The following is a 72,089-nucleotide window of genomic DNA, read 5'->3' on the forward strand; positions in this document are numbered from 1 at the left end:
TTATTATGTTTACCATTTTAGTAAAGAGAACTCCAATACAAAACACTATATATGTACTATTCCTTCCTCAAGACTTTGACAGTTATTTTAAATATAAATTAAACCAGAAAAAACCACAAGATTAAGCAATCAAGGACCATGGCAACCACCTGCAAGTATCTTATTTCCATCATCTTCATTACTCTGCTCATCACGGGTATGCTTTGATAATACGCGACAAAACGATATTGAAAAGGGTTGATACTGCTACAATTATTCACTGTTTTTATGATGAAAAAGAAACCGTGAATAATTCACATTGTAATATTACTATTATAATATTTGTACCGATTAAAATCACTAAAACCTTTACGCGACCGCAATGCTATTGTTTAAAACTTTGACAAATACTTATAAACATGTACATTTTTTAATGTAATTTTTTGTCCAAAATAATTTTCAGGAACCTATGCTCAATGTCCATTGAACAGCCTTTTCATTATCACAAGAATGACTGGTGCAAAAATAGGAGGCAAAACTCAATGGAGGGTTACTATAGTTAACAAGTGCAACTGTCCATTAAGCCAAATAGTATTGAATTGTCAAGGGTTTCAAAGTACTATGCCTGTTGACAATACAATTCTTCTTAAGAGGGGTGACAATTGTCTCCTATATAATGGTCATGCCTTGAGTGGAAATGATGCTAATCAATTTGCATATGCTTGGGATACACCCTTTAATCTTTATCCTGTAAGTGCTATTACAGGTAGTCCTTGCAAATAAGGTTGACTTATATTCAACCCAAATTTTAAGACAGCTAAGTCTGTGATGTAATACAATTTTATAAGGGTTGAATTAGATTCAACTAAAATTTTAAGAATAATTAATAAAAGCATCACTATATATGAATAAAAAGAAAAACATCACTATTTATATATATTATTTATTTGAGCTATACCTTTATATTTAAGCATTTGAAGTTTTTTCTCTCAAGTTTAAATAAGATATATATGTTATTATAGTTTGAATTTTTTAATAAACACATATTTTATTATAACAAGGTAAGCAATAATTCAAAACAATTTCTAAATTTTTTTTTAATTTATAACATTTCTTATAAATAAACAAACAAAAACAATAAAGTCTTATTCCACTAATCGACTACATGAATCATTATTGTCATAATATCGTATTTTTATCCAAATTGTTAATCTGAAAATCTTTCTTATAATTTATTTTATAAATAGTAGGCTTATTGCTATTTGGAGTGAGGCAACAAACTTTTAATCACCCGTTTTTGTTTTATTCAATTGGTGGGGTTCCTAAATTTGTCCTTGTTAGAGGAGTTTTTTTTACTATGGAGCATTGATACATAGTGTAGGACTTGACACCTTTGTGAAAGACACACCATTTAGTCACCCAACACCTTAAGGTGATAGGTGAGTGGGTTCTTCCACTTATAAATGCTCAAGTCACCACATTCCTATCCAATGTGAGACTATTTTCCCATTTACTCAGACTTGCATTATTATTCTAACACTCCTCTAAAGTGCCAGTGTGAATCCACAATGCTCCCCCTCACTTGTACCGCCGTTGACACCTTGCAACGGGACACCACTTCCTGAATATTTTGATACAAATAATGAGTGGGTTCTCCCACTTATAAATGCTCAAGTCACCACATTCATATCAAATGTGAGACTATTTCCCCACTAACTCACACTTGCATTATTAATCTAATAGTCCTAACATTAAAATAAGAATTAAAATAGATTTATCTCATATGGGTTGGTTAAGTTCGAGAATCAGAAATGGATGCTATAGCTCCACTTAGGAACCAGAAATGAAGATAGTTGGATAACTAGCGATCTTGAACGTTGGCTCCATTCTCCTTTACGGTGGTGCATGGTGGACCTGCATGGTTAGCACTCTAACACCCAAGCTAGGTCAAGATTCAAGATGAGTATAATAAAAATGGAGATCGAATATTAAACCATGCTCTTAGCATGTGAAGTTTTTTATACTTTGTGTCGAGTAGAGTGGATTTGACATGGATTAGGCATTGATCAATACGGCCTTTGGCCGGTCCATCATAGTTTCCCTCAAGACTTTGTCGGACATTGAAGAAGTCGGGAGAAGCCTTAAGTTTTATTGACTAGCCTACATGTCGTGGTCCGACTTGAAATGGAATTGAAACGTTTGGGACCCATGGAGGCCCCACATGAATATTCTGTTAATGTTTGTAACTCATTCAACACATCATATATACCTTTGAATTTGGTATAAAATTATGTAACAGTTTAATAATTTTCTTTCTGCATCAAACAAAGCATACACCACGGTTGATGAATTCTTGGATCGTTGTGTAGCAACCTGCCCTAAAAATTTAGACTTAGAGTCGCCACCTATTCTGAAGGGCGAATAGGAAACCCTACGCAGTTTAGAGATCGGGGTAAGTTATTATAATCAGGTCGAGGGAAGGTGTTAGGCACCCTCAACCCTTTCCTATTGGCTTTGAATCTAAGGATCAAGTTTTATGGCTAAAAGTTAAGGTTAACAGCTAAGGAATTGAACAGGGGAAAAAATTGAGATTTTAGGGTGGGGGACTCGCCTTGGTTATCCAAGTGCCTACGTATCTCCTTAGGGAGAATCAGAGTCAATGTAGTTCGGGCACAGGATTGTACGCCTTAGAATTGATTATGAAAGTGTTTGAAGGCTTTTTGAATGACCTATCTTAGTTTGAATTTGATCTGAAAGGCATTTTGAATTGCCTAGGATAAAAATCCGTAGTGTCGTGGTTTAGTGTGTTTTAGGTGTTTGGGCGTACAACCCTGATTTGATATGGCACCGTTAGATGCAGTGATCAATAGATTTGATCAGTATAGCTAACGGATTAAGGGGCATTGCTGGTTACTCAGATCGATAGATTCGATCATCGCGGGCAGCAAATTAAGTGTTTTATAATTAAGTTTTATCTCTCGTCTAATGCGACTAATAGGTTTAGTCGGGTTGAGGAGAGAATTGATTTAGAATTAATAGGATTATAAATTAATTAATTAAAAAATTATTTCTCGTCTAATGCGACTAATGGATTTAGTCGGTTCGAGGAGAAAATTAAATTAAATTATCAAAAGAAGCAAAACAATTAAACAATTAGTTTTTATCAAAATTAATTAAATAAGTTTTATTTTTTAGTTTGCAAGGGGGGTGTATATTTTCTAAGAAGTAGTAACGTGAGGGGGTTGGAATAGTAATTAGTCAGGCCCATTAAGTTCTCAAGCCTGCTTGATCCGGTGTGGGTGAAGCTGAGGAGCTGGGTAGACACTCAGGTTTGTGTAGGGCCAGGATCTACTCAAAGTATCATCAATGGTCTGCATGTGTTTAAGCCTAGGGATCACTGTAAGGATGGCGCACTGAATCACGTTCAGTGGCGCAGACAAGTGGCCATGGGAGAGCCACTTGTCATCATCCGGTGACGCGCAAGCGAAGCTAAAAAACGAGTTTCTTTCCAATCTCTCTCTTTTTCCCTTTCTCGTTTCTCTCTCTACCTTATCTCTCTCTAAACACTCTCTCCTCTCTTTTGAACGCAACCCAGAAAACAACCCACAATCCGCCGTCGGCCACTGTGTATTCCCAGGAAACCACCGGAACCACCCCCAAAACCACCGTATAACCCAGATTTCCGGTTGAATGTCAACCGGAATCTTCGAATATTCAAACATCCAAAACCCAGGGAACCCAGAAACGTTTATGAACCATGAACTTCATCGTCCCCAACCTTAATTTACCCAGATCCTAACAATATAACCCAAAACTTTTCCAGAATCCGAATCAAACAAACGCAAACATACATGCAAGTACAGATCAAAGCCCTAAGCTAAGTGATTCGTCGCATTTACGTTATGAACTTGGATTCTGGATCGTGTGATCTTCGTCCTAATCTCCTTCCTCTTTTTGTTTGATTCGCAGGTCCGGTCGAGATGAAGATCCAAACTTGAAGGTCCTGGATGCTCGCGGCTTAGGGTTCCACTCCAGAAAAAAATCCCAATCCTCTCTTCATCTAATTTCTTTTCCAATTTAAAGTTAGGGTTAAGGATTCGTTTTAAGAAAGATTAGATTCAGATTATTTGGAATAGTGATTTACGTTTTGTTCTCCGATTTTGTTGATTGAGATTGTCCTATTATTTCAATTTGTAAACCTTTGATTCAATGAATATCTTTCTCAATATTTGATTTGCGTTATTATTGGATTTGATTCTGTTTTTGTTAGTATCAGATTTCGTGAATATTTGATTCATTCTTGGGCCTGGGCGAAATTGTCAGATTAGGGTTTAGCTTGAAAGGGGGCGGCCGTGGGAAGGAGAAGATGAACAGGGTTTCTCCTTGTAACCCTAGTTGACTCGGTCAACACCATCAAGAAAATTAACAAATAATTTTAAATAGTTAATAATTTCTTAATAATGTTTTATCTTAACTAAACACATTAATTTAATTAACATTTTTAGCAAACAAATTAAAATATGTATATGTATGGTATCAAAATAATAAATAAATCGGAATTTGATGGATTAAGGGGCCTATTCTGATGGGCCAAATAAATATGTATCAACACACACCCCTATTTTGAATATACCCCCCCTTCTTTAATAATAGTATATATATCTAACCCATAATAATAAAAAAACCTTATTAATTAAAATAAAAATGGGAAATAATTGGGCCCAAATGAATTGGATCTCCAATATTTACTACTCACACCTCCACTCGTCATCAGGGAGTTTTATAGGAGAGCGAGTTTAATAATAGGTATACTAAACCCTATGGCTCCTAATTTTTAACGCCCTTAATAAATGAGAAATGAAACAGGTAAATTTTGGGGTATGACAGCTACCCCTATTTAATTACCTTGGATCGAATGGCGTGAGAATACGCAGGTCTCACGTTTTTCGGATCGAAGGGTTATTAAATAATGGAAGACCCCTAAATTTACCTTGTGCTTGAGTGTGGGAGAAACGAGATGTCCTGCTAAAGCCTGAGCCTTACATAGCGAGGACCTGCAGTTAGTTGTGTGATCAGCTTGCTATAGTGCTAGCAAGCTTTCTCAGTTTATGAACCCCACTTACTATAGTTTTAGTAAGTTCTCGTAGTTTGCGCAACCCAGAAGGATTACTTGCTAATATTCTAGCAAGTTCGCTTGCATCAATAGGAGTCATCTGCCCTAGTTCGGACAAGTTTACCTGTATAGGTGATTTTTGTAAATGCGTATGCATCGTGTGTATGCATATGAGCCTGTTGTTTGTACAATGTACATGTATGAATGCTTATGCATGTAAATGTTGCGTGTATGCACATGAGTATGTATGTATGTCAACTCCGACGTTTTATCTCCTTATCACCCATTGAATTTGTTTAACCCTTTTGAGATGTGTGCAAATCCTTGTTCGGATTGCATTTGAGGGGAGATGAAGTAATGTCTTACAGAAGACTACCTGGAGAGGTTCCTGAAAAGGGCAGATCACTGACCTAAAGAAGACTATGATTACTGATTTAGAGGAGATTAGGCTTTAAACAAAGCTTGGGAAGAGAAGACTGACTGAGAAGTTCCTTGAAAGATCAAGATATGTCTTAGAAAAGATTGGATAAATATTTGAAGAATATTACCTAAAGAAATTGAGATATGTCTTAAACAAGACTACCTAGAAAGGCTATGATATGTCTTGAACGAGACTAAACTGGAAAGGCTCCTAAAAAGATATGAACGTCTTAAACAAGATTACCTAGAAAGGCTTCTGAAAAGATATGAAATGTCTTAAACAAGATTACCTAGAGAGGTTTCTAAAAAGATATGAAACGTTTTAAACAAGATTACCTAGAGAGGCTTCTAAAAAGATATGAAACGTCTTAAACAAGACTGACCTAAAAAGATCCCTAGAAAGGATATGAAACTTCTTAAACAAGATTACCTAGAGAGGCTTTTAAAAAGATATGAAACGTCTTAAACAAGACTGACCTAAAAAGATTCCTAGAAAGGATATGAAATATCTTAAACAAAATCGTCATAGAAAGACTCCTAGAGAGGATAAAAAAAAGATCTCAGCGAAGGCTACCTAGAAAGGTTGATAAGCGTCTTGGAGAAGACTACCTTGAAAGGTAAGAAATTCTTTGATTATTTTTTAATTGCCTTTGAAGAGAGGCCCGGAATGAAGCATCGAAATTGTTAAGATTAAATCGTTGAAACGATTGTATTTGCACCGTATTTGGATGATAATATCCTTTTGACTTTGGAGTGTCCTGAAAAGGCAAATGTTGATTTCATGCAATGTCATGATGCATGTGTCATGTAATGATATTCTCGAAATAAACGAGAATTATGTCTGTACAATAATCCCGCACTGTAGGTTGTGAATAATACAGGCGTAGGCAGGCCGATTATGCAGCCATGCTCCTTGTGTGATATTAGCGTGATTTCCTCAGTATCAGAAATTTTGAGAGACGCAACATTTATCCTGAAGGAATTATCCTTAGAGGGAACTCGAATATTACCATGTCGTGCCATGAACCTGATATGTACTGCCCCAGTATTTGAATTCTTTAAAGATATGCCCCAGTCAATAGTATCATTGATTGTATGCCCCTGTTTAGGAGAACCCCCTAGATGTGGTTCACCCGGTTCAGGGATCTTTATTAGCAACGATTGCCTTTGATTAACCAATTTCTCTGATGCTAGGTGTTGATTCGAATGTGAAGCAGATGCTTTTCAGAATTAGTCATGTGTCTTGGTGGTGTCCGATGGACAAAAAATTTGCTGACTACTCAGAATGAGATGATGTCTTCTAGGATATTACCTGAAGAGGTTCCTGGAAGGGATATGAGATTGTCTTGAACAAGATTGTGCTTTAAACAAAGCTCGGGAAGGCACGTTTGCAAAGAAGGTCACAAGATTCCTATAGAGGACAAAGACTATTTTAAGGAATGTAGTGTTTTAAACAAAACTCAGGAAAAGACGTTTCGAAGAAGACTATCCTAGAAAGGATGGGATACCGCCCTAAAAAGGACTGTACTTTAAACAAAGTTTGACAAGGTTTATAAGAGGAATTTGAACATGTCTAAAAAAGACTAACTGAAAAGATTGATGGGTATCTTAAAAAAGATTACCTAGAAAGGTTCCTGGAAAGGATGAGGGCTATATTTTTTTTAGAGAAAATTACCCGAAAAGGGTAAGGAATATCTTAAAGAAGACTACCTGAAAAAGTTAAGAGATGTCTTACAGAAGACTACTTAGAAAAGGTTCTTAGAAAGGAATATGTCTTAGAGAAGACTTATCTGAAAAGATTTCTGAAAATGACGAGAGACACTTGGAAAGGTTTGTAGAATGTGTCTTAAAGAAGACTATTTGAAAAGGGCTCCTAGAAAGGATAATAGATATTTGAACATGTCTTAAAGAAGACCACATGGACAGATTGAGAGATGTTCTATAAAAGTTCCTGGAAAGGACGTGAGAGTGGTATTGACAACATTTGATACTGAGTGACCTTTTGTAATGTGCCCCCTAGTAATGGACTTGCCCCATGGGCTATTCAGAGTCCTTGAGAGATCCCATGGATCTTGATTAGATTGCCCCAGATAAATAGGATGACAACGGGCTATGCCTTGTGTATACACTAGCCATCCGAGTCAGGCGTAAGAGATATTTCTTCTTTGATATGCTTTTAAAGCTTATTTCGACTGTCGGTGGGATTTTTAGCCATTAGCCATGCCCCATGCAACTTCTCCCTGATGTTAAAACATTTGAATCTATATTGACGAGTGTGCTTTATAATGAAATTCATAAGATGCGAATGCATACGTCTGTCTTGAAAGTTTAAAAACATTTTTTTGAGTAAAATAGAGTTTTTTTTGTAAGAAAGTGATATCAACTCAAGAGTTATAGTAGACCCTAAGGAGTCGGGATACCTTTGGTAACGGCATGCTTTCGAACTAACCATGCTTCAGTTAGGACTTTTAAGGGTTGTAACGTGGCCCGGTTCACGGTTTTAAGAAACAAAGGATAATGGCTCAAAGTTTATTTGTACCCATCCCAATCTTCGTGATGTTCTCCAGTCCTATGCTCAGTTAACTGTGCATTTAAACTCCAAAAGACTTTGGGTATTGTAATACTGACATTCATGATGGTTCAAAAACCAAAGTTTTTTTTTTTTTGCGATGGCAGTCATTCTCCTTTTTGTAATATCTTCCATTTGTCAAGGGTGTATAGTGACCCTCTTTTTTTTTAATTTTATTTTCCCTAATTTTTGCCTGAACTGTTTATTTAAAATTACAGTCAGCGGGATGCCCCACTTTTGCCTAAGTCTCCTTAATAGGTTTTGACTTGGCAGGCCTTGCGTTATTATTTTTTTCTTTGAGGACATTGACTGTCAGGCTTAATTATGACGGGGAACCATCAGTGATTATGTTCAAAGGAACAATTTGGGATAATTAAGTTAACTGAACACCTACCCTATCCCAGGTTATATTTTGAGGGTTTTTATTTTGTACGTGAAGGAAAACTCCTACTTCTTAGGCTCAAAGGGGTTGACGAGGGATTAACATCCTTATATCTCCACTGTATTGGAATTGAAATAATGCCTGTACATCGTCAACACGGTCTGTTCGAAAGCGTACTGTATGGTATTGTGGTATCGTTTTCGTCATTCTCCCTCTAAAGGTACACATCTTTGAACAAAAGTTGAATATCACAAATAATAAAACCAAGTAAAAACACAGTTTTTAATATAGTGAAAACACTAGGAATAAACCAAGACAAACGTAAGCAATGCATTAATGATTATTGTAAAGTACATAGCGTATACTGCAAACCAATGTTTAAACAAACTGAAAGGAAATTGCAAATGAAAACAACTAATGATCTAAGAAAACCCTCCTTCTAGCCACTTATAGCATTAGACTTGCGAGGCTCTTCGAACTCAATGAGTCCTTCTTCAATTAAATCTTGGATCTTGTGTTTCAACGGCCCACAATCCTCTGTATCATGACCAGGACTATCTGAATGATAAGCGCACCTAGCATGATGCTTGTATCCAGGAGCGGGGTTAGTTGGAGTTGAGTATGGAGGTAGCAGAGTTATCAAATTCTGACTGAGAAGGTATTGCAAAGCTTGAGACAGTGGCATGTGCAATGGAGTAAATGATCGTTTTGGCTTGGACCTCCAGGGGCGTTGGCCACCCTGTTGCTTTTGCTGATCCTTCTGTTGTAGTGACGAGGTCTGATTAACCAGGATTTCCCCCACAGTGTTGGGTTCCTTTTTCCCATCATATGACTTCTTTGCTTGATAGGAACCTGAGGGTACCCCTTGTATCTTCCCATTTTTTATCCCATTTTCAATCCTTTCACCAATGACTACCAAGTCCGAGAACCCTGAAGATATGCTTCCGACCATGTTATCGTAGTATGGTCCTTGCAAAGTACTCATAAATATGTCCACCAGTTCTTTTTCCATCAAGGGAGGTTGGACTTGAGAAGCCATTTCCCTCCACCTTTGGGCATACTCCTTGAATGATTCATCCTTCTTCTGTGACATGTTTTGTAATTGCATCCGGTTGGGTGCCATGTCCAAGTTGTACTTGTACTGCTTCAAGAATGTATTAGCAAGATCATTCCAGCTTCGGATGTAGGATTTCTCCAATTGCATGTACCAGTCAACAGATGCCCCGCTTAAGCTATCTTGGAAGAAATGTATCATCAGCTTTTGATCGTGGGCATAGGCAGCCATTTTTCGCACATACATGCGCAAGTGGTTCCTCGGACATGCGAGTCCTTCGTATTTCTCGAAATCGGGAATCTTGAATTTGTGTGGGATAGTCAAGTCTGAGACCAAACTCATTTCGAAGGCATCCACATCGAAAGCATCGTATCCTTCTACCACCTTTAGTCTCTCCTCTAGCGCTTTGATCTGTTCACTGTCCTTGAAGTCTTCCCTAGAGTTGGGATTAGACTGTTGCGTCTGAGGTGCTTGGTCTGTGTTGTCCACCTCTTGTACTCCGTATTGTAGATCCAGGTAATCTTCATCCTTAGGGACATTGTTAGCAGGAATGCGAACTGTGCGGGTTGTCCCTTTAGTCTGTGGAGTGGGGACAAATCCTTCTTGAGAGGCCTCTCCTTTCTCTTGGAATTGGATAGCTCTCCTGACAGATCGGACCTGAGGTCTTTCCTTAGCAGGGCCAAAGCCTGTCACAAATCCTAGCAGCGGGTTTTCGTCATTGGGAATCTCATCCTGAACCAAGGTATCCCCAGACTGAACCTCTTTTGCCTTTTCTTGTTTATCTAGTAGGGCCTTCATGAGTCCTAGCATCTGAGTCATACCTCCTTTAACCTCTTCCACACTAACCTTTAGTTGATCCACCTCCTCACGAAGGGCGGCTTGATTCTGTTCTAGCTGATCCATTAATTTCTTTTGCTGAAATCTTGTCTGATAAGACGGTCGGGATGTTAGATTATCCTTCCCAATGGTCTCTTGCTCTGAAGGTAAAAGAGAAATCTTCTTTCAATGCCATGAAAATGATATGCATGCCATGAATGATATGCTTTATTCGTGTTTATGCCTTATCCACATCCATTGGTTAAATATAATAACTCCTTCCTTTTTTTTATCACCTTTTTTTTTTGATAAGACCCGATGCAAGAATGCACATGATGCATGATGAATGCCACAATTATATGAGATATATATAAGAGATAATGAAAGCGTACAGTTAAACACATAAGCACATAAGCCCTAGGTTCATAGGTTCGACGTAACGGCTCAGGAGCCTACCCTTCCCACGGGAATGTTCTAGAAGGTCTCATGGGATTGTTCGTAGCCGCCGAGACTTTTTGTCTCTTTGGATTTTGGAACAACTCATTGGTCCATGAGGTTCAAATTTTAGGGGTTGGTTCCTAGAGAGATCAGCTAAATACCCAGTCCAGCCCTCAACAAGGTCGAGCCTCGTATCAGACCTTTCCGAATATTTAACCCACTCTGAGTGGAATTATAATAAGACTCGTAGGCGATGTAATTCCCCTCTGGTCATTATTATAATTCCCACGCTTAGGCTTAACAGCAATTTATAATATCCCAACAGAATACAATAAAATAACAAATATAAAAATATTTAATTAAATTGAACGTAAATGAATAAATTGCAGATGAATAAATAAATAAATGAAAATTTAAATATTTAATAAAAAAAGGAAAACCTAAATCCTAAACCAAACTCTAATTTTGGCGAATTAGCCAAACCCTAATAGCTAGCCACAAACCTAAATAATTAACCACAAACCTAAACCCTCTCAAGCCTTAGGAGCATAATAATTCACCATTGATGATTTTCCCCAGCAGAGTCGCCAGCTGTAGCAACCTGCCCTAAATATTTAGACTTAGAGTCGCCACCTATTCTGAAGGGCGAATAGGAAACCCTACGCAGTTTAGAGATCGCGGTAAGTTATTATAATCAGGTCGAGGGAAGGTGTTAGGCACCCTCAACCCTTTCCTATTGGCTTTGAATCTAAGGGTCAAGTTTTATGGCTAAAAGTTAAGGTTAACAGCTAAGGAATTGAACAGGGGAAAAAATTGAGATTTTAGGGTGGGGGACTCGCCTTAGTTATCCAAGTGCCTACGTATCTCCTTAGGGAGAATCAGAGTCAACGTAGTTCGGGCACAGGATTGTACGCCTTAGAATTAATTATGAAAGTGTTTGAAGGCTTTTTGAATGACCTATCTTAGTTTGAATTTGATCTGAAAGGCATTTTGAATTGCCTAGGATAAAAATCCGTAGTGTCGTGGTTTAGTGTGTTTTAGGTGTTTGGGCGTACAACCCTGATTTGATATGGCACCGTTAGATGCAGTGATCAATAGATTTGATCAGTATAGCTAACGGATTAAGGGGCATTGCTGGTTACTCAGATCGATAGATTCGATCATCGCGGGCAGCAAATTAAGTGTTTTATAATTAAGTTTTATCTCTCGTCTAATGCGACTAATAGGTTTAGTCGGGTTGAGGAGAGAATTGGTTTAGAATTAATAGGATTATAAATTAATTAATTAAAAAATTATTTCTCGTCTAATGCGACTAATGGATTTAGTCGGTTCGAGGAGAAAATTAAATTAAATTATCAAAAGAAGCAAAACAATTAAACAATTAGTTTTTATCAAAATTAATTAAATAAGTTTTATTTTTTAGTTTGCAAGGGGGGTGTATATTTTCTAAGAAGTAGTAACGTGAGGGGGTTGGAATAGTAATTAGTCAGGCCCATTAAGTTCTCAAGCCTGTTTGATCCGGTGTGGGTGAAGCTGAGGAGCTGGGTAGACACTCAGGTTCGTGTAGGGCCAGGATCTACTCATAGTATCATCAATGGTCTGCATGTGTTTAAGCCTAGGGATCACTGTAAGGATGGCGCACTGAATCACGTTCAGTGGCGCAGACAAGTGGCCATGGGAGGGCCACTTGTCATCATCCGGTGACGCGCAAGCGAAGCTAAAAAACGAGTTTCTTTCCAATCTCTCTCTTTTTCCCTTTCTCGTTTCTCTCTCTACCTTATCTCTCTCTAAACACTCTCTCCTCTCTTTTGAACGCAACCCAGAAAACAACCCACAATCCGCCGTCGGCCACCGTGTATTCCCAGGAAACCACCGGAACCACCCCCAAAACCACCGTATAACCCAGATTTCCGGTTGAATGTCAACCGGAATCTTCGAATATTCAAACATCCAAAACCCAGGGAACCCAGAAACGTTTATGAACCATGAACTTCATCGTCCCCAACCTTAATTTACCCAGATCCTAACAATATAACCCAAAACTTTTCCAGAATTCGAATCAAACAAACGCAAACATACATGCAAGTACAGATCAAAGCCCTAAGCTAAGTGATTCGTCGCATTTACCTTATGAACTTGGATTCTGGATCGTGTGATCTTCGTCCTAATCTCCTTCCTCTTTTTGTTTGATTCGCAGGTCCGGTCGAGATGAAGATCCAAACTTGAAGGTCCTGGATGCTCGCGGCTTAGGGTTCCACTCCAGAAAAAAATCCCAATCCTCTCTTCATCTAATTTCTTTTCCAATTTATAGTTAGGGTTAAGGATTCGTTTTAAGAAAGATTAGATTCAGATTATTTGGAACAGTGATTAACGTTTTGTTCTCCGATTTTGTTGATTGAGATTGTCCTATTATTTCAATTTGTAAACCTTTTATTCAATGAATATCTTTCTCAATATTTGATTTGCGTTATTATTGGATTTGATTCTGTTTTTGTTAGTATCAGATTTCATGAATATTTGATTCATTCTTGGGCCTGGGCGAAATTGTCAGATTAGGGTTTAGCTTGAAAGGGGGCGGCCGTTGTAACACCCCATATTTTCTAATTTTAATTTAATCGGAAATTAAATTATTATTTAGAATTATTTGGTATTTTGTTGAATTATTGGAGAATTATGGATTAAGGGCCATTGGGCTGGAATTGTGAGATTAGTAGTATGGGGGTGCTAAGTGAGTAAGCCCGCTACTAATTATTTTATGTTTTCATAAAATAAAGGAAATAAAGAAAATTGGGAAAAAGGAAAAAGGAAAGTGAAAAACAAAGCAGAGGAGATGAGAGATTGGAAAGCTGATACGTGAAAGAGGAACAGAAGAGGAAGAGGGCTAATCAAGATCTTTGGCTAAGGTAAGGGGGGACTCTTCCGGTTAACATCTTTTATCGTATTATAGATGATGGGACTGATTTAGATGCATTGTTTGTGTCAATTGGTTATATGTTAGGTTGGGGTTTTGGGATGATTTTGATGGGAATTGTTTGACGTGATGAATTGTATGATTATATGGCTATTATGATGATTGAATGATCCTCTTTGTGTGTTATATTTGTGTTATAACATGTATGTGGCTGATATGGTGGTATTTGAGGTTCATGATATAACTTGATTTGGGTTTTGGGGATTTTGGGAAGAATCCCGTAATGCTGTCAATCGATGTGAGATCTCTGGTTTTTGCCAGTTCGCGCCGCGAAGGTGGGTGCGCGCCGCGAAGGCGTAACTTTTCTCGTTCCGCGCCGCGAACCTGTGTTTGCACCGCGAAGGCGTGTTTTCTATTCGTTACGCGCCGCGAACTGTGTGTGGCTCCGCGTGCTGTAGCGATAATTGTTTTCTTTGAAAATGTAAAAATGTGTAACTTTCAAACCGTAAGTCCGTTTTAGACGCCGTTTTGGACGTTGTTCCTTAAATTGAATGTTCTACCATATAAAATAAATATAACAACAATAACTTGATTTTATTTTGAAAAGTATCGTTTTCTTCAAATCTGGTTTACTCTTGTTTTGCATAAATGATGAGGTGCAATGGGTTGTTGTTTGCATAATTGAATGTGTGCAATGATGGTGTTGTTATAATATGATTGCTCCTGTTTGTTATACAAATGGATGTTGTTCATGGTAAATATGGTTATCATGTATTTTGATGAATGATGAGGTAAATACTCTATCGTGGATGAGTTGCTTTGTTGTACTTGGTACGCGATTGTGAGGGGTGTTATTGTTGTGCACTGTATAATGAATGATTTACCTGCTATGATGCTGTGGTTGTAATTGGTGTTTGTTATACATATATTGTTGATGTAAAATATGTATTTTATTATGGTTGAGAAACAACATAGCAGTGTGTGGCTGTTGATTATTGTGGTGGTTGATGATTATGATATCTGGTTGATTAATGTTGATGATGAGCATGTTATGGTTGATACATGCATTTCATAATCATGTTGCGGGTTGTATCCCTTATGGTGGTGGGACAGCGGTAGCTAATTCCCATTGTGTGGAATTGGTGAGAGAAGTAGCCGAATCTTTATGGTGGTGGATCGGTGAGATGGGTTATCCCATGTTTGGTATCACATGCATATAGTTGCATTTGCATTAGGTTGTTGTGTATAATTATAACATGAATGGAAGATTGTCCAATGTTATAACATTTGATGATGGTGTAATTGTTATGGTGATGTCTTTTTGTAATGTATTCTATTGTTGTTGTGTGTTGATAAGTACTCCCTGACAATCTGAATATAATGAAATTGGATGAATAATGTGACTATGATGTGTTATTGTTTATGATTCGATAACATTTGTTAATTGTGAATGAGACTCACCCTTACTTTGATGATTTCAGATTGGCGAGTAGCGGCTTTTGGCTCTGGTGAGGATAGCTCATAGGCCAGTTTGTTTAAGTATAGTGTCGGTGTCATGCTCTGATATTATAACACTGGGGAAACGTTAGATTAGAGTTTATGATGATACTCTATCGTGTTGTTATTGTATTAAATTATGTGGGATATTGCATAGATGATGTTATGCTTATCCGTATGATGAATTTTCCGCTGTGTAAACATGAGATGTTTATGTATTATGACAAATTGTTCCTTAGTGAAAGCATGACAATGAATTTATGATAAATTTGTTATAATTGGAATTGTGGCACCCTTGTTTTCATGTTTTACTCTGAGTTATTTTATTAATTTCCGTGGGGTTTAGAAGGGTGTTACAATAGTGGTATCAGAGCAGGTCGGTCCGTCCGGCCAATTGTCGAGTCAGTTGAGTTGCACGACGGTTGAATACTGTCGGCATATTATCCCTTGGTACGCGACATGTGAGTGAATCACTGTCGGTACTTTGTTGTTTGTTGTGGAAGTTGGTTTGAAACAAATGGGGGAGAAGCTTCGCTTCTCAGTTATGTTTCAGTTGTAAGATGATTGATTCAGTCGGCTGTTGTTGGCAACAGTGCAAGCATTGTTGGAGTTGTTGTTTTCCGAGTTGAAGGTGACTTGGAATTAAGACTTCACTGGGAATTAAGTTGGAACATCTTGAAGGAAGATGATTAGAGGTAATTGATGATTATTTGTAGGAGAGGAAAATTAGAAAGTTGCGATGTATCAGCTCTGCTGGTGTGCTGCGAAGTTGTCAGTGGAGTAGCCTTGGGTCTTGGAAGAGGATCAGTTGCAAGTTTGCAAAGAAGATTGTTGTCGTAATGTTCCAGAAATCGCACTTCGGCGATAGGATGTGTTGCTCAAGTCATAAGAATGTTTGGAAGCGAAGAGATACGATAAGGGGCTGTTTGGAGTGTGATAGAGTTGAAGAGAATGAGTTCTGGAGAGAGATTTTCGTAAGCAAAACGCAGGAAAATTGCTGAATAGCTGCGGAACTTCGAAAATTCATAATTGGAGTTCTGGACATCCGAATTGAGTTCCGTTTGAAGCGTCGGAAAGCTAACGAGATGAACTTTGTTATAAAAATGGTTGCAGCAGCTGTAACATAATTAATTGTGACAGGATGACGTTGGAAGGAGGCGAAGTTACGGTTACTCTTGTTCTTATAACTAGACTTGTTTATTGGTACTGCACGGGATGTCAGTGTCAGTGTTGAACGGATTGAAGGAACGATTAGAAGGTTGTTGAGAAGTGATTTTAAGAATTGAATATGCCATTTGAAGAGATTTGAGAATACCGTATAGAGAGTGTCGGGGCATGATGTCGGTGTTGGATTTTCGGACAACGATTGGAAAATTCATATCTTGAGTTCCGAGTGTCGGATTAACGTGCCGTTTGAACCTATGAAGAGGAGGGATTATGTTCTACATTATGGGAGAGTTATAAATACAGTAGAGGTGATCCTATGAGAAGATATTCTGAATTCAGTTAAGGAAGCGTGAAATTTGTTGAATAGGAATGCCTACTACCGTGATCATTCGAACGGAGTTGAGTAAGACATGTTGTTGATGAATAAGTCGATGAGATATTCGGTAATAAAGATGATTTGAGTACCGATGGATTTTAGTGAGAAGCGAATTAGTAGTAAAGATGGGATAAACTTTAGAACTATTGGAATCGTATTTGTGATGGCCAGGTAACGATAAGTATAAAAGAAGAATTTTAGAGAATTTCTGACACTTATTGAATGTAAGGAAGACCTTGTTGAGATGTTGAGTGGGATGATATTTGGGCATGAAAGATGTCATAGAATTTGGAGCAAAACCACGAGTTATGAATGTTGAGTTACTGCTTGAGTAGGAAGTCTTTAAATATGTCGGTGCTAATGGTGAATGAGTTGGATTTGATTGGACAATTTTGAGACTTGAGTTGGTATGTGAAGGCACTCCTAATAGTGTTAGATTGGGTATGCTAAAGATGACTAATGGCATTCTTGACGAGATTAGAGAAGGTCAGCAAGATGATGTGAGTTGATCGATAAGTTGACTTTGAATTACCAAGGTAAAGGCGGTGAATTCAGAATCGACGAGAATAATATAATGAGGTTAGTGATTGGATTGTGTTCCTGATGTTTTTGAGCTTCGGAAGAATATTCTAGAAGAAGGACACCGTAGTGGATTATTGAACTACGACGATGTTAATGAGTTGGGTGCAAACTCGGAAAGGACACTGTTATGTAGTAACGACAGTTTATGCTTAAATATGGATGACGACTATCTATTGACAAATTGAGGACTTGATCACCCTTAATCTCTTGTTGGTAGTAGACGGAAATCATATAAATGAGATGAACTTGTTTTGTTACCTTAATGGTATAAGATGTGATGAATACTAAGCCGTGAAGAATAATCACTCGCTATGTGTGTGAAATTATGAAGAAGTGAATATGGAAGAGTGCAACGTGATGGGCAAATGACTTAAAACGGGTAATCAGAGTCGCGCAGCGAAAGTGCGATGTGGAGTAGTGTTATGAGTATTACTCGCGGGAAGCAAGGAATTAATATGTCGGAAGCCTACATAGAGAATATGTATTGATCTATATGTTGGATTTAGAATCCAGTGGATGTAAGGATGTCGTGTCGAAGGATTATAACTCTTTTGAATAATTGTCGAGATGATGAAAATGTTATTACGGTTGTACGTAGTTAACGAGTATGTATTCGGCGAAATTAAAACGAAGAGTTGATACTATATGATGCTGTAATAATTTTGTGTTGTTATTAAGGTGATATTGTAAATTCCAGATATAATGAGTAATTACACTCTATGAAGGACGAAGTGGATTTAATTCTTAAAGAAGAGTGGGATTCGGTTTGAACTAGTATGTAAGCAATGGTATATTGAAGCTGATGAGTGTGACTATAATTACTTGTGTGTGTACTCGTTCTGATGGTTAAGATGTTTCAATAGATGTAGTAATTCTGGAAATTGTTTCTGAGTGCGAGTAAGTATTACTGAGTGGTAAATTGGTACCATGAATGATGAAGAATGATTCTTGAACGAATGAGTAAAGAGAGTCGGAATCAGGTGAAACTCAGAAATCTATTTGGTATAGATGATTGTGATGAGTAGTCAGAGTAGTGCGGAAAAAGTAGAATGTAACGTGTTGGATAATTACTGGTGTGACTTGAGAGGAGTCAGATAATTGGAATTCAATGGTATAGGAATATGAGTACTGAGTTTCTTGAAGGAAGCGGTTGGTGAAAAGTGTAAGTATTACCTTATCGCTCAGATGGAAAAGCGTGTCTAAGGTTGGTATGTTCGATAGAAGGGATCCATTACTGTATTGTTGATCAAGTGTGATCATACTATACATTGTGTAATTGCATTACTCGGTTGTTGAGCGTATTGTATAGGTTGTACCTCAATGTTCTGTTGTTGTTAACCTTTTGGAGATATAGCGAGTGGTATATTTTTGGATAGCCAAATGCGACGTAAGAACTGGGATTTGAATGTATGAAACATGTTTCCTGTTGATTATGTCAGATGGATTTTTGGGGATTGACTGATGGTAATATTAATTGAGAGCCGGAGACTCAGGTAAAGGACTCTTATACGAGCTGGTTACTTGAGGTATGTTTTCGAGGACGAAAACTCTTTTAGTGGGGGAGAGTTGTAACACCCCATATTTTCTAATTTTAATTTAATCGGAAATTAAATTATTATTTAGAATTATTTGGTATTTTGTTGAATTATTGGAGAATTATGGATTAAGGGCCATTGGGCTGGAATGGTGAGATTAGTAGTATGGGGGTGCTAAGTGAGTAAGCCCGCTACTAATTATTTTATGTTTTCATAAAATAAAGGAAATAAAGAAAATTGGGAAAAAGGAAAAAGGAACGTGAAAAACAGAGCAGAGGAGATGGGAGATTGGAAAGCTGATACGTGAAAGAGGAACAGAAGAGGAAGAGGGCTAATCAAGATCTTTGGCTAAGGTAAGGGGGGACTCTTCCTGTTAACATCTTTTATCGTATTATAGATGATGGGACTGATTTAGATGCATTGTTTGTGTCAATTGGTTATATGTTAGGTTGGGGTTTTGGGATGATTTTGATGGGAATTGTTTGACGTGATGAATTGTATGATTATATGGCTATTATGATGATTGAATGATCCTCTTTGTGTGTTATATTTGTGTTATAACATGTATGTGGCTGATATGGTGGTATTTGAGGTTCATGATATAACTTGATTTGGGTTTTGGGGATTTTGGGAAGAATCCCGTAATGCTGTCAATCGATGTGAGATCTCTGGTTTTTGCCAGTTCGCGCCGCGAAGGTGGGTGCGCGCTGCGAAGGCGTAACTTTTCTCGTTCCGCGCCGCGAACCTGTGTTTGCGCCGCGAAGGCGTGTTTTCTATTCGTTACGCGCCGCGAACTGTGTGTGGCTCCGCGTGCTGTAGCGATAATTGTTTTCTTTGAAAATGTAAAAATGTGTAACTTTAAAACCGTAAGTCCGTTTTAGACGCCGTTTCGGACGTTGTTCCTTAAATTGAATGTTCTACCATATAAAATAAATATAACAACAATAACTTGATTTTATTTTGAAAATTATCGTTTTCTTCAAATCTGGTTTACTCTTGTTTTGCATAAATGATGAGGTGCAATGGGTTGTTGTTTGCATAATTGAATGTGTGCAATGATGGTGTTGTTATAATATGATTGCTCCTGTTTGTTATACAAATGGATGTTGTTCATGGTAAATATGGTTATCATGTATTTTGATGAATGATGAGGTAAATACTCTATCGTGGATGAGTTGCTTTGTTGTACTTGGTACGCGATTGTGAGGGGTGCTATTGTTGTGCACTGTATAATGAATGATTTACCTGCTATGATGCTGTGGTTGTAATTGGTGTTTGTTATACATATATTGTTGATGTAAAATATGTATTTTATTATGGTTGAGAAACAACATAACTGTGTGTGGCTGTTGATTATTGTGGTGGTTGATGATTATGATATCTGGTTGATTAATGTTGATGATGAGCATGTTATGGTTGATACATGCATTTCATAATCATGTTGCGGGCTGTATCCCTTATGGTGGTGGGACAGCGGTAGCTAATTCCCATTGTGTGGAATTGGTGAGAGAAGTAGCCGAATCTTTATGATGGTGGATCGGTGAGATGGGTTATCCCATGTTTGGTACCACATGCATATAGTTGCATTTGCATTAGGTTGTTGTGTATAATTATAACATGAATGGAAGATTGTTCAATGTTATAACATTTGATGATGGTGTAATTGTTATGGTGATGTCTTTTTGTAATGTATTCTATTGTTGTTGTGTGTTGATAAGTACTCCCTGACAATCTGAATATAATGAAATTGGATGAATAATGTGACTATGATGTGTTATTGTTTATGATTCGATAACATTTGTTAATTGTGAATGAGACTCACCCTTACTTTGATGATTTCAGATTGGCGAGTAGCGGCTTTTGGCTCTGGTGAGGATAGCTCATAGGCCAATTTGTTTAAGTATAGTGTCGGTGTCATGCTCTGATATTGTAACACTGGGGAAACGTTAGATTAGAGTTTATGATGATACTCTATCGTGTTGTTATTGTATTAAATTATGTGGGATATTGCATAGATGATGTTATGCTTATCCGTATGATGAATTTTCGGCTGTGTAAACATGAGATGTTTATGTATTATGACAAATTGTTCCTTAGTGAAAGCATGACAATGAATTTATGATAAATTTGTTATAATTGGAATTGTGGCACCCTTGTTTTCATGTTTTACTCTGAGTTATTTTATTAATTTCCGTGGGGTTTAGAAGGGTGTTACAGCCGTGGGAAGGAGAAGATGAACAGGGTTTCTCCTTGTAACCCTAGTTGACTCGGTCAACACCATCAAGAAAATTAACAAATAATTTTAAATAGTTAATAATTTCTTAATAATGTTTTATCTTAACTAAACACATTAATTTAATTAACATTTTTAGCAAACAAATTAAACTATGTATATGTATGGTATCAAAATAATGAATAAATCGGAATTTGATGGATTAAGGGGCCTATTCTGATGGGCCAAATAAATATGTATCAAGACACACCCCTATTTTGAATATACCCCCCCTTCTTTAATAATAGTATATATATCTAACCCATAATAATAAAAAAACCTTATTAATTAAAATAAAAATGGGAAATAATTGGGCCCAAATGAATTGGATCTCCAATATTTACTACTCACACCTCCACTCGTCATCAGGGAGTTTTATAGGAGAGCGAGTTTAATAATAGGTATACTAAACCCTATGGCTCCTAATTTTTAACGCCCTTAATAAATGAGTAATGAAACAGGTAAATTTTGGGGTATGACACGTTGGTATAGGAAAATCGTTCTTCCATATCAAGCCACATCTCTAGCCGTTGATGCGTGCGATATGCTTTCATATAGAGTTGGATTTGTTGAGTTGATGATCCATGACATGACGATCAAATCTAATATCTCCTAATTGAAGTAATCTTCCAATTGTGGTCTTGGTTTCTTGATGGTTTCATCAATTAAACCTAACTTTGCCTTTTCTCGCAACGCCATTCTCATGGATCGTAACAATGTTTGGTAACTATCACCATTAAGAGTGACTGTGGCAAGGGGAATTCATGGATTTTCGAGGAAGCACGGTAGTAAGGAGAGTTAGACGTGTGGGTAGTTGTCACACTAGTTTTTCCACCATCGGAGGTTGGAATTCTCTCCACCTTCTTATTTACGTGATCTTCCCACTCTAATGCCATATTAAAGAATTTTTTTCATTTGATCTAATTTTAGACTATAAATAAGTTTATATATATATATATATATATATATATATATATATATATATATATATATATATAGCAGTGTGTTAACTCTAAACTTAATGAGATCCACAATCTTAGCCTAGAATAAACGATATAAGAAAACTTAGCCTACCAAGCAATTATCACGGCTCGATCACAAAATATTAAACAATTTACTACTACCTTTCTATTACTTATCCTTTTCAACTTTAATAACATGAAGTTAGTTCATATGGCCGTGCAAGTAGGCCAACTTCACAATGCTTACTATATTTGAGGGCTTCAAATTACATGTTGGTTTTATTGGAGTGTGACTGTATGTGTGTGTGTGTGTGTGTATGTATAGTCTCATTAAGATAGCTCAGTTGATAGTTGTATTGGAATATCAGATGCAGAATCGCACGTTCCAACCCGCGATATCCCACTAATTCATTTTTAGAGCTCAATTTTTAGTTTCTAGACTACTTGAATTTATATATATATATATATATATATATATATATATATATATATATATATATATATATATATATATATATATAAAGCAAAAAACTCGTCCTAGTGTAAGATGTGTGCACCATTGAGGGAGTGAATATGTGTTCAATCCTATTAGTTGCACAATTTTCTTGAATAGAATATTATGGCGGAAGTTAATCCACTTAGTGGGATAAGACTTTTTTGTTGTTCTAAACTAATTGAAAATATTTTATATCACAATACAACTCTTATTTTTTGAAGTCATTTGGTCAACAAACATGACAAAGCAACAGAAAATTGAAGAATGCATATTAAATATTGGCTAAATACCCTTTTTAGTCCCTTATCATTAACTCAGAGTCCATTTTAGTCTCTTAACTTTTAAAATGATCTGTTTCATCCCTTATCTCTTCAAATTGTGTCGCTTATGTCCTTTAGAGCATTTCCAATGGTGCAACTCTTATTTGGGTTTTTTATACGACCCATTAAGCCATACCATTTTAAAATAACTCATCCAATGTTAACTCCAATGGTGCAACTCTAAACAACTAATATTAGGTCACATAATTTTTCCTCATTTAAGAATATTTTATTCGTATTAAATATTAATTTGATACAAACTGATTAAAATATTACAATTAATACTCTTCTTTATCATTTATGTCAGCCACGAACGTTGCTTGCTGAAGCAACGCCAATTCCAAGCTGGCGAACTCCATCTATTGAGCTGTTGAAAAAATTGGATTTTTGTTGCTTTCAAAAACTGCCGCTGGAGTTGCTCTTATGTTAGCTCTATTACACTTGACGCTGATGTGGATATTAAATTAAAATAAAATAAAAATGCTAAGGGAAAGTTGAGTTTCAACTCGTTATTTTGTTTTGAATGAAACCCTAGCAGAAAGTGGCAACTTCATAATCGAATAAGATAAAGAATGAAGGAGGAATCAAAGGTGACAAAATTGTTTTCTTAGGAACAGGAATGCGAAGATGCCATGGAAGATTCAATGTTGACAATGGTTAGTAATTATCTCACATATGTGGTACTCCATAGGATCCATTCTTCCTAGTTTCTAATCTAAGTGTGTGTGTGTGTGTGTGTGTGTGTGTGTGTGTGTGTATGTGTGTGTGTATGTGTGTGTGTGTGTAACATGCAATGTGCTAAGGGAACATGCAATGAAAAGATAATAGGATAGACAGAAAAGTCGAACAAAATAAAAAAGAAGAAAAGTCTACTCGCCAGGGCGCTCGTACCCTGTGCCTACGCACCTCCAACGTACAATGGAGAAATCAAAGCATCGTAGTTTGGTTAACTACATTCTGTTTCTATCTTGATTTGCGTCTCCTAGAGAAACATAATCGAGCATCTAAGGGAGCATGTAACGAACATGCAACGTCACAAAGATCATAGAAAACATCAGGTAAGCATGTGAACAGGCATCACAGGTAGGCATGTGAACAGGCATTACAGATAAGCAAATAAGCATGGTGAACATATAGCAAGCATGTGAACAGGAATCGCAAATAAGGACATGCGAACAGGCATCACAGACAAACATGTAACAGGCATACATGAATGTGGGTGTGTGAATATGCATCACAATATGAACATGCATCACAAATAAAATGCGAACAAGCATCTCAAACAAACTGTAACAGACATACATGAATTTGGGTGTGTGAACAAGCATCACAAATATCATACGAACAGGCATCGCAGATAAAAAGACATACACGTAACAGGCATATATGTCAAATATGTGAACATGCATCACAAATATCATACGAACGGGCATCGTAGATAAAAAGACATACACATAACAGGCATACATGCATGGCAAACATGTAACAAGCATACATGTCAAATATGTGAACAAGCATCACATATATCATACGAACAGGCATCACAGATAAAAATAAGACATACACGTAACATGCATACATGCATGGCAAACATGTAACAGGCATACATGTCAAATATGTGAACAAGCATCACAAATATCATACGAACATGCATCACAGATAAAAATACATATCAGATAACATACAACAAGCAAGTACATCACAATGGCACACAATCGAGAACCGCTCGTAAAGCAAACAACTACCGAAGTTGTGACCTGGGGACTGGGGGTTGCTTTGGCCAACGGGGAAGGTCCTCTGAGGCAAAGAAGTAAAAGGAAGTAAAAGGAAGTAAAAGCGGAGCTTTAGCCCACAAGGAAAGTCCTCCGAAGAAAACAAGTTGTCAATGGGAGGAAATGGAATAGTAACATGTGCGTTCGTGCACAAAGCATCAGCGTCAGGCGACACGAGCTAGACAAAGCGTAGGAATCCGAATGCAAGATCCTTGTCCACTTGACAAACCCGATAACAAGATAGGGGGATGATTCAAAAGTAACAACGTGTAACGCACACTAACTAAATAGACTCGATGAGACGTGGCGGGGGTTAATTACGAACCCTCTTCGCTTGCCTACCATGAGGACTTAATGATGTTGCCTTCGTTGAGGTCTTATGGCACCGTGAAACCCTGCCGCAAAGCACAAATGTAAACATGCACAAACATGGCCTCCTTGAGAGGACTTCCAGCTAAAAGATGAATGCCTGCCCTACTTCTCATGGAAATAGATGATGTAGGAAAAGAATAAAAGGGAACGAGAGTTGTTACCAAACAGATGAAAATCCGTAATTAGCTAGCAAACGAAAGCGAGAAACCCGGAAAACTTCGCGTAAGCTGTTACCAGTAACAAGACGAGTCATAAAGTCTAATCATCTGATAAAAGCATCAAGCGTCAGGTTAAAAATAAATCACAAGTCAGAATATGCGTTCGTACACATCTGATACACTTGCAAGAAAATCGCAATCCAGACAAAGCAAGAGAGGGAATATAATCATAAGCGTAGACAATGTCTTGTCCCGCAAATAAAGTAGAACACGAGGCGTGTGCGTCCGTCAAAAGTCGCCTTCAAAGTCTTGTACAAGCTAGCAAAGACATTAGAAATAACAAGTAACCGCAACCAAAGTTTCACAATCATATCACAAGCTAAAATAAGAGTGAATTATGAAGAAATACGGATGAAACATGCATTGGAACAAAGAATTGGAAAACGGGGCAGCCACGACGCTATACAAACAAACGCATGAAAAGTCGCACCGGAAGCAAACAAAAATAGCACCGACGTCATAGAAACATATCAACAAGATGAATGAACCACATTTCATGAATTAATTTGACATTTAACATGTATTTGAAAACAGAACAGCACCACATCTCATGAAGAAAACACATGCGAAATCGCACCGGAAGTGGAATTTAACAACACAGTTCATCTCTAAATGCATAAACATGCATAAGAATGCAACAAATGAATTTCCAAACATGAATTGACACACATTTACAAATCCGCAAAGCAATGACAACATGAATTAAAAGCTACTGAAATTGAACATAAACATCACAATTTAACGCACCAAAGCATGTATCGGTTCACATTATTATAGTAGAAAACGGTAAAGTGATTATGTCAAAATGCAAAGTGAGCATGGAGTGGACCCGAATTAAAATAATTCAAGAGCGTTATCACACAATTAACTAAGCTAGCAAGAACACGAATTAAGCAAGCGTCAAAGTACAAAATGCATAGCAATCATAAGCAAAAACGCATAAAATGGGAAATACGTGTCAAAAATTAGTTGTCCGGAATTAAACTAAAATCGTCTGGTCAATTGCAAACGTGCCAACGGGCTCAAATACGGATTCGGTTGGCCAAATTCCACTTGGAAGTGTGACTTTTTAGCCATTTTTGAGTACTGGTAGTAGCCAAAAGTCAGAAAAAGTCAGCTCGAAATCAACTAAAAATTTCACCAATAGCCCCGACATACTCAAGTTACATTAATCGTATGCATAAAAATTCAACACGGTTAGAGAATTAGAGCATTTTCAATTTAACTGACACAATTACGTCACACATGAAATTTTGGAAATACACAATTAGTATGCACATCATTCAACCTTAAACTCATGCAACACCAACAATTAGGCACAATCATGTTCATTTGGCAATTGAATTAAAGCAACAAAGCATTTTCACTATTTTTGAATCAATTAACCACAACAACAATTTGATTCATGCTCTTGATTTTCATGTTAATTCCACAACAGCACAACAATTATTCCAAGACATTTTTAGCACATAGATGAACAAACAATGAGTATCAACAATTATATCATAACTCAAACATAACACAACATCTCACGATCACTAACTTTTCATCACAACAAGTTGCAACAAATTTCTTCAAGCATTTCCTTCAAATAACAAGTTATGGTCATTTTTAATCGTCAAAGACAATGTCAACAATTAAATTCCAGCACATGTTTGGCAACAATTAGAGCTCAAGTTTCACATTCAGACTCAAGAATTAAGCATAATTTATGAAACCCAATATTTAGTTATCACTAATTAATATTTTCCGTGAATATTTTCAAGAAGCAATTCACCACAACAACACTTATTAAACTTTCAGCACTTGTATCAATTTAACTTCAGCACAACAACAATATCATCATAAAAAATTCATTCAATCATTCTAGCAAACACTTGATATGCATATTTTGCAACAACAAACCTCTTCATCAATTACTATATCCACAACCTTATCAATTCAAATATTCAACAATAATAAGATCATCATCAATACAACAACAATATTATCATCTCAATTAATTCAAGTACTACAAATTTTCAATTAAAGTCAACATTCAAGGAATAAAGAGATTACTGAAATCGAAGAGCAAACAATGTGCGAAGACGGAGATATGATAACCGATAGAATCACGTCGACGTGAGGGAGAGATTGCACCAATTGCGATCGGAAACGGATGCGAGTGGCAGCCAGAGATCGCGGACAGCGCGGTGGCAACTACGGTCAGAGCAGCTACCTGCAATGGTGGCTGGTGGTTTGCACGGCGTGGTGGAGCGATTAGAGGTCATGGCGTGGTAGTGATCGGAGATTGATTCAAGTTTCCATAATTTGTGTTCTTGAATTCTTGATGAAAAATTATGAAGTTGTTGTTATGTTCTTGGTGAAAGAGTATTTAGATCCTGGAAAATGGAGAAGAAAAAGAGATGAAATGTTTGTAGAAAGAGGAAAAATTGGTGAATGAATGAAATTGTGAGGGGAAAAAATGCATATAGTGGGTCAAAAATTCAAATTTCCGAAATTGCCCTCCTAAACGCATTTTGAGCTCAATTTTCAAGGAAATGTGTTTTGGCACGAAAGTAGGAATCAAAACCAACTTCAAATTGAAGATTACGAAATTTGTGAATTGTAGCCACCGGAATCGGCTCAATCGGACAGACGGTGAAAAAGTTATGCACCTCTGAACGATGAGAAATTCATCTGATCATCTGAGGCAGAAAACTCAATTGTGCAGAATTTTTGTGCGCACCTCTCAAAGAATGCGATGAAACTCTGTCTTCTGATCAAAATTCGAACTCGAGTCCAGAAAATAAATAGAAGCCAACAAAATTTGGGAAAGAATGCCGCCAAAACGGGCTCAATCAGATAAAAATTGAGGAAGTTATGGCATTTTGAATCTTGTCAGACAGTGCACGAAAACGTATTTCGGCATATAAATCTTGCCGCTTTTGAATTTTTCTGTGATTGTTGGTGCCGAATTAGCCTTCTAGCCGAAAATACGAAATGTCGGGGATACAGAGACTGAACTCCTATTAAAATTTTAGCCAAATCCGCTAAACGATGCGAGAGTTATGAATTTTTTAGCGTTCAAAAAACAACGGTTCAGCATAATTTCCCACTGTATTTCCTCAGGTCAATTGCATATTCAGAGATCGTCTTCAAATCATTAATTCCAGGACCGAACACATGAATTATAGTAGACCACAAGATAGAACTTTTGGCATATGGCTCGCCTCCAACTGACTTAGCAAACAGGAGTTATGAATTTTCAAACCTCTAGAAGACAATGGAACGGTAAAATCAAAATATCAGAAACAATTAATTTCCACCACTTTCCTTAATAAATTGGCTTCCGGACCGAACACGAAAGAAGTAGAGAATGCCGAAACAGTCTGGGTATACTCATACGACCTTTCAATCGGGAGTTGCGAATTTTGCACTTGCACCATGAAAACAGACTTTTGAACCAAAATGTCTCAAAACCGTGGAATACTTGCTATGACAGGGATTTGATTGGTCCCTGATGAGAGAACTTGAGAAAATATACGGACCGTACCGCACCTCAAGAAATTTGAATTCTTGATCTACTGTATCGACTTGACAGAATAGTCGCTTCCGTTGTATCCTCTGGAAGAGTGGAACCTTGATCCCGTGATCAGAGAGCTGATGACATGTATGTATGCATATGATATGATGGAAAACCTAATCCAATTAAGAAAAGATAGGAGGGAAAATTTTGGGGTGTAACACCTGCATATGAAAATTCATCATGGTGGTGAATTCATGGATAATGAACTAACTATGTATGAAGGAGGAATAATTGATGATTTAAAAAATTGATGTTGACAAGTGGATGTATTTTTAGTTGCTAGTTATACTCATGGAACTAGGATATAGGGAAATATATACAATATATTACAAGAACCCCGCATTTGGGATATATGTTTTGGCTGATGACAAAGGTTCATTAGATGTTACATATCTTTATTGGGTGCATTTAAATATTGATGTTTATATACAACATTCATTATCTTAGCCATAGTATTATGAGGGTCCTCTTGCAGATGGAGAAGAGTTAAATCATGAGGACATTGTAAATCTTGAGGAAAAAGATTTGCTTGCTAAACTTTATGGTGGAGTAATTAGGGGGATTCTGAGGTGAAGGATGGTGAGGGGCAACATAATTACGTGTCAGATGGTGATTTTCATGATGGAGAGGGGAAACATGATGATGAGGTGCATGATGATCAGTTGACTTATGTTAGTGAGGTGAATGATGGGCCGGAGATGGAAGTTGATAATGCATGTGTGATGAATGGTGATATAAGTTACGATGACAGAGAGAATGAGAGTTTTAATTATTATAGTGCTTTGGAAATTTCATTTGATGACTCTGATGAGAGTGATGATTTTGTGGAAGAGTAAATTAGTAATCTAATTAACTATGACAATTCTTAAGAGGGTACTAGCGAAAAAAAATAGAAGTGGAAAGAACACAAGGGAGAATCTAATGGGAGTAAAAATGAAAATCAAGAGTTAAAAGGTGGATGTGAAAGTGATGAGATTAGTGGATCAACCAAAAAGAAGTATAAAATGTTCAAGTTGCAGATAGACATGGAAAATTACAAATGGGAGTTAGGATCATATTTTAGTTCCAAATGTGAGTTTAATGAAGCAATAATAACCTATGATGTTCAATCTAGTAGAAACCTCAAGTTCACTAAAAATGATAAACACAGGGTTAGAGTTAGATGTAAAGAGGGTTGTGACTGGGAAGCATATTGTGCCAAGTTTCCCAAGGAGGAAACTTCCATCATGGCCTGCTGACCAGGGCCAAATGTTGCACCGTATAGATGTTGAAATATCATGTTCCACGTGTTGTACAAGAACATTCAAATTAACTATATTCATAGATCTTCTTTATAGAGTGAATCTTGGAGAGAAAAAAGTATCAACTAAACTTCAATAACATTTGTCTGTTGTTAGAACACTGTGTTCCACATGTGTCCCTTTTATTTATGTTATATTTGTGTTATGTAATATTCATTGTTGTTGTAATGTATGGTGTATTGTAGGGTCTATTGCATGTAATGGATGAGTTATTACCTAATATTAAACAAAGAATTTTTATGAGGCACTTGTATAACATTCATTTCCAAAATTTTCAAATATGCAGGAATAACTATGAAAGCTTACCTTGAAATGGAACATCTCCTGAATTGCTTTTCATATTTACTAATTGTTATTTACCTGCGAAGAACACCAATATCTCCACAATGACAATTCGATCTCCATCGCAAATTGAAACTTTAGTAAATCTTCAAAACAAAACTCCCATAACTTTTTTCCTTTTGCTATGGATGAACAACACCCATAACTCATTCTTACAAGATATCACAATTTCAAACAATGACGATGGAATTCAAAGAGATTACTGCCCTAATTTAATTTAGGTTCATTTCACAGAAGAGTTGAGAACAAACACAATAAAAATGAAGATGGTGATGAACAAATACCAACTAGAATGTCACGCATGCAAAAATAAGTGTCGTTTGTGAAAATTAAACAGAAAGGACATATGTAACACAGTTTAAAGAGATAAGAGATCAAAATTAACTCTGAATTAAAAACAGGGGACTAAAAAGATATTTAAAATTAAATATTTTATATATTAAAATTATAACTGACATTTATATTCATGTTTTTTATCTGTCATTTTTTACTATTACTTTTATTTTTTCTTTTATCTTTTAAGATTGTCTTAGCTCTAGGCTAACCTAGCTTATATGGGCCCGTCCGTTGGTCCAAAAAATTATAGGGTTTGGGCCTTTAAATTATAACTCATATTTTTAAGAGTTTTTTTAGTCCAGTCCTAAAAAATCGGATACACGTAAGAGTTAGCTCGTATGGGTCGTGGATAACACATTAGGTCCGCATAACTATGAATTTTAAAAAATTATATTAATTCTTATATTGTGTTATTCCAAATAACATATTAATTTTTCTCACCTCACTAAATTTTATCTTTATTCTATTCAATCTTTCTGTTTTAAAAAATATACATTAATATAATCAACAATTTTTATTTCTATTCTATTAGTTTCTCATGTTTAAATTGTATTGTTTTAAACAATTTAGACACGTATTATATTTAAAAACACATTATAGTATTTATAAAAGATAATATAGTACTTAAAAATATATTATCTCTAAAATAATATAATTTTTAATTTATTTATAAATAATTATTATGGATTTTTTGTTTTAATTTATTAATTAAAAAAATTCATTTAGGTTAGGGTAGCTTGAAATCAATATAGAGTCGGTTTCGGGTAGTAATTTTCAGACTAATATTACAACGCGACTTTTTTGATACGACCCTAAAAAGCCCAAAAATCATTTGAGTCGGGTAGCCAATTTTTACACTCTAGTCTTACCAATAAAATTAGACAATTTCTTTATAGACCCCTCCGGGGGGAGAACCCCTGCTGAAAACTCCAAAATACCCCTAATTTCGGAGATGCATCTCCGAAATCTTTTTTTTTCCATATTTTTCCAGAACTCGGAAATGCATCTCCGAAAACACCAATTTAGGGGTGTTTCCGGAGATGCATATCCGAAAACACCTATTTTTACATTTTTGGGTGTTTTCGGAGATGCATCTCCGAAATATGCAGGAAGTTATTTTTTTGTTTTCTAAACAATGTTTAGTCCCGTATTTTAAATTAAACGACAATGCAAACGAAAATGCTTAATGTAAACAGTGCTTGATATAAACTAAATATAACACGTAGGTTGGAATAAAATACTAATATTATATATACAAAAAATTGAAATTCTGGTATGACAGACTTAGGATGTCACTCACGATGTCAAGACATCTGATTTGTTGTCAACTTAGCAAAGGTAGAACAGAGAGATCCTCAATTTTTTATTACCCCTAAGAGGAAGGAGTCCATGAGTAGTGGGATCATATTTTTGTTTAGTCAACATAACCAGATTGTAAACTTCATTGGTTCTGTAATTGGACAAGCTATCAAACCTGAGCCTGATGTTATACACGATGTTACAACATCCAAGACTGAACAGAAAATACAATGCAGAAGATAAATAACACAGTGAATTGTTAACCCAGTTCGGTTTAACTACCTACTCTATGGGCTACCAAGCCAGGAAGAAGATTTTACTATCAGTAGTACTATTTTATGTAAACAACCTTTGGTTTACCTAGTCACTACCCAATGCAACCTTTATCTTAGAACTCCATCTAAGACAAGAGAACATCTGCTCATTCCCTAGTGATACCTAACTGTTACAACCCTGCAACAGCTATTTAAACAATTAACAATAAACACTAACTTGATCTTGCTTCAAAGCTTCAATCAAGAACATAATACTCAACTCTTACCTACAGGTTTCGAGTGAGAACAATAACTTCTCTTACCTACAAGTTTCGAGAAGGACATGGCAGCCATCCCAGAACCTGGGTGGTCTACCTATAGAAACCGTAATGACTACATCTTTTCTAAACAAGGTTTTCTATCTAAAACTAGATTATAAAGGTTTCTATTTATAACCTACTCCCAATTGGACTTGAGCTTACAAATCGCAGCTCTACTGGCTGTTACAAATCTGCAGATATCTTCTGCTAAAAGAAAGGTCTTCAATCACAAGTTTCCTAATTTATCTCCTAAATTAGAAACTGATGAATCTTCAATATTCTGATTTGATTCTTCAATATTCTGACTTGATTCTATTGACCTTTAAATCCGCACCACATAGGATTACATAATATTCCATAGAATATTCTGTATCTCTTAAGTATAAGACTGAATCTTCATTCCAATTCTACAGGCGCGATGTCATGAGTTGATGTCATGACATTCCATATAACATCTTGCTTGTACCTGTTTTGTTCTTTTAAATTTGCAAGACTTATACATTGTATTACATTTTGGTGCTATTATATTTTAGCCAAACAAAGATGCCAATCAGCCAATAAAAACATTAAAAAAAATAGTGTACGTAAAGGTCAAAATAATACAACCCGAATACAAAAAGTCAAGAATAAAAAATAAATAGGCAACTGCTACTGATTATGCCTAATCCTAACTCCCTGGGACGTCCTCCGCCTCGTATATGTCGCCGCACCGGCCGCGTCATCGACCATCCTTTCCACGATGGCAACTACCTCTGGACCGCCGTGCTCAATGATACCTCGGTCCAATGGGTCCCGACTAAGCATCTCTATCCGCTAGAATATCGGCATGAGATCAGTGGCATGGTCATCCTCGGCCTGCTGGTTCTCTAAGATATCCTCGTGCGCTGATCTAGATGCTCCGGAGGCGTCGGGTCTCATTAGAGGATCTGACACCCTATAGAATCATTTCACGTACCCCTCTACACAGTTCCACTCCTGGGTGGCCGCCATACGCCGATACTCCTCCGGGACCAAATGATGCGCTTAGTCCTCAAATATAGCAGTGAGCTCCACTCGGGTAACTGTGTCGGGAGCAGCCTCAAACGGTGACCTCGGTATCATCTGCACACGTGCAAACTACCTCATGCACCGTTCCGACAGATACCTCACCATGGTGTTGGCCCCGCATGCCAGCCATCCAGAGTATAACGTGATGCCGTCAAATGGGACAACAACACGGTAGTCGGTGAACGGCGTCCAACAGATGTCATCGTGAGCAGTGCGGTCGAGGTACACGCGATATGGGCCCACTGCGTTATTCCCCCTTTGGAGAGCGTATCGGGCGGCCCTGGGCATGGCGTCGATGTACGCAGGATCAATGGCGAAGCCATGGATGCGGGGGAAGTACGAGATGATCCAGCCCTGAAACACAAATACGATAATACGTTAAAAATAAATATGAATCATAAATAAATGTGAAATAATTAAAAAGAAATGTACCGCAGGAGTGTGCAAGATCCAGTCAACTGCCTGGTCCTCCAGTTGGAGGCTTCATTCAGCTTCTAGTATAGGTATACCAGAATAGTTGTCCCCGAGTTTCATTGGTCAATGGTAGTCAGGTCCATAAAGTAGCAGAGATATGTCATGTCGACGCAGGTTTCACTTTTGTCCATAAAGAGTGTAGTGCCTACAAGAACATGAACCAGCACCGCAGAGGGCAGCCACGGTGATACTCTGTAAAACGCCCGTCACCCTCCTGCTCGGACTTCGCTGCCGCCACCTAGTGGTTCTCATACAGTTCTCTCAAGCTGGAGAACCGGATATGGGCCCCACTCGTCGCCAGGCACTCATAATCAGCTATGTTTGGGTCCATACCCAGATAGTCGACCATCCACTCAATCGCCTCGACCCTCTGTACCCGGGAATGGTGCAGCAGCATCTCTTTGATCAGCAGGTGGAGCAGACGCTGAACATCGTGCAAGGTGACCGTCAACTCCCCAACAGGAAAGTGGAAAGAAGACGTCTCCTTGTGCCACCGCTCCACAAAAGCCTTCTGCATGTCGTGACTGATAGTGGTGTATCCAGTCATGCACAACCCGCCAAGCCCGGAACCAGCTACAACATCATTAAACCACTGGGCCTATGGTTTAAACAGATCAAAAATCTTATGCGTGTGGTACATGGATTTTATCGCCGGCCTTTCCTGTTACAACAAAAACGAAAAGATTGTTAGTTCGACCGTTAGGAGAAAGTGGAATAAAAACCTAAATAAAAAACGGTTAAATTATAAAGTGTAAATAAAAAATATACCTCTCCCTCCCAGACACGTCTAGCGACGTGGTCGTGGTAGTAAATCAGCACGGAATTCCGTAGGCCCTCCCGGGTAGCCCTCTTCCTCTTCCCTGTACGGAAGGTTAGTATCTCCTCCTCCTCGTACCTCACCTCCTCCTCGGTCTCCTCCTCCTCCTCCTCACGTACCACCTCCAGATGAGGAACCAGCAGGCGCCTCATCCGGTTGGACGGGTACTCGGCACCGTCCCCGTGTCGATGCCAATTGTGAGGCCCGCTCGCATCGAGCCGATGCGGTCTAGGTCTCCCTACTCTGTCTAAGTCGTGCGGGTTTTCTGACATTTTCCTTAAAAAATTGAAATCGGTAAGAAGGCGAAACAATCAAGAAAATAAAAAAAAAACAATTATGAGTTCATTTTGGAAGTACATTTCCGAAACTGGTCATGGAGGTGTTTTCGGAAATGCACTTCCGAAAACACTTGCGACTCCATTTTTGCTGAAAACTCCATTCTTGCCCTAAATGCTTCAAAATCAATTTTTTCCTATCTAAACATACTCAGTGACATATAATAACTTAAACCTACTACATTATACTAATTTCTAACATCCCTAATATGAATTTCAATCCTAGAGTTAAAGTTGTGAGAACTTACAGATTTGAAGTGATGTTGATGGTGCTTTTGAAGTAGTGTTTGAAGGTTGGAGAGCAATTTGTTGTTGTTTTGAAGTAGTCTTTGATTTGTGTAGGCGCAAATGGTTGGTGATTTTTAAGTTTTGGTGTTTTAGGGTAAACAGAAAAATTGGGGGAGGCTGTTTTGTTTAAATAGCAAAACGCGCGTTTTTTCGAAAATGCATCTCCGAAATGTTGTTTGCGGAGATGCATATCTGAAAACACCTTTTTTATAACTTAAAAAAATAATTTCAGAGATGCATCTCCGAAATCACCTTTTTTTTTACTTCGGATATGCACTTCCGAAACATATGAACTTTTTGAAATTTCAATTCCAAAGGAGATTGAAAGGTGGATAAAGAGATTGTTTAAAATTAATCATCTCTTAATTAATGTAATATTTAATATTGATAATTAAAGTTCTAGATTATCAATATACAATATATAACCTTTAAATTGTTTGAGACTATCATGATAACATTACATTTATATTGTTTTCATATTTATATTAATATAAATTTATATATTTTTTAGAAAAAGAACAATCTGGTTCCATGTGAACATTTCTTGATAAGATGAAAAGAGTTACACTTTTGACTAAATTTATACTTAATTAAAGAATGCAAATACTGACATAAGCTAACTTTTGAGTTTTGAATAACCTTAAACAATTTGAAGGAGTACTAGTATTAAACAACTAACTACAATATTATTGGAGACAGAATGGTGGTAGATACTGCAAGCCTGCACCTGATTCCATGTGAATAGTAGGACAAATCTACTTTTACAGGTAATATGCGATCTAGCTTCTTCCTTTTTAGGTGAATATATGTGATCGAGCGTTCTAGTTGGTTAACACAAATTTATATCAAATCCCAAGAAATCATATATCCTAGATAATCATCATGCGTCTTTCTTTGATCATATGCCTTTTTATATGGTTCTTGAGTTTTTTCATGGGTTTGCATGGCTTTGAAATGAACAAATTGGAGTTTGCAAAAGCATTTAAAACCGTTGCATTGAAGAGAGAACATGATTATGTCCATTGGTATAGAACTTCTAGTGATGAAAAATTTCATGTAAGATATATTTTGGGTGCACCTAGAATCCTTCTAGTTGTTTAGCATAATTCACTTTGTATTATAATGAATTCAACTTACAAGACTAACAAATACAAACTACCTTTGTTTGAATTTTTTAGTGTTGCGTTGATAATGTTACTTGGAATCTCGAAAGTGTCATAAAATTTTGAAAGACCCAAATAATATGTTAAAGGTGTGATTGTCATTGATCGTAATACTACAATGACAAATTTTGCTGAAAAATATTTTCTTGTGTCGTAATCACATAACTTAACAAGAGAGATTTAGATTTAAATTGCTCATATAAACCAAAAATTTCAATGTTGCAGATGAGAGTGTAAAAATTCTTAAATTTGAACAAATATTGGAACCCATAATGGAAGTTTATGATATTGTAATAAATTCTTTTATAGAGAAGTCTTATGTTGATTATGTTGTACAATTTAGAAGTGTGAGCGTGAAATTTTCAAAATTTTTGAAATATGTTGAAACTACAATATTAGATCAGCTGAAAGAGAAAATAGTTAATGTCTGAACTCATGGGGTAAGACACCTTGGCAAGATCACCACAAAGTTGAATCTGGTCATGGTAGATTCAAATTATATTTTTTGAATAGTAAGGGAATTTTTTGGAAGGTTTTATAATCCAAGTGTGATTGTGAATTAGAAGATTATATGGTCTTCCATTTGCTTGTATTATTGTCATTTTTTATCTAAACACACTTATACATATGGATGAAGTAAACATGCACTGTATAAGCTTTTGTTTGATGATGATGGTTTGATGAAAGATGATAAATCAGACATCTTATTTATGGAAGAGTGGTAGGTGATTCAGGAATGTTTTAAGAAAGATGATTATAATGTGCAGTGTCACTTCAAATAGAAAATGTGTCCCATAACTTACCCAAAAATCCTCTCTTTTGACATGACATTCAAACTAAAAGAAAAATGTGCTTTAAAAAAGATCAAACCAACTTCTAATGATAGGTCAACCAAGTGTCACCATCATCATATGAGCACTCTAAATCTCTTCTTTCGATACTCCACTTTCATAGTTCAAAAAAATATGCTAGCAAAGGTACTCCATTTTACTTGCACTCATAAAGTTAAAATAATTCATGTTTTACCTGCTAGGGACACTGGTCCTCCGTTTTGGTGACTCACTGTTATCTTCCCTAGGCACTTACTGAGGTAGGAATTAACTTCTAGCGCATTTTCCTCTTCCTTTCCAACTAGCATTGTGTCGTGGTTGAGTTGTACGACCTTTTATATTCTCTAGGCTCCATATAGATCAACACATATTGTCATAGGTTCGTCGTGGATGTTGTGGTACTTCAACTTTAGATAGACCGGGTAGGCAACAATGTTGAACGTCATGGTGAGGGGTCTATCCAGAATGTAGTTGTAAACGCTCTTGCACAAGACTACCAATAAATGTTGTTCTACCATCCTAGTGTCTCTCTCTTCTCCAAGAGTAAATATCAGCTCTGTATATTTCCATGGACGGGTCACTTTGATGTTGAAGGATTTTAGGTCATAGCTTGTATAAGGAGACAACTTCTCTCTTTTCAGCCCAAGCTTCTCAAAGAGTTCCTCGTAAATGACATCGCTTTAGTTTCCCCTATCGATGAAGATTCATGACACACCAAAGTTGGTCACAATTCCCATTATCATTAGATGAAAACTTTCATTCCCAATACCACCACCTTTTCTCTATCCTTGAATCCAGGAATGTGTTTTTCTAGTATACCTTAGGGGACCATTCCCCCCGCTTTAGTAACTGCCATAAGCTCTAGAATTGTTCTTTTGATTGTCCCTTTAGAAGGTTATTTAGTTGGGGATGACCTTCCTTAATGGAAGCTATATATTTTTTCTTTACTCTATAATATTCCTATCCTTCGTCACCAATGTCCTTCCTTCCCTTCGTCTCAATTACATATTCGATTGTATTCTTGGGGGAAAACTTATCTTGGAGAGGGATAGTTTATTTCTTGGAGATTTTTCTCGCCTCTTGTATTCTTTCCTTTTTCCATAATCATATTTTTGATCTTCCTCCTTGGTATAATAGGTTAACCTTCAATTCTTAATTAGCTCCTTAATTGTGTTTTTCAAGGGAACACATTCATCTATATTATTCCCATGACTCTTTAGGAATAGGTGGAACCTTGTCTTATCGGTCCTAGCCTATTCATTTATTGTGTGTGTTTGGAAAACATTGTCTCGACATCTTTTAGGACATCTGTAATCTAAACTCCAGAATTTCAGAAACTGTTCAGAAGATTGAAAATTATGAAGGACATGGAATGTGTTATAGCCAATAGTGAAAGGAATTGAATTATGAGGAGTTGGAACAGAATGAGAAGTTGCTAGAATTGAATTGGCTTCTAACGTTGGAGGAGGTGGAGCCTGTCTCGCGCGATTGGTAGCGTCAACTGTCGCAACAATGACCGCAATGTTATGTTGGGCGGCTAGTCGAGGGGACTTAGATATTGCCATGGTTTGCGTAAAATTGACCAAATGCTAGAGTAAGGAGAAGATCGCTTGAAAAACATATATCGTGAAGAAACAATGGTTTTTGGATGAGTATTGATTCCCTCGGACGGAGCCACGATTCCTTGGTGGAACGAGAAAAAGGAAGTGTGGGAAGAAACGGTTCTTCCAATGCGGCGACAAGTGTCTTCAGGTACGGCATAGTGGGAAGAACTTGCATGCATGGTTAACACTTCAACGCATAAGTCAGTGAATTCATAGAGATGTAACTTGAGAGTGTCTGAGATGATATTTGTAAATGGCGTGTGATAGGACTTATATATGAATGTCGATAAAATTATTACTATCTAATCGAGAGTTAATTAAACTGCTTCCATATCTAACCCTACTTACAATTTGGAGAATTTTCCAATCAAATCTAACTCTAATAATGTACCAGTAGTTAGGATCGGGTGTCTGATCTTTTAAAGAGGTTCTAATTATTTCTTTATCCGTGGCGTTGATATTCTAAATTGGATCTTACAATTTGACCATCGTATTCAAACCTTTTTACAATTTCTAAGAGAATAAGGAAGATTGACCAAATTTGAGCTTTGTTTGTCTAATATGTTTCTCGTGAAAAAATTGAATTGGAAATAGATATGGTGAATAGTTGTTAGAAAAATGGTCAGTAGTAACACAAACCAACAACATCAAAGTTTACTAAAACAATTTAAATGATTAAGTTTCAAAAAGAAGTTGGTTATAGTAAAATATTTGTTATATCATTAATCTAAATATATTTTCACTTTCTAATTCTTTTTTTTTTAAACTTAGATATAAATTTAATAATAATAATTCGGTTGTCTCTCATTGTTAAAGTGCTTTTGTTCCGGATAGACAATTGCTTGATGGAGTGCTAGTGGCCAATGAGGTGGTTGACTTTGCTCGAAAGGAAGGAGGTTCTTGTCTTCTTTTCAAAGTAGACTTCGAAAAGGCGTATGACAAAGTATCGTGGAACTTCCTTCGTTATCTTTTGGTCAAAATGGGGTTTGGAACTAAATGGAGGAAGTGGATGGATTTATTGATTTTCAAAAGTAATATGTCGGTGATGGTTAACGGTAGTCCAACAAAGGAATTTGTTGTTAATAGAGGCCTAAGACAAGGAGATCCGTTGTCTCCTTTTCTTTTTGTTTTGGTGACGGAGGCTCTCACGAGATTGGTTAGAAAATCTATAGAGATTGGTGATTTTGAGGCTTTCGATTTTAAAAGAAGATGCGAGGTGGACATTCTTCAATTTGCGGATGACACTTTGTTGGTTGGAACGGGGACTTGGAAACACGTTAAGGCTTTAAAGATTGTTTTGAGGGCCTTCGAAATTGTGTCGGGTCTTGGTATAAATTTTCACAAAAGCAAGTTGATTGGTATTAATGTGTCTTCTCATTTTTTGGATGCCGCGGCTTTTTATCTTTCTTGTAGGGTTGAACACAACAACTTTTTGTTTCTTGGTATTTCTATTGGTAGCAATCCTAGGAAGGAAGCGACTTGGTCTCCTTTAATGGAGAAATTGAAAAAGAAATTATCCGGATGGAAGGCTAGATTTCTAAATCTCGGAGGGAGGTTAACTCTTTTAAAGTCTATCTTGAGTCCGTTATTTATCTTTACTATGTCCTTTTATAAAATGCCGGTTAGGGTGGTAAAAGCGATAACGGCGATCCAAAGCAATTTTCTATGGGGAGGTGGGGGTGATAAACGGATTATTCATTGGGTTGGTTGGAAAGGTGTGACTCTCCCTTTCGAGAAAGGTGGGTTAGGGATTAAAAATATTGCCGAGTTCAATTTGGCTCTCTTGAACAAGTGGAGATGGAGGATAGCTCAAGGTCATAAGTCCTTATGGTTAGATGTGTTAAAGGCCCGGTATGGTGATTTGTGCTTGCAAATTATTTGTGATGGAGATGCTCACAAGCTTGCCTCCTCTTCTTTTTGGTGGAGAGATATTTTAAAGGTTAGTAGTGTGTATTCTAATTCTTTAGATATTGATCCCATTGTTTCGTCTTGCAAATTCATTGTTGGGAATGGGTATAATACTCCTTTTTGGGAATCTTGTTGGTTGAACAATTGTGTTTTAAAGGAGGTTTTTCCGGATCTTTTTTTGGCTTCTTCTTTGAAAAAAGTTTCGGTAGCGGTTATGGGTGAGTGGAACAACGGTTGTTGGAAGTGGGGGGACCTTGGTATTCCGGATGCGGGAAGGGATGTGGTATTTTTAAACTCTCTTTTGGTGTTGAAGAACCTTTTGGACTCTTTTGGTAGCGTTAATTCGTCGAAGGATGGTGTGGTTTGGATGTTGGATTTGGACAAAGGTTATTCGGTTGCTTCTTGTTATGATTTATATGCTTCAAGGCGTATCCCTTATGGCCCTCCGTCAAAGGGTGATGAGGCTTTTAATTTGTTGTGGAAAGCGGAAGTTCCGTATAAGATAAAAGCGTTTGGTTGGAGGCTCTTTTTGAATAGGTTACCTACCAAAGATTTATTGGTGTATAGAGGTATAAATATTCCTTTTAGTAATTTAAATTGCATCTTTTGTGAAGCTCATGTGGAAGAGGTGAATCATTTGTTTTCTAATTGTTATGTGATTAAGTTGGTTTGGAATGAAATTGCTTCGTGGGTGGGATTTCCGGGTTGGTTGGAGGAAGAATGTGCATCTTTTTTTGTGAATTGGCATTCTTTGAGCCGTAGTAAAAAGATCAATAGCGGCAAATTGGGGGTGCTTTGGTTAGCCACAACTTGGATTATTTGGTTAACTAGGAATGCTTTTTGTTTTAGGGAGGAAGTATGGAACATAAATAATATGGTTTGGAGCATTAAGTTTTTGGTTTGGAGGTGGTTTTCTTATGGCAATATTACACATTCCAATTGTTGTTTTTACGATTTTTACAAAGATCCTTTGTATTTCATGTCGTAATTGTAATTGGTTGTAATATTGTTCGTTGTAGGCTTTGTGCCGTATATTTTGTACATGGGTTGGGGAACCCTTTGTTCTCCTATTAATATATCTCTTGCTTTCAAAAAATAATAATAATAATAATAATAATAATAATAATAATAATAATAATAATAATAATAATTATTATTATTATTATTATTATTATTATTATTATTATTATTATTATAATAATAATAATCATAATAACAATGATAATATGTTAGTGATTGAAAAATTAAAAATCATAACAAAATTTTACCAAAAATAATTATGTTAACAATAAACGAAAAATTGGAGAAGGATGAATCCTGGGTGAAATTGAATTTAGAAAGAGGTATTCTTAATGCACTTGTATAATGTAAAAGAATTTTATGGAAAATAAAAAATGTCCATCTAATTTTGAAAATATATTTTCAGACGCATCATTTACATCACAAACAAACGAAGAAATTTGGTTCTGCTCTGCAGTCATACAATTTTTTTCGAAGAGACATCTCCAGAAGTTTGATAAAATAAATTGTGAATTAACCATTACGGAGAGAAATATGGAGATGCACCTCCGACATATTTAAGCGGAAATTTGGATTTCTTCCACCTTTGCATGTCAGATTATTCCGAAGATGCATCTCTGAAAAATTAAATGTGAAATTGTTAAAAACAGCCACATGCATGATTAGAGTTTATTTCCATTTTTTCCTTAAACCCTCTCCAAAAATTCATCCATTCTCAATCAAGTTTTTCACTTCAAATCTCCATTCTTGTGTTTCATCAAATCAAAATGAGCTAAAGGAGTTAGAATTTAAAGTAAAGTTTATTCATTTCATCCTTCATTGCTCACATTAATCTGATTTTGAAGCAAAAAAAGTCACGCAGTTACTGGAAACAAGATAGGGTTTCTGAGTTCCATATTTATCTCCCACTACTATAGATATAAATCACTTGTCATTTTGTTTCATACCAAAATACAATACACTATAATGAATATCATTTGGCATGTTAGAAATGTTCACTTTACCGGCAATACACCATCAAGAGAATTTAAGATCACTGAGTACACTCCTCTTGAAGATATGCAATTAGGGGTGGCATGCCCGCCCCATTCAAGCCCGCCCCACAAAAGCCCGTGAAAAAACGGGGCGGGACGGGACGGACATATTTTTCTATGCGGGTCTAAAACCTTGCCCCGCCCCACAAAAAAATTAGGGCGGAGCGGGAAAAGCCCGCGTGCATTGAACCTTTTAAGCCTAAAAATAATGAAAAAGCTCATGCTCGCAAAAAAAAAGGGGCGGGTGGGGCGGACACATTAAAGGGAACGAGGCTAAAACCTTGCTCCGCCCCGCAAAAAGTGGGGGAAAACGGACTTTCCCCACGGGCTGGGCCCGTTTTGCCACCCCTTTATGCAATACATACTGTAGGAGCTTCTATCATTTGGCAACAATTTCAAAATTATGAAGATCGAGTACTGCTTGTCATCCATTGACAAAGAAGGGAAGTTTGAGTTTAGCAATTATGAGCTAAAGACGGCCACTAATTTAAGGACTATGTGAAGAATCTTTTTCTGTTTAGAATCAAAAAGTTCTGATCGAGCTAGATGTGACTGTTTCGAGATCGTCAGTGATATTATCAAGATGTTACAACGTCCACCTGGATTTTATGATATCAATGGTATTTTCATTTTTCCAAGTTGTTGTTTTTTCCATTCTATTTTTCTGTTTCTACTTTGTAATGTTCCAGAAATACCTTATAAAGTGTTATGTAAATACGTCTCTAGAATAATTAATGTTTCAGTATGTGTTTGGTACGTCCGGAGATACATCTCTAAAATCTGAAAATACTATAGTATTTTTGTGCGGTGCACTAGTAGATTATACGAATCATTATCTCCTTATAGTATGGGTCTTACTGAGACAATCATAATAAACAAGAAATGTTTTTTGAAAGAAAAAAAATTAGAGACAAATATTATTTAATTTTTTTTCCATTTAAAGACAAAACATTTATTTGAAGTAAAAGAAGCGAGTAAAATAGTTACAGTCTATTGTGGATCCAACTTTAATTTTTGAAGGTCTTATGTTTAGTGGATATAATTTTTTGGGTTCACTTTGTTTGGAATATTTTGGCCTCAAAATATTGGAGAATTTTGTCTGCACCTCCAAAATTAAACTTCACATTCTCATAATTTTTGTAAATACTCAAAATATTTTTGTTAAAATTTAATTAAAAAAGAGCGAATGAAAAATTCAGTAGTATAATTGAAAAATTCGGTTTGAATAAAAATCCGATAGTATATTCTAAAAATCTTGTATATTTTGTAATTTTCTGAATCTTTTTAAAAAAAATTTATAGTTCATTTTTGTTAGGTAAAAAACGAATTTAGCACTACCAAATTTTTCAAAAAATCTGGTTAAAACTCATACGTTTTTGAAAAATTGGGTGGTATAGATGAAATTTTCGATAAAAAAATCATAGATTTTTCGAAAAATTCGATAAAATTCATTATTTTTTTAAAAATCCTATAAATATCTATATAATATTTTAAAAAATCCAATATAAAAATTAATAAATTTTTGAAAATTCCGATAAAAATTCATAGATTCTTGAAAAATTCGGTAGTGTATTTGAAAAATTTGATATTTTAAATCTAGAAAATTTTAAAAAATTCAATAAAAACTCATGAGGTTCTCAAGAATCCGGTAAAACCTCAGAAAATTTTCCACAAATCTGAAAAACACTATCTTTTAAAAACGTAAAAGAATCACAGAATATTATGGTATAAGCAGTGTAATTGGGAGGTGTCAGATTTAATTTTGGTGGTGGCCAAAAGATTCTCCACAAATGAAGGCCAGGGCCCAATTTTAAAGTGGCAAAAAAATTCTCTAATCATGGAGGCTAGGGCCCAATTTTAAAGGATCCTCTAAATTGACGTCTCTAATATTATGTTTGCTCAAGACCATCTATTTCTTCCTTGTATTATCACCCAATTTATCTTAATCCGAGCAAAGATTACAAGTAAATTCCACAATATATTTATGTTTTTGGTACTGCTCAATTTATTTTAGATATTTAAAAAAATGCACAATGCTTTGTGATATTGAGTCTAGGAAATATACTTCTTGAACCCTAATGCACATTTACTGGAGAAGCGTATGTTGATAAACAAATCATGAAAATGTATTGCTTTAACATTAAGGTAGTATTTATATTAAAATCTCTAAGAGTGCGTTTGGATGAGACCTTGATAAATTATAGGAAAAAGGATAGAAGAGTTTTGAAAAAAGAAAATGATTTTGTCGGAAGAATCGAATGATTTGAGTGAAAAGGATGAAGTGATGTTTATTTTTATTCATAATTCAAAATTCTCATAATTTGAGAAAACTTAAAAATTGTATTGTAAAAGGGTTTGAAGGATTTTGAAGGGCTTTGATGAATTCTTCAAATAATCTATTTTGTTGTAATATTTTAAAAAATAAAATTATTATAATAACTAGTAGGAAACCCGTGCTATCGCACGGGTCTGGTTGAGACTTCACATTACATGTACCTAATTATGACTTGAAAAGTTCCTTTATATATATCAAACATGTATATTTAACCAAAATACAACTCAAACTTAGTCATGTTAATCCCAAAAACTTAATAGTTAACAACGAAAGTGCTAATAATACATCTAAACTTTTAGCTCTTTAAATAAAACAATAAACATATAGATGGTACAATCTTCAAATGCTATATTCTTAAATTGCTATAGTCTTATCAGAACCAATCAGTAACAAAGCCTGCATCATATACCTGCATAGTGAAATGCATAAAATAAGATTTCTATTTATCAAAACTTTGGAAAAAAATAAATAAAGTGTGTGACATATATAGATACAGGTAACATTAATATATTTATAACTTATAATCATTTATCAAATTTTAATTCATGTGTTTAGAATATCAAACATAATATAACTTATTTTGCCGTTCATAAATATTCACGTAATTTCAATTATATATTAATAATACGTACCAACTTCATATTTATAATAAATCGTACAATTATTTTTATAACTTCAATTTTATAAAACAGTAACAAAAAAAATAGTTAAAAGATAGACATTAAAACGATCAATCAATAACTGGTATCTCATAGATACGTTCACATCTACCCGTCAATTATTTTTATAATTTCAATTTTATAAAACAGTAACACAAGAAAGAGTTAAAATATAGACATTAAAATTATCTGTCAATAACTATATTTCATAGATACGTTCACATCTACCCGTCAATTCAGATGAGTTAAGAAACCTCAGTTGAATCTAAATGAGTTAATTCTAAAAAAATTTAAATCTATTTAAGATATTAGCCCATTTTCCCAAACGTAAAATGTATGACAGCTCCGTCAAATGCTTAAAAGTTTCGACATTTAATGCATATTATTTTAATATAAAAAAATATAATTTTAGTTAAGAAATTAAACATAGTTAGAGAATAAAATTTATTAAACCTATTTGAGATATTAGCTCATTTTTTCAAACCTAAAATGTATGACAGCTCCCGTCAAATGCTTAAAAATTTCTATGTTTAATGTATTATTATAATAATTAAAATTATCACAATTAATGTATTTTATTTTTTACATTTTTATAAAGAGCCAAAACTTATTTTTGATGTGGTGATAAAACTTTATATTATATGTACTAATTAAATAAAATGATAATATATAATTGTAGAAATGTAAAAAGAATGGCAATTTTCTATTTTTCATAATAAATTTATGTATGTTTCTATCATAATTGTCTCATGTTCTTTTATCATATACAAATATTTATAACATTTTTTTAGTATAAATGATACTTTTATCATAGAAAAAACTAACTTTTTTTTGATAAATTGAAATTTTAATATAATTTATTATATTTCAATAGTAATTTTAATTATAGTTAATGTTTTACTAAATTTTAAAAAGAAGAACTTAAATAAAACTTTAGTATTAGTAATAAAGTTTATGTACAAACATCATAAACGGATTGATTTTCATAAAAAAAATTAAATTAATCATGATTGAAATTTTGCAATATTTTTTGTTGGATAATACTCTTTCTAATTAAATGTAAATTTACTATCAACATCTTTTACGATTAAACACAATAATTGAAAGATTTTAAAATTAAATTAATGTATTATTTAATTGTAAGATTTTAATTAGTAAACACAATAATTAAAAATATAAAAATATTAAATGCAATAGTTATGAAAATGGACATATTAGACACGATATCCTTTCATTCTTTTTTATTTTATTTTAGAGATATCTTTCCATTAATTACAATAATTCAAATTTTATAGTCAAACTTGATTTTTCATATTTTTAAGGAATCTATTTATTTTTATGGCTTAATTGCAACTTTAATCCTCCTATTTTGTCTTTTTCTTGATTTTGATCCCTCTATTTTAAAAATCACTATTTTAGTCCTTTTTTAAGTTTTCTGTGCAATTTTCGTCCATCTATTTTGTTTTTTCTGCAAAATTAGTCCATATTCCTGTCTCTTTTTCATTAGAAAACTCAAAAAGGGGACCAAAATCGTGGTTTTAAAAATGGGGGACTAAAATCGAGAAAAAGACAAAATAGGGGGACCAAAGTTGCAATTAAGCCTATTTTTATTTTTAAGGAATCTATTTATTTTTACGCAAACCTTTCGATATACCATTCATCATCATATTCATACATTCATAACCAAAACTAAAAAAAAAAAAAAACTACTCTAATAGAATAATAGTAATAATAATAATTTGCTTATGTTTTTATTAGAATAATAGTAATAATAATAATCTAACACGCGCTCAAAAAGAAATTGAAATATAATAATTACTAATAGAGAGTAATAACAATTACATTATATAAATATATAGTAATAATGATTTATGAATGACAAACTTTATCATGGGAATTCCAACTTTTCTTCTTGAAAAGAAGAAGCGTGATAAGTATCACCCAACTTTCTAAATTTTAAAATTTTATTTTAAAATTTTAAAACAAGTTACGATTTTAAAAAAAAATTGGAACCAACCCATTAGCACCCAACTAAAAAACGAATTAGTCATTCATAATTTTTTAAATTAAAAAATAAAACTAAAATTGTCTCTGTACTCTTTTAATCAAGAATATCCCATAATATGTTGTATTCATGCAAGTATTTCTCCTAGGTTATTACCCCTGTAATTATTAAATATAAAATTATTCAATAAAAATATGAAATAAATAACTAAAAAATCAATTTATAAACAAAATAGACATTAATCTGCGCTGTTATCATTGTATGATTTCCATTATAGTGATCATCTTCATCAATTAATTTTTTCATAGATAAAATAAAAACATAAATCAAACTCATGACTCATACTATAGTCATCATCTACGATACATCATCAACCAATTTCACCAATTTCTTTACTTCAAGCCTACATTTAACATCATAATAAAAAACTTTTATTTTTCATTCACTTATATTTTAAAATCTGTATTCAATATAATTTCTTCTTTATTCACCTCGTCAATATAATTTCTTCTTTATTCACCTCGTCAATATAATTTCTTCTTTATTCACCTTGCAAGTATAGATTCAATATCTGATATATACTCATTCATCCAGATCTGCAAAAGTATGAACACAGATTTATGAACAGAACAAAAACAGAACAAAATCATTAAGAAAAACACTAACCACCATAATATAAAATCAGAAAAAAATTCAAAACCCAAGAAAGAAACATTGAAAGGTGTAGTAAAACCTAATTTTTTATTTCTAAAACCAAATCCCATCAATGTTTTGAAACCCAACTTTTTAAAATCAACAAAATCATTGTTTGAAACTTTTCCAGCAGCAAATAACTTGAATTATATCAGGCTTCGAAAACTAATTAGACCTTAATCATATAAGGCAGAAGGCAGAACATAGTGTTTAGGAGACAAAATGGAACTTGGAGACTAAATATTACCTTCGAATCAACCAAAATCATCTCTATGTGTTTTTTGTTTGAAGTCAATGACCATATATTCTTACTCCTAATTGCTATCTTCAAATCCTTCAAATCCTTCGACTCGTTGATATCTTCATAGATTCGATTGGGCACGCGTAAAAAGCTGCAAATAGATGTAATGACAATAAAAATCGTACATCTTGAAAAACAGATATGAAGAAGAAGTGATATGGAGAAATAGACAAAGTGAAGAGTGAAAATGAATTGGTTTAGTTGATATAGTATTATCAAAGAGTTATTGTTGTTTTTCGGTAATGGAGAAATAGTCGTTTTTCAAAGAAAGATATTAATGTATCATTTAAAAGAAAGGGTTAAGTATTCAACCTTCACATTAAATAAGTATTAGGGTTTTGTAATGTATTTGAGAAAATAAAAATAATTATAAAATACCATGAAATAAGAGGGTGACACATCATCAATAATAAATGTTAAATCAATAATATTGAGTTATTTTGCAAATAGTCATTTTTACCCATGGAATAAGAAAAGTTTTAGCTCTTTTATCAGAGGGCTTATATTGGAATTTCCAGGTACTTTTGTTTTTATATATTATAATAGATAAAAATTCATTTATTGTTTTTTAGAAAAACATGTTGTAAAAAATAGCTAAAGATTTCTCTATTTATTTTCAAATTCTCTCTTTCAAAACTTTTTATTTTCTCCCCCTCCAAACTCGTAATCATATGCTAAAGATCTTTTGTGGATAAAGAATTATTTACAAGAACTATCCTATTAACAAGAAAATATTATTTCTGACAACCATAACAACAATGGTGCAATTCTTCTTGACAAGACTTTCAACTTTGCATTCAAGGTCAGACGTATTAAGGTGCATTTTCTTATAAGTGTCTTTTTCCATACGCGGAAATTTGTTGGTTTGATCACTCTTCTAAAATTACTTAGTCACTATTTGTATGAGTTTAATTTTTTTAATGTTTTGGCGCATTTTATTTTATCGTATTTTGAGTCTCTCACAATTATCTCTCATTCTCTCTCATAGGTTGAAATTCAATTATCATGATTTTAATTTGAAAATTTGACCAAATTTAACACAAGATTATTTGAATCAATATGCTTGTGATTTGAATTAAGAAATTCATGTAGGCATTATTTGAATAATGCAAATCCTTAACTTCAATCATGAAGCTTTTGTTTTTCACAAAAATTGATTTGGGAGTCATGATCCAAATTAAGAAAAGACATTACTCAAAATCATGAGCAAGTTTTAGATATTGGAGTTTGTTTCTGGATGCATGACTCGAGTCACACCTTCCAGTGACTCGAATCAAAATGTCTTCGACTTGAGTCATGATTTGTTTGACTCGAATTATGGACTAGGTTTTTTTTTTTTACTTTTATGTACTCTCTTGAAGTGTGCTTCAAGTCATTCTCTTATGTGATTCGAGTCAAGAAGAGTCGCGACTCGAATCAAACACACTAAAATATGATTTTACTTTTCTTGACTCAAATCATTCTCTCACTAGATTCGAATAATTATTTTTTACATTTGACTCGAATCAAAGTGTTGTTTCTATACTTATTTACTGTGTTATCTCTAGCCTGTATAAATGCTAAAATTTTCTGTCTTTAGTTAACAACTTTCATAAAAACCTTTTCCCTCTCAAATTTATCTTGAACAAATACTCTTTTTAATGTTGATTTTTTTAGTGTGAATAAGTATTTTGTGAGATTTTATTGGAGAAACTTCATCTTCAACCTTTAGCCAAAAACACCATTGTTGAATGCAGCTCAAATTTAAGAGAGAGAGAGAGAGAGAGAGAGAGAGAGAGAGAGAGTTGAAGTTGTGAGGTGATTCTCTAGGTCACTACTACGGAATAGATATCTTACCACGGTTGGGAGAAAGATTCTACTACGAACGATGGTCACTCGTAAGGTAGTGTGTGGTTGTATGTGCCTTCTGCACAACCACATGCTACTAGCTGTGGTAACAAAATGTAGCGCGTAACATACCATTATAGTTGTTTAAAACAACTATAGTAAATGGTTGAGGTCTACTATTCGATTCCCAGCGCCTGCATTTTTTTCCTGATTTCAACATATTCTTTTTCATGGTTCTAGAATTCAATTGTAGTGAAAGAGTTATCGCACAACATATCTCCACGGTCCTTGATTACAAATGTGGTGATATGTTTACTTGAGTTTATTATAACCTACATTGACCTACATTGAATGCTTATTTCACCAACTCCTCACTAAACATATAACCTTTCAATCTAATTTAGAAAATTATAATATGACATATAACATATATTAACAACAACGTATAACATATACAAACATACAACTTTTATTATCAACAACATATAAACTTTATCAATAACAACATACATTAAAAACAACATACAACATATATAAACAAAAACAAGATCATCAACAATATGTAAGTTTTATCAACAACAACGTCAAGTCATGTCACTCATAAGTTTTTTTCTTAATTTTTTTTAAAGTTTTTATACTTTATTTCTTTTAGATATTTTAGAATATTCTTTAAAAGGCCAGGTCACTCACATAGGAAAATAGTAGTGAATGTCTTTCACTAATTTTGTGAGTTCTTACGTGGCTTATGGGAAAAAATTATACTTTATTTTCTTAGTTTTTTGAAAAATAACAAAATAGTATTATAAAGACACTTATGAAAAAGAAAACGTATACTTTACTTTCTTAAAAAAAGTTTTAAAATGTTTCCTTTTAGTTTACGTAACTTTTAGTACTTTTTAAAAATAGTTTTTTCAATTTATAATAAAAAAATTATTGGTTAATAGTATAGTTTTTAAGTAGTTTTAAAATCAAGTTTAAATTTCTTATAAGTGTAATATTGATAATTTAATTAAAAGAAAAACTCTTAACTATTTTCTAAAATGATTTTAAAAATAAATCTATAAAAAACTATTTTTTAAATTAATAATTTTAATTTATTTTTTTAATTTTTTAAATTAATAATTTTAGCATACGTTTCAATATAAATTCATAACAAGTTTTTTCTAAGTTTATAATTATTGGTATGATATCAAAAGTATACAGAGGGCTGGACCATGGGTAATTATCGACGAAGCCAAACCGCGGCTATTTCCGAAGGCTTAGCCCTGGGCAACGTTTAAATTTTTTTTAATTGACAATGACCCATGTACTCATGAATTACCGGCGGCTAAGCCGTCTATACTTAATAAATTACCATCGAGCACGTGGCTGTGGGTAATGATTCGTGGGTATATACAGCTTTTCTTGTAGTGAACATACCTTAAATAACATACAACATATATCAACAAAAACAAAATCATCAACAACATACAACATAGAAAGTTTATTACCAACAACATGCAAATTTTATCGACAACATACATTAACAACAACATACAACATATATAAAAAACAAAACCATCAACAACATACAACTTTTATCAACAACAACATACATTATATATCAACAAAAAAACATCAAAAACATACCTTAAACAACATACAACATACAAATTTTATTACCAACACCATAAAACTTTTATCAACAACAACATACTTTAACGATAACATACAACATATATAAACAAAAACAAAATCATCAAAAATATGAGTTTCGTGTACCTGAAATGTGAAGAGAAAGTGAAAGAAATGATGTTCGTGTCCTTAATCCATAAGAGATAAAGAAGATATGTTTGGAGTTTTGTGAAGAAATGTTAGAGTGTTGGAGTTTCATTTTTGTGAGCGATAGTTGCGTTCTATCCTGAATGAGCGAACTTTCCTTAAATATATATTATACTTTTCACCATAGTTGATATAAAGGACTTTGATAACATGTATGTACATTTCACAATGGGTTCTATTATAGACCGTGGTGAAAGGTATTTTAATTTTTAATATAAATATTATGATTATAAGTGACATGCTCATTTTGTATCCAAAAAAAGGAAAATTATTGGTGCTGGAATTCGAAGCATGTATGCCTTATCATATCACTACAGTAAATAATATGGATCGTAGTGAATTATCTTTTAATAAAAGAAAAAATTGCAGGCACCTAAATAAGTGCTCTTACTTCGGTTGGCTTAATGGTCGAGGTAATAACATGTTACGTTAGGTACTTTTTCTAGAAGTCAGTGTTTTAATTTTCTTGTGCATGTTATTTATTTTAAGAATGGAGAATAAGAAAATGACTATGATTTTTGGAGATTGACATCTAGTGAAGAAAATGAAGATTTTCTTCTCCAAGAGGTCTTGGAGTTTCTAGCTCTTTCAACAAGTTCAAAGACTTGGAAAAGGAAATTTCGGTAAGGTTGAGGATGAAATATTAGAGTGCTTTAGTTCTGAGAAGGTGATTTGATTAAAGACTAAATATCTTGGAGAATTTGCAGCCTAGTGAATTATGTACAGTAGAAGGAGAATCAAGATTAACATTTGTGTTGCTTATCAGTTGTCTTTAAGTTTTCACTTTGTTTATGATTATGGATGTATCCAAAGACACTTGTAAATTTTATATTAGTGGAAGAATCGACAATTACTAGTGGTTTATCATTGGAGACTAGGTTAGTTGCAAGCGATGACGACGCACTGAACTAGTATAAGTATTCATGTACACTTTTTTTATCCCTTCTCCCTTTTAATTTTTGCTTAGAATTTGCATGATCTTAAATTTTATTTTTTTCTAGTTTGAATATGATTAGAATTTGTTGCTTATAGCTACTTAAAGTTTAAGCTTAGGCTTGTATTAGACCTAGTTTGCTTAAAAAAAAATTCTAGTGATTATTCTAGAAAATTATAATTCTAGATTATTGTATCAATTAATCAAATTCTATTCAAACATTTTTATTTGAATCTAATTAAATTATATTTTTTATTAGTTAATTCATTATCATCTTGTTATTATTGAATTCATTTGTAGGTTAACTCAATTGCATAATTCCTTTTTAAAATGCTTTTAAAATCCTGCTCACGTGCAATTTAACTCAGATTTTCAAAAAAACATTCATTAGGAAAAAGTCTATTCAACCCAACCCCTCCAATTATAGATCATTTTATTCCCATATTCAATCCAATAATTTTCCTCAGATATGTTCTTTTGATCAGGTATTATGACTTCAGAAGATGTGAATATAGGTAAGGACAATTTGAAGGGTGCATACAATAGAGTTCCCATATTCAAGGGAGAAAATTACGCATATTAGAAAGAATGCATGTATTTACACTTGATGTTAATGGATAAAATTCTCTGGGTTGCTATTGAGGACAATCCTATCGTCCTAAAAGAGCATCGCCGATGATGTTTTGGTTAATAAAACTCCAAAAGATGGATTGTGTTGAATCTAAGAAATCCTCTTATGATTTTAAAGTAAGAAATATACTAATTTATGTCTTGATTGTTAATGTGTATTTCTCGATTTCACTTTGTAAAACAGTTAAGACAATGTAAGATGCTCTTCAAGTTCTAAATGAGGGAACTAAAGATGTTAAATAATCTAAAATTAACCCTTTGACAAAAGAGTATGAACTCTTATGTATGGAAAACATAGAATCTATACTTTCTTGCAGATGATGTTCTCGCATATAAAACAAGTAAGAAGATTTGGGAAAGACTTCATTTTAGGATTGAGCTAAAAAATAAAAGTATCTCTTTAAAGAGCTTCATTTCAATGCCAAGGTAAAAGGATATGAAGAGAGTATTGATAAATATTCTTTGAAAGAAGTAAAAGAGTTTAGTTTGTTTCCAAGACATCACAACAAATACATAACGAGAAACAGTCTAAAGCATTTAAATAAAATCTTAGTGAAATTCAGAAAATCTCACCCACCAAGGAAATAGGAAGATAAAAAGAAAAAAAGAAAAGCATGTGATAGAATATGGTAAACCAGAACATTATAAAAACGATTGTCCAAATTTGACTAAGTGCAAAATAAAGCAATTGTACTATAAGTCTAAAAGTCAAAAAAAAGGTCGTAGGGCATACATTTTTTGGTAAGAAGATGTAGATTTATCCCCTTTTAATACAAGTTCAAATTTATAAGTAGCTAATATTTGTTTGATGGCGCGACACAAGCGAAAGGGACTTGGAAGTAAGTGATTCTGACACGTGTTCTTTACCTTATTATAATGAGTTATCTGAAGCTTTTCATAAAATGCTTGCTGAATCTTTAAATACTTTTAATAAAATCTCCTCACAAAATAAAAATATAATAAAACTTGAGGAATAAGTCTTAAAACTTAAAAGTGATTTAGAATCCTTAAAAAAGGATCATGTATCTCTTATTGATGATCAGTTGTGCAAAAATTTTGATAGTCGCAAATAGGACAAGTGTTCCTAGTTAGTGGATCCTCAAGACAAGTGAAAGAATACATATGCAATCATATTTGATTCCATTTGTGTTTGTATATAAGTTTGTGTTGTATATTAACTTTTCTTGCGGGACAAGTTACATAATAGATAGTCTTAATTGGTATGATTGTTACAACTCCTTAATCTTTTTATTGCCATATTTGATTGAACTTTATTATGAGTTTGTCTGATATGTTGCTTGTGTGTGATCATTTATTTTATTCTTTAGGATCATTTGATTATGTTATATGCCCATATCATATCATATTTCATCATAATCATTCATCAATTACCATGTGCATCAAAATCATTTTTCATCTACATCAAAATTATTTTCATTTCCATCGAAATTATTTTTCATCTGCATCAAAATCATGTTTCAACTACATAAAAATTATTTTCATTTCCATCAATTGATTTCTTTAAAAAAAAATCCCTTTTCATTAAAATGATTATTCCCCGTTAAATCTTTTTATGTATTATACATTTTTTTCTCATTAAAAATTACATTTTTAGTTTTATTTGATTTGAGTCACCAAGTAACTTGATTTAAATCAAGGAAGTTTTTAACTTTGTGTCTCACTTTAAGAAAATCCTTGATTCGAATCATGTTAAAGTGTTTTTTAAAAACCATTTCAGTTTTAGAAGTGTGGTTTAAGTAACACACTCTCTTGACTCGAATCCAAATGACCATTGCAAAAGTGTAAGTGGACCTTACTCGAATTAAACCAACTCTTGACTTAAATCAAACATTGATCCTTTTGATTTGAGTCTAACCTATTTTGGACTTGAATCACGCAATTCATGAAATCTTATCTGTTACAAATTCATCTTCCAATCTTAACCAAATTTCAACAACTTCATCAGAATCAAATATGAACATCCATTTGAGAAATTTATTGCTCATTGTTCAAGTCGTATGAAAGTTTAACAATCTTTTGTTGTTTAAGATTTTTGTGTGTCTCTTCATTGTCGGATGTGACTATTCAAGTTTTCACTGCTCATCTCTATCTCATTTCAAAATGCATTCAAGAGCTTGAGTTGATTCTCCCCCAAAGGAAAAGAAGAAGATACCTAAAAGGGGAAAAAAGAAGCTTATAGCTGAAACTTCTTCAAATTCTTTTCCACTTATTATCCATCAATCTTCTTCTTCTCTCAAACTTTTTGTTGTTCTACGTAAAGTTATACATTTGATTGGTCCTCAAGACTTCAAAAGGTTCATGGCTGAATGCTTCAAAAATAGACATCTCCAGAATATTTTATCACCAAAATAGCTATTGATTCTGTTTAAATGAATTTTCTTGAAGTGATTGAGAAACACATGCTTGAAAATTTTTTGGCTTTGAGTGTCCAATATAATCAGATCACATCAAGGAATTTTACTAAAATGTCACTAAAGATAGGTGTGTTGATAGTTTGATCTGTCAATTATGAGTAAGATTGGTATAATTTATGAAAGTTGATTTTTTGGAAAGTCCTAAGTTTGGAAAAAAAAGCTATAGAAGTTGATTTTAAAGAGCTACTGTAACACCCCAAATCTACCCCGCAATTAACACGGAAAATCAGAGAATAAAAGTCTCAAAACAAACATCTTATTTGAGGCGTCACAATTTCGACTTAAACCAAATCATAAGCATGATCTTAATTCATAGATACATAACACATATATCGGAGGAAAAGTCATAACTCATTAGTTATTCAATCCAAAACATAGAAACATCGCAGCGAAATTCATTAACAACATAAACCAAAATATCGCATCTATGCCAATCATGGCACTAAACGAACCCAACATATCTCATAAGGATGTAACAACATAATCCAATATAAGATAACAACATTCGAATATAACAACAAGAAGAAACAAGATAACACGACACAATCAAAACAGGCTAGACGTCCCCCGAGGCCGAGTGCTACGTATCAGAGCATCAACACACCGACTCGAGCTAATAGGTACACGACTACTCCACGTCATTACCTGCATGTTAACAACAAAGGGTAACATTCAAACAAAAGGGGTGGAATATCATACATATATCACCACTTCTCATCATATTACATATTACCAACAATCCATGTCATTCAAACATCTTACGAAACGGTAACCATGTCAATAAATAGGTATGAAAACATATTCAATTCACAATTATGAGTTCAATACCTCACAATAACATCTCATCATCATGTCACAAAAAATACACATTCAAAGCAACATCAAATGCAATTCAAATGTGACTCGACTTATGCAAATGCATGTGGTACCATTCAGAGTAAAACTCCCGTATCAATCATTGCCATTGGGCCGTAGTCGTTGCCATTCTCAGGCTAATAGTCGTTGCCATCTTTCAGGCTAATAGTCATTGCCATTCTCAGGCTAAAGGACACTTATGCAATGGATGCGACACAATGACACACATCCATAAAACACATACTCACAACGTACGATAACATCGTCCAAACATTGACTAAACATCGTTACTTTTGTAGTAATTCATCACTTCACAACCACGTCGCTATGTTGTACCATCATACAACAATGTTTCACTTCACAACAACAAATACAACACCAAACGGTTCATTTCAAGAAAAACATCAAAAGGTTTTCCAAAAAGGTTTTCAATCATATTTATTCAAAAGACATCAATTAGAGCATCATGGAAGTTCGAACGGCATATAAAACGAAGTCACGGATCAAAATATACGTCAATTCAAAGTTTGAACAAGTTTTGCGCAACAGGGTCCGCTTAGCAACCCTCAAGCGCGCTTATGCACTTGCAAAAATCTACAACCCCGCTTCAAATGGACCACAACAGAAGCGAACAATTTTTGAGCTCCTCTTAGCGGACTGGCTCCACTTAGCGAGCTCTCTTTAATTTTCAAAAACAAACAACATCCGCTTAGCGAGCCAGAGCCCGCTTAACGGACGCACGATTATGCAGAAAAATCACCTTCATGACAGAACTGCGAAACCTCACACCCACTACTCAAAACCCATTCCAAACATCACTTAAACACATACAAAGGCATCAACAACCATTATTCATCATCAATCATCCATAAAAACATGTTCTCCATCATAAATTTTATGAAAACTCATCACAAACCTAGGGTTTCTATAACACACAATCCATGGTTCAACATATCATCTAAACCCACCCTAAACATCATCATACATCCCTTTAGCACGAAAGAATCCCACCCTTACCTAAGGATTTGGATTGAAGCCAACTCTATTTTCAACCTTGAGATTCTCCTCTTCTCTTCTCTCTCTTCTCTTCTTTCACAACTTTGCCAAATGAGTTCTAATTCTCAATTCCCCTCAATTCTCTTGTTTTGGTTAAACCCTTACTAAACCTCAATTTCTAATGGGCTGTAATTAACACCCCTCACTTACTAATGCCAACTTAGGCCCAATAACTCACCTAACTCACTAACTTATGCTATTTACTATTAACTCCCAATAAATAACATAAATATCACATAAGCACTTAATTAACACATAATAGTTAAATAAATCACATAGCACGCAATTAAATAAGAGCAAGTTGATAGGAGTCAATATTAACTCCCACTTCATGGGAGTCGCTACTAATTTTCTCAATTGTAGGATGGAGGAAAAGGAGTTTAAATTCCTTGGAATTCTTGTTGGTTCAAATCCAAGAAGGATTTCTACTTGGAATCCGCTTTTGGACAACGTTAGGAGGAAATTGAGTTCATGGAAAGGTAGGTGGCTTAGTTTTGGTGGGAGAATAACACTCATAAAATCTATTTTAAGTAGCTTGGCAATTTTTACTCTTTCTTTCTACAAAGCTCCGAAAAAGGTGATAGCGGAGTTAAATAGATTACAAAGTAAATTCCTTTGGGGAGGGGTTGATGATAAAAGGAAGGTGCATTGGGTGAATTGGAACGATTTGTGTCTTTCAATGGAGAAAGGAGGTCTTGGTTTTAGACGGTTAGAGATTTTCAATAAAGCTCTGCTTTTGAAGTGGTATTGGAGGATGTATGGAGCATCGAAAGAATTATGGTATTGTATGCTCAAAGCGCAGTATGGAGATGTGAATCTAACCTTGAGTAGGTGCAATTCGAATACTAAGAAGGCAAGAGCATCTTCGGTGTGGTGGGCGGACTTAATATCAATCGGGAAAGATCTTCCGGAAAACTTTTTTACTAACCATTTTCTTTTTCAGGTTGGAAACGGGCACTCCATTTCCTTTTGGAAATCACATTGGTTGGAGGGCGGTGTTTTACAAGACCGGTACGAGGACCTTTTCAATTGCTCTTTGTTGAAAGATGTTTCGGTGGGCGCTATGGGAGGATGGAGTAATGGGAACTGGTTATGGGGAGACTTTGGCATCCCCTCGGGTCATATTAACAATTCTCTTCATGATCAGAATTTTATAACTGGGCCAGCTTCAGACACTGCATTTACCACAGCCAGCATTCATTCTGCTTCAGGTGCAGAACCCATCATCACTCAGACTGGTGCAGAGGCCTCTGTTCCGGCTGGTGCTGCTTCTGTCCCAACGGTTTGCAGCGGAACCATGCAAAGGATTCTTCAGATTCATAGCCTTGAAGCTGCTCTGTCCGTGGCTGAGATGAAATTTGATAAACAGGACGTTGCGGTTTGGAAGAATGATTCGGGCGGATTATTTACGGTTGGATCTTGTTATATTTCCCTGTGCAGCAGCAGTGTTCCTTTCGGGCCTGCTAATCGGTTTGACTCGGTTTTTAAAGATCTTTGGAAGGTGGAAGTCCCTATGAAAGTTAAGTTTTTTGGTTGGCGATGCTTCCTCAACAAAATCCCAACAAAGGACTCTCTTTACCGCAAAGGTATTCTTACTAATTCTTCGAACCTTGATTGTGTGTTTTGCGGAAATAGCGAAGAATCTATCCTCCACTCTTTCTTTTATTGTCCGAATGCCGGGATGGTTTGGAAGGAAATTGCGGATTGGATTGATTTACTTTTTCGGTAGGAATAGATTTAAAAGAAAGTTTTTTGTATTGGAGCTCCTTTTGTCGCACGAAGAAAGTCAAAAAGGGCAAAGTTGGAGCCGTCTGGTTAGCGTTATTGTGGAGTCTATGGCTTAGTAGGAACGACATTGTCTTTAACAACGGGTCATGGAATTCGAGGGATATCGTGTGGAATTGTAAAGCTCTCATTTGGAGGTGGTCTTACATAGGGAAAATTACTCATTCCAATTATAACTTTTTTGAGTTTAGCAATAACCCATTGTTTTACTTAAGTTAGGTTCGAATCGGTTTGTAATTTTCTTTTCCGGCCGTTTGGTGGGATGTATTCTTGGATCTTGCCTTTTTAATATATCCTCTTGCTTTCAAAAAAAAAAAATAAGATACGAAAATAAAACGGGCGTTACAGCTATCGTCCTAGTATCAACAAGTTCCTTTTATTCAATCCATCTCAAAGTTTTTGTTTCAAAGCAAACTGGATTTTGGTCATTTTCACATTGGCTAAATGAAATGTGAAATATGGATGATACTATGGGTTGTTGTGAAGATATTTTACAGGAAAAGGGGAAATTGGGCAAAAGCTGATGAAATCGATTTATTCTCATGTGAATGTTTCTCAATAAAGATAATGTCTACTAGGTCAAATACATTATCAATAAGATTATATGCAGTAGGGATCATCCAAAGCATCATGTGTTGCACACATCCCTCATCTTGATAATGTTTGAAAGAAATAGTGTTTTATCTATTGAAGCTGGACATCATGAAGCTCCTAGAGAGTTTGATGTTCATGCAGTAAAGAAGAGGAACTATCATCACGACAAATGTAAGGCGTACTTCTACATGGATCGCTTCTATCACATTTGCAAGGACACGTTTTTTCCTACTCCTACTACACATCCTGACTATGTCAATTGGAAGTGTGCTCTTCCAACTCCCACCAAAGTGGAAACCGAGTTTGTTCCTGCTAAAGAATATGATAGATTGACCCCCACAGTCAAAGCATATGTTGATGTATGTGTTGCTCAGACTATTTCTCAGATAGTTGTAGATGCCTAGGAAAGAGAAGGGTGTAAGGAAGTTGCTGCAAAGGTAAGAAGGTCATATTACATCTTTGATGACTTCCATCAACGACTTTGTCAACCCAACCAATGGTCTCAACATTGATCTTGATGATATATTTAGTACTCATTTTTCAGATACATATATCCACCAAGTCTTCAATCCACCTCTAACTTAACATATCATTTAATTTCATGCATGCATGTTTACCTTTTAATTATTAACTTTGTTAATTTTTCCCGTACATTATTATCATATTTACCTTTTAGTTATTAACTTTATAAATTTTTCTCGTCTCCCACCATATGTTATATGATGTTTTTGTTTAGGATGACGTTGGTGTGTGTTTATATATATATATATATATATATATATATATATATATATATATATATATATATATATATATATATATATATATATATATATTCAATGAAATAGGTAACAGATAATAAAGAAGATGACTCAGTCTAATGTCAGCTATACCTGAGATTGGCTCTAGTTAGTTTGTTAGTTATAGTTTCAGTTAGGTTAGTTACACTTCCAAGTTTACTATATATAGTGTACCAGTTGTGACTGATTCTTCTAACAATGAATAACAGAATCATCTTCTTCGTTTTCATGTTGATTACCAGTAGTTCAAGGTTCTCTTCAAAGGAGTTCACCATTGCTTAGATGGTATCAGAGCAGGTTCGACCTGCTCAGCTTCCGCTGCGTACGATTGTTGAAACTTGTTCTTCTTTCTTCGTAAGTCTCTATCTTTCCTCCTTCTTGAATCTCTATCTTTTGTAATTGATTCTCCTTGAATCAATTTTGTGCGTTTCGACTCTTTCTCGAAACTGTTGTTTTGATTCAGTCCCTTATTTCGACTCTTTCTCGAAATAGTTTGTTGTTTGTTATTCATTGTTCTTGAATAGTTATCTGTAGAAGATTCATTTTTTGATTCAATCATAACCATGACGAGAGGTGGTGGCACTGGTAGTGGTGCTCCAGCTATTGATACTCTTGATCCATAATATGTTCATCCATCATAAAACTCTGGAACTGTGTGTGTGACACCAGTGCTATCGGGAGAAAATTATCATGCTTGGTCCATGAAAATGAAGAGAGCATTAGCGATGAAGAACAAGTATCAATTTGTTGATGGATCCATAGAAGTTCCGGATGTTAATGATCTCAACTTCAGAGCATGGCAAAGATGCAATAATCTAGTACACACTTGGATTATCAATTCTATCAATCCATCAATTGCACAAAGTGTTATGTTTATTGACAATTCCATTGACATGTGGAATGATCTCAAAGATAGGTTTATGAGAGGTGATAGAATTCGTGTTACTCAGTTGTATCAAGAAATTTCAAATCTGAAACAAGGAACTAACAAGGTTTCAGATTATTTTACTGCATTGAGAAGCCTATGGGAAGAATTTGACCAATACATACCTATGCCTAATTGTACCTGCAGAATAGGTTGCACATGCCTAGCTATGAGGGATAGTCGAGCTTATAGAGCTGAAGACAGAATTATTCAATTCCTGATTGGGTTGAATGAAGAATATCATGGAGTTGTTTCTCAAGTTTTGTTAATGGATCCCTTACCTCAGATTAACAAAGTTTTTTCAATGGTGATGCAACAAGAAAGGAAAATATGTGGAGGTATCTGTATTGGCAATAACTCTGTTGATGATAATTCAGGCATGGTAATGCAGCATAATCCAATAAGTAGATAGGCCATGGAAGAGGTAGAGGGAATTTCAATGGAAGTGGCCAAAGAGGAGGACATGGTTCAAGCAGAGGAAGAGGCAATGTCAAAGTATGCACCTATTGTGGTAAAACAGGTCACATCATTGATAGTTGCTACAAAAAGCATGGATATCCACCAAGCTTTAGAAGAGGCAGTGGGAGCAACTCCTATGCAAACCAAGTAGCTGCAGAAGAGCTAGCTAACAAGTGCACTACTGAAGCTCCTACAAGTGACAACATGACTCTTACAAAAGAGCAATATCAGAACCTGATGAATCTGCTTGAGAGGAGCACCAGCTCTGTCAACTTAACAAAAGGAGGTAACTCATTTCTTGCTAATTTTAGATGCAGTAGTAAATCCAATTGGATTATGGATACTGGAGCCACACAGCATATTTGTCAGGATCTCAATTGGTTTGTTAAGTATGGGGATATTAAACCTTTAATTGTTAACCTATCTAATGGAAGTTCCATAACTTCAAAAGTGTGTGGTAGTGTGCAACTATCTAGCCAGCTTATCATAGAGAATATCCTTTACTTGCCTCAATTTGAAGTAAACTTGATTTCAGTTTCAAAACTGTGTGCAGAACAGGATTGTCAAGTTGTTTTTGAAACTAATCAATGTGTGATACAGGCAAAGAAGGATTTGAAGAGGATTGGTTTGGCTAAAGAAATTGATGGTCTCTACTACTTAGGAGCAAATGAGCCACACAAAGAGGTCACTTATGCAGGACAGGTTTCAAGCATTGTAGTCAATGGAAATAAAACAGACAATGGAGTTTTATGGCACTTAAGGCTAGGCCATTTATCTTTTGATAGAATGAAATGTATGAAAAGTGTATATAGCTACATTTCTGATAGTGTACATAGTGCTTGTGATGTATGTCATCTATCAAGACAGAAAACATTACCATTTCCAATCAGTAATAATAATGCTTCTCATGTGTTTGAGCTCATACATTTAGATATTTGGGGTCCTTTCAACACTATTTCTGTGCATGGTTTTAGATACTTTCTGACTATTTTGGATGACTATAGTAGGCATGTTTGGGTTGTCATGATGAAGTCCAAATCAGAAACTTCTCAAAGAATTAAAGAGTTTGTTTCAATGGCAGAAAATCAATTTGAGAAAAGAATAAAGATCATAAGAAGTGATAATGGTCTGGAGTTTCTAATGCCATCTTATTATGCTTCCAAGGGGATAATACATCAGAGGAGTTGTGTTTATACTCCACAACAGAATGGCAGAGTAGAGAGAAGACATCAACACATCCTGAATATATGTAGAGCTCTTATGTTTCAGGCTGGATTGGCAAAGAAATATTGGCCATATGCAGTGTTACATTCAGTGTTCCTCATGAATAGAATCCCTACTAAACTGCTCCACAATATATCCTCCTATGAGCTATTGTATAATGAGTTACCTAATCTCACTTCTTTGAGAGTTTTTGGATGCCTTAGCTATGCCTCTACTCTACCTGCCCATAGACTTAAATTTGACCCTCGAGCAAGGAAATGTGCTTTCCTGGGTTTTAAGTCAGGTATGAAGGTTTTGTCCTCCTTGATCTTTCTAATCATGAAATCATTGTGTCTAGAAATGTTAAATTTTTTGAGATGGAATTTCCATGCCATGCTTATTCTCCTACAGAGACACCTCATCACATTTATGTTCCTCCTCCCACTGAGAATCTGGCTCCTATTGTTTCTGGCCCTCCTGAGGATGCTATGAGCATTTCAGATATTCAGGTAGACTCACCTATCTATAGTGATTCTCATGCAGTTGAATCTGAACCTCTAGACCATAATGACTCCACACAACCTATTGTGCCTAATAGGGATAACAGTTACTCAGAAAATCCTGCTCCTATTGCTCTTAGAAAAGCTAGCAGAAATGCTGCTCCCCCAGCACACTTGAAAGATTATATTTGCAGCTCTATCACTGCCTCCCCATGTCAATACCCTATTCAGGACTACTTATCTTGTTCTAACATTTCACCATCGCATCAGGCCTATATTCTAGCCTTGGCATCTGAAACTGAACCTACCAATTATTCTATGGCTTCTAAAGATCCTAGGTGGGTTCAGGCTATGGAAAAGTGAGATTGATGCCCTTCATAGCAACAATACTTGGGAATTTGTGGATCTTCCCCCAAATACCTCTACTATTGGTAGTAAATGGGTTTACAAGATAAAGAGGAAAGCGGATGGTTCCATAAAACGATTCAAAGCCAGGTTAGTCGCTCAAGGGTTCACTCAAACTGAAGGCCTTGATTATTTTGAAACCTTCTCTCCTGTTTCCAAGCTTTCTACAGTTAGGGTTTTACTTGCTCTAGCTTCTATCCATGGTTGGCACTTACATCAACTCGATGTTAATAATGTCTTTCTCCATGGGGATTTACATGAGGCAGTCTATATGAAGATACCTCAAGGGGTTATTCCTTCTAAACCAGGTCAAGTATGCAAGCTTATTAAATCTCTATATGGGCTAAAACAGGCGAGTAGACAATGGTTTGAGAAAATTACCAAATTTCTTCATTCTCAGGGGTTTGTTCATGCTCATGCTGATCATACTCTCTTCATCAAATTTGATTCCACGTCTTTCACAGCACTCCTTGTGTTTGTGGACGACATTATCTTGGCAGGTACCTCTTTGCAAGTCTTTGATGATTTGAAAGTGGCTATGAACAACGCTTTTCGCATTAAGGATCTGGGCCAACTGAAAATTTTTTTTGGTCTTGAAGTGGCTCGATCTTCCTCTGGGATAACTCTTTGCCAACGCAAGTATTGCTTAGACCTTTTGAAAGATGCAGGTCTCATTGGTTGTAAACCTGTCTCAACGCCTTTGGATACTACCACACGCTTGTCACGTGACTCTGGCTCAGCTTTTGCTGACGTGTCTGCTTACCGCAAACTTGTTGGTCGTTTAATCTACTTGACAACGACGCGTCCTGACATTGCTTTTGCAACACAACAACTTAGTCAATATATGAGTGCCCCCACCGAATCACATTACAAAGCAGCTCTGCGTGTTCTTCGATATCTCAAGAGATCTCCTGCACGTGGCATTTTTCTATCTCACTCTTCTGATCTTCAAATCCTTGGTTTTAGTGATGCTGATTGGGGTGGCTGCATTGATACACGCAGATCTATTTCCGGCTATTGCTTCTTCATAGGCAAATCGTTAGTTTCCTAGAAATCAAAGAAACAAGTAATTGTAAGCTGCTCCTCCGCTGAAGCTGAATATCGGGCACTTGCTGCTGCTACCCGTGAGCTTCAATGGATGTGTTTTCTTCTCCAAGATCTCAAACAACAACCATCCCGTCTTCCTGTTCTCTACTGTGACAATCAAAGCGCTCTGCATATTTCGGACAATCCGGTTTTTCACGAACGTACTAAGCACTTGGACATTGATTGTCATCTTGTACGTGAGAAACTTCAGGCTGGTCTCATGCGTCTCTTGCCGGTTCCTTCCCATGCACAGGCTGCGGACGTGTTTACTAAGGCTCTTGGTCCTAAACCATTTTTCAGCTGCTTGTCCAAGCTTGCCTTGGTAGATATATACCAACCTAAAGCTTGTGGGGGGGGGGGGGGGGGGTAACAGATAATAAAGAAGATGACTCAGTCTAATGCCAGCTGTACCTGAGATTGGCTCTAGTTAGTTTGTTAGTTATAGTTTCAGTTAGGTTAGTTACACTTCCAAGTTTAGTGTGTAACAGTTGTAACTGATTCTTCTAACAATGAATAACCGAATCATCTTCTTCTCCATTTATCTTCTTCTTCGTTTCCATGTTGATTACCAGTAGTTCAAGGTTCTCTTCAATGGAGTTCACCATTTCTTAGAATAGGAGTTCCTTATACCTTAAGAGATGATAGTTCAGAAATAGAAGGGTTGTCATGAGTTGGATTAATATTGCATCCACGTGCTAGTTAACAACACATAGTTTCTTAAATTATTAAAGCTACTTTCAACATGTTTTTTTGCATTTTATTAAACCAAAAGCATGTAATCTTGCATAATAATGAGTATTTTGTCTATTCTTAATGTTTATGATGCTTTTCTGAAATGTTCCTTTGTTGAAACTAAGTTGCAACTTCAACATGATGTTCATAACATCCCAACTTTTATATAGATCTCCTATACTATTCTACTTCATGTTTTTTAGTCTACCATGAGAAGAATTAACCCTAAAAAAATATGTAAACATTATTTAAAACTAACATTTTTATTTACAAACTGAATTTAAACATGTTAAAAATATGTTTACGTGTTTGCTATTATGTTCCCTAAGTTCATGGCTTGACTAATCCATGCAGAAAAAATCATTTCTTATGGGGAGACAACCATGTTTCACTAACATAATCAACAAAGGTCATGCTATTAACATATACTAAATCAAAACGTTGCAAGTTCCTCTCATACTTATCCACTCGGTCAAAATACACAATGTTTCTCCATAACACCATCATTGGTTTTTGTCTCTTCAACTCGACAAGAACCTTGCATTGCCCCAACATTTTTAACAATATGAGATTTGACATAAAAATTTAACAAATGCTAGGAATTTTTTTTTATTGCATTCATCAAGTAAAAGTCTCGATCAATCCCCATTACCTTAGAAATCTACTTCTCGGATGTGAACAAGTGTTTGTCCTTGCCCAATGCCCGTATGAATTTGGCTTGCTGTTCATGTTCCTAGTAAGCAAATCCAACATAAAAGGTCAACTATGTCAACATTACACCAATAATCTCAAGCAGTGAGAGTCGATGCTTGTTAATTTTATATGTGATATCGAAGATCAACGTCAAATGGAACATATTCAGAAGCATCACTAAATTAAAACGTGTCCAAAATATATCACGTGCAACATTGGAGTCCTCCTTGTTTTTTTTCCAATACACATACTTCTCATTTTGAATTAAACTCATAAGGTGTTGCATTTATATGTATGAACTTCAGTATGATACGTAGATCATGCTCTGTATACTTTTGTGACACTTGTCAAATTGTCTGCTATTCAGTCTTTCAATGCTCCCATTAAGAACCTCGATGTTCTATGGTAGTTCATAAGACCATCTTCAATGATAGTTTCTTCTATTGAGTTCTCCACTTGTACCATTAATTTAATAATTAAATATTTAAAAAATTTGCCATGTCATAATAGAGTTGCATTGCAATGCAACAACTAAAAGATTGTAGTACCAAATCAAATCAAGTTATGAGGTAAAGTTGTGGGACCCGTATCAGATTTTTATTAAAGTTAAAATTAAATAAATTCTTTTAATATGATGTGACTTAGTGGGTCCCATAAAGAACTCAAATGTAAGTTGTACCATTGGAGATGCTCTAATATCATTTACAAATAACTTTTCCTCAATTTTTAAATGGTCGATGATATCATGACGTTCTAATATCTTTGCAATATCATGATTGTGAATATCTCAAAGAATTATAATAACCCAACCAACACCATTGGAACTAGGTTGATCTCAAGTAAAAAGAACATTTGACCATTTTGTTAAATATGAATTTGGGAGGGGGATAAATAAAAAATATATTACAGGGGAGCAGGGGGTAACTTGCACTCAGTGGCCAAAAGACATAGAATTTTAACATTTTGAAGGAGATCCAATTTTTTTTTACTGCGGGATAAACCGAATCTCGCCAATATTACAGGGGGGTTATTGTATATTTAACCCTACCTTTTTTAGTAGGAAATATACAAAGAAACATAAAAAATTGCAGTTGATGAATAACTTTATAAAATTTAACTGTCAACGTACCAATCTTAATTAAACATACTTATGTAGTGGTGAACACTTATGTAAAATTTTCAATAGCCCTGGACATTTTAACTTCATCGTCTTCGATTATTGCAACTAATAAAAAGTTCAAATATACTTCCAAATTTTTAGAGAGTAGGTGAAAATGTGGTGCACTTCATATTTCAAAAATACAGACACTACTACAAAAAGTGATTCTAACGGATGCGAAATGCATCTTACCTCGGCAAAAGAATTGAGGTAACGAATGACGTCATGAAAAGTAATGACTTAACACCTCAGTTTTTAAAACACCTAGGTAAAAGGTTGATTATGGCATGGGTTCGAACCCTAGCTTCAGCACTTTTATTATTTACAAAAACCAGCGCCTTTTTTTTCTCGGTCTATTATAAAAACCGATTGGTCATTAGTTTTTCTTTTTCATAAATCTCGTCAGAGTGTGTACATAGAACATTAATAAAATAATTTTTTTACAAACTACAATGTTTACCCAGAATATTAAATTTTGACACAGCAAAAATTTAATTCTCTATGAAGATCATATGTTGGATCTTCAATCCTTTGATATTCTCAAAAAAAAAAGGGTATTCTCTATGACTTTTGCTTGCATTTGTTTCTGATATGAACTAAAAAAGGGTTAGACAAAAAAAGGGTTAGACAAATAAATAATTTTTTTCTCAAATAAATACTTAAGAACACAAATCTTATACCTAAATAATCTTCTTCTCTAGCAATTCCTTGTAGAGAACTATTCATGGCAAACACTATTGCAAACCTTAAACTCTTCATGATGTTGGATCTTCAAATCCTTGATATTCTGGGGAATATAAAATGATGGGTGCATATAATATTTTGGGGAACAAAAAAAGGGTTAGATAAATAAAAAAAATGATGTTGCAAATCTTAAAGTGAAGGATAGTTTCAAGGGCTTTATAATGTTTCAGAATGCTTTTATAATGGAAGTTATTTTTGTTTCACGCGGATCACTAATGGTAATGTCTTGAGTGTTGATAGTCATGAAATAGACGACAAGGATTTGATTACGGACGGGTTAGAACATTTATTTACAAATTAAAAATAAAATTAAAATAGAGGTTCCAGTGTTCCTTCAGACTTTTGGATAACCAACGGGTTAGAACATTTATTTTCAAATATAAGATACAATTAAAAAAGTGGTTCCAATGTTCCCTCTATTTTTTGTAAAATCAACGGGTTTGAACATTTATTTACAAATAAAAAATACAATTAAAAGAGAGGTTAGAACACCGATGTGGCGGGCATGGATTGGAATCATATCACTTGAATAGCAATGATCAACTATATTCTAGTTGTAACGTCTCTTTTGGGTTATCAAGGAGGCTTTTGAGCTATTTAAACGTCTCGTTATGATCTTCAAACATTATGTCAAAAATTTTTCCTAATTTTCAACGTCTCATTACCAACTCTCTGTTTCTTGTTTCCTTGTTTCAAAGTCCTATTGTTTCAAAAATGGATGCAAATTTATTGTTCGTTACCAATGAGAAGTATGTAGATTTCAATTATTTCTATCGCTTTGAACTAAGGAAATGTGTTAACAAACATAGGTTGAATTGTTACTTTCAAATTCTTCCTGGCCCCATATACACTAATCTCGTTAAAGAGTTCTGGATAAATACTTCCGTTGTGCCAGCTGGTCATGATGAAGTTATCCAGTCCTATGTCAATGCCTCTCATTTCTTCATTACTCCATGATTGATTGTTATGACAATCAACTATCAAGAGACACGTAGTTGTGTTGAACACTATAAAAATAACAATGTCTACTTAAGCCAAATTCATCGAATTTATGCCCAAAAAAATAACCTCTCCAGTCCTGCTTCTCTACTCCCTATTGCAAAATTTTGGTTTCAACTTCTAGTGACAAATCTCCGCCCAAGAGAGAAAGACCTGAAAACGCTTACTTGTATGACAAGCATCTCTTGTTATTCCTCACTTACAACATCAGAGTTAATCTTCCTCTTACCATTTCAACTTTTTAAAGAAAATGATAAATACTTTTCGGGAGGAAACAACTTTCCTTATATCTTATGGAAGAGTTCTTTATGAATTTTTCCATAAGTTAGAGATAATTAGGGGTAATGTTGAAGTTGAGTGGACTGAGAAGTTTGAATTTGTTGAGTAGTTATCTTTGTTGTGTTGTTTTTTTTATTATTATCAATGAAATATTTCTTTTTTCTATTATTGCATATTCTTGTTTATTGATAACAAAGTTTTAAATGCGGAAACGAGGATCCGAAGCGAGGTTCTTATAGCTATATTACCTCGGTTCTCAAGAAAACTGAGATAAAAAGTTTAATAATTTTTTATGGATAAATAAAGGTGCTAGCTTATAGCTTTGTTACCTCGGTTTCGTATAACACCGACGTAACATGATGTTTATCTTATTAAAAAAAATAAAACATTGCGCTCCCAAGACATATCCTCTCGGTTTTTAACATGTTGGAGATGAAAGCTTCGTCATGAAAATTGTTATTCGTTGTAGTGAGAATATACCACATTTAAAAAAAGGGGGAGTGTTCCTCATTTTTTATAATCTGAAAAAAGCAAATATTTTTCTTAAAAATGACTTTTATCACAAACAATTTGCATTATTCATATATATATATATATATATATATATATATATATATATATATATATGATGGCACAAGGAGTGCCAAGCAAAAAGCTAAAAAGACAATACGAAAAAGAAAGAGGAAAATAACAACAGTAGACAAGAAAACACTAACCTCCAAAAAATAAGCAAAATCCCTACAAGGGACGCAGACCACGCAGAAATAATCAGCAAACCACCAACTAGAGCTCTAATCGCCAGAATCACCAATAACAGACCCGAAAACCACTAGCAACACCAAAACCCACTAATTTAGAGAAGGTCAAAACTCTTGAGCTGCTATTGGGTAAGATGCGTGGTAGGATTTCGAAGCCAATATGAGAAGGAGGATGAGTTAGATGAGTACCTGTTAAGAAATTAAGTCCAAGTCACAAAAATACTCT

At 34.9% G+C, this 72,089-nt stretch overlaps 1 protein-coding gene across 1 annotated transcript; it reads left to right on the forward strand.

The window, feature by feature from the left end:
• Positions 1-58: 58 nt before the first annotated feature.
• On the forward strand, positions 59-934 carry LOC131599003 (uncharacterized). Its single transcript, XM_058871527.1, has 2 exons — positions 59-196; positions 443-934. The coding sequence occupies exons 1-2, from the start codon at positions 139-141 to the stop codon at positions 760-762; spliced, it is 378 nt and encodes a 125-aa protein (XP_058727510.1). The 5' UTR covers positions 59-138; the 3' UTR covers positions 763-934.
• The last annotated feature ends 71,155 nt before the right edge of the window (positions 935-72,089 follow it).

This window comes from Vicia villosa, linkage group LG4, assembly GCF_029867415.1.
Source record: "Vicia villosa cultivar HV-30 ecotype Madison, WI linkage group LG4, Vvil1.0, whole genome shotgun sequence".
NCBI classification, from domain to species: domain Eukaryota; kingdom Viridiplantae; phylum Streptophyta; class Magnoliopsida; order Fabales; family Fabaceae; genus Vicia; species Vicia villosa.

Coding starts and splice junctions, on each gene's coding strand:
- LOC131599003 (XM_058871527.1), top strand. CDS start 139: ATGGCAACCACCTGCAAGTATCTTATTTCCATCATCTTCATTACTCTG. Junction 197..442: donor CATTACTCTGCTCATCACGG/GTATGCTTTGAT, acceptor AATAATTTTCAG/GAACCTATGCTCAATGTCCA.